General features: G+C 29.8%; 1 long non-coding RNA gene across 1 annotated transcript; it reads left to right on the top strand.

Moving 5' to 3' along the window:
• Nucleotides 1-23,118: 23,118 nt before the first annotated feature.
• On the top strand, nucleotides 23,119-54,104 carry LOC129968300 (uncharacterized). Its single transcript, XR_008784394.1, has 4 exons — nucleotides 23,119-23,236; nucleotides 34,202-34,317; nucleotides 47,614-47,744; nucleotides 53,992-54,104. It is a non-coding gene; the product is annotated as an uncharacterized LOC129968300 (long non-coding RNA).
• The last annotated feature ends 17,985 nt before the right edge of the window (nucleotides 54,105-72,089 follow it).

The raw sequence follows: 72,089 nt of genomic DNA, 5'->3' as shown, positions 1-72,089 counted from the left end.
ATGTATTCTACACTTAATTTCGCGAGTGTTCTGTTAGCATCCACTGAACAGATATAGTTATAATGTGATCAAGTTGAAGTTCATTTGTTTAACAAAAGATGACAATGGAAGAATCTCCTAATAGAATGGAAATTCTTCACTAGCAAAAATAATAGCTACCTATAATAATTCACTTTATATTTCACTACTAATAATTCACTTTATATGAAGATTATCAACAGGATAATCTTCATATCTTTCACATGACAAAATAGGTGGGCTAAGAAAATTTTTTTGATTTTTATTGTTTGGACTATTATTAAATTGTTTTATTATTGACTTGTATTTTTATAGAATTATTTAACTGTTCAGGCCCAACATTTCTCTCTTTTTTAAGATTGTTATCTAATTTTCTTTATTTCTACTATTCAAATAAAAATAACAAAATAATACATTTTATTCTTATGTACTTTGCATTTGATCAATATAAAACCGTTTCAAATGAAATATTAAATTTAATTCCAATAAAATATCATTATTATTTTAAAAATGTCTTTTTTTTTAATTGGTAGCTCTGCATATTTCCTACATAGGTTATTTTTTATAAATTAAATAAGATATAAATACAATAAGATAAAAATAATTATTTTGTCCAGTTGATTCATATTTAACCCTTTATCTTTTTTTCATTCTTAAATGAAAATAGCATGCTCATTTGTGCGATATTTCTATGTTTAGGGAGAAAGAGTCTATAGCTAAGAAATCAAAAGCTGCATCTTATCTGTTTACTTTGCACCGCAAAAAAAAAATATTATATCCATCTCAGATTATTGTTGATGAAACTGTGATTCCATGAATATCTTTATTCCAATTTCTCTAATTCTTGCTGCTTCTTAAACTTCTCTATTAATTTTGAGAAAATTTATTTTAATTTAAAATACAGATGTCGAAATAAAATATACTGCAAAATATTTTATACTATTTATTTTTTGCCATGTGGCTTCAGAAACTCTTTCAAAAATAAATTTAGAAAAAAAATCTTGAATTATAATATTATTCAATTTATTAATTCATTTCTCTTTGATAAAAATTGATAATTTTTTCCCCAATCTGATCCTTATTTAATTTTTTATTTGCTTTAATTTTTAAATGGAAATAATCTGCATGCCTTTTGATGCTTGGATGACATGACGATGTCTAATAAAAAATAATATTAAAGTTGAAAAAAATGCACCTCTTAATATCTCTACAGTCAATTTTCGCCTTTCAAAAAAAGCATTATTAAACCAATTTTTCTATCAAATGACTGGAGGATTTTTAAAAAAAATAAATATGAAAACCGCCGATGAATTATAATAGCTTGCAATGAAATAATTTATTTCTTATAAGTTGAATAATAGCACATATATTTTTCTCTTCCTAACCTGATCCCTAATCAATGCTTTATTTGCTTTTATTATTAAACAAAAAAAACATAACTATCTAATTATCCATCCGACTACATTCTGATATCTATTATTAAAAAAAATTAAGGATGAGGTATATGAAAAAAATGAGCCATAAACTACCTCCAACTGTTAATTTTTGCGCTTCAAGATAAAAATAGAAGGGGAAAAAAACCAATTGAACTTCAGTAAAAAAAATAGATATTTTTTTTTCAAAAATTAATTTTAAAATCCATAATAAATTTGAAAAACGCTCGTGTATTACAATCGCGCATTGGGAAAAGCAATCTTATGAGTGACTTATGAAGTGAATAAAATATTTTGCTTCTCCCAATCTAAACCAGTTTTATATTTGTTTTTCTTACTAAATAAAAATAGTCTGGTTGTCTAATGACGCATTCGGACCACCTTCTGATTTCTAATAATAAGTAAAAGGAAAGTATATGAAAACTGCGCCTCAAAATACCTCTTACTGTTAGTTTTTGCGCTTCAAAATAAATAAATAATAAGAATACAATAAAGAAAGAAGAACGATCGATCCAACTTCTCCCTCAAACGACCAGAGAATAGTTTTTAAAGAAAGTATATGAAAACTTAAAATAAATTTGAAAAATGTACATGAATTACATTATTACACTAACTAATAATTCAATTCTTATATGGTGCATAAAAATTGATATATTTTTTCCCTTCCAATTTGAATCATATTCAATCCTTTGATTGCTTTCATTCTCTCTTATTCAAATTTTTATTTGTTTTCAAAATAACCTGCGTGTATCTTATGGAAATTTTATGCCAAGTCCTGGTATCTAAAAAAAGAGAAAGGCGTATCTACAAAAAAAAAAAAAAAAAAATGTTTGGAATCTTTAAGGCGACGTCTCAACCGCCTACACTTGCTCTCGAGATTCTTTGGGAGGCGTTTTATCCGACTGAGATAGGGGATAGCGTTTTATTGCCGGTGTAGGGTTCGGAGTGGCCGAAGCGACAGCCTCTCCTGCATTCTTCCCTTCGGAATCGCGAGTATTGAGTGCTGTCCAAGATGGCGGTGGGCACAAAGCGGACAGAAGAGGAAAATACTATTTGTACAAAATAAAATAGAAAATAGATCATTGTTGGGGGGCTCCCAAACTTGGCGAATCGTCAGACGCGACTGAAATGGGAAATTCAAATATGTTTCAATCCAACTTTTCGGATATCTTTGAAAAGATACAGAAGAAAAGGAATTGTGCGATATGAACGCAGAGATGGATGTAACAAATGCTATATGTCTATATTTTTTATAACATTTTTATGTTTAAACTTTAATTTGTTTCATAAAACCTTTGTCATTGTTTAAAATTAATCGTTCCCCGTATGAACAAAACATTGAATATATGAATGCAGATCATATTCACCGTCGAAAGATATTGAATATAATTCCGTATCGAAACTCGTACCAAACACCATCTGTTCCATACAGAAAGTTTAGAATCTAATAAATAATTTAAATAAAGCATTAATAATTTTCATCAGTATCTCTTTCTTTTATCAGTAATTTTTATCAATATGTCAAAAGTCTTTTTTTATAAAATTTTGCTCTGCAGTAGTTGATTATTTATTTAATAACTACATATGTATATAAAGTTATGGATGTGTTAATATTTATATGTTGCTAATCTAATATGCATATGGATTAACAATAATAAACACACACATATATATACAGTTATTCTTATTAATCATTTTTAATCACCAGGTTTGAATAAAGATTGATTTGTTCTGAAATATCAATCTTTTACTTTAATAATTAAATAAATAATTTTATTTTCCCATCAATAGCATCAGAATAATTGCGTTAATTTCCATCAACATTTAATTTGCATACGATATAATTTTACAATTAATTAAATTAGAAAATAAAGAAATTTTGAAACAGTATTCGATATTATAAATGCATCTATTCGGCCATAAAATAATAAATACAGTAATGTAAGTAATGTTTGTAATGTAAAAGGGCAAAAATATGAGATATAATAGGTTGAAAATCATGGAAATGTTGCATATTTTTTTACTTGTCTTGGAAAGGTGAAATTTTTACAACTTATTATATTATATTTACTTATTATATTTTTTTAATTCAAAATTCAAACATAATTTGTTTATAGGATGCGAAGTTGAAATATGTTTTATAAATTCTGTCTTTATATTATATGTATGTATGTTTATTTATTTATTATATACTCACGTTTATTTCTTGCATATTATTTATATTTCTATTTTTCCAAATTTTGACATTTTTTTTTATCTTCCTCCCAAGGTAGATGTTGCTTGGATTATCTGAATTGTCCAGCATCCGATATCAAACTTGATACCCTTTGAGTAATACTTGAACTTGATACCCTTGATCGGCTTGGGAAATATAAAAAAAAGGATGAAATTGATTTATAGATGCATTCACTTATTTAAAATTATCAGTCGTGTCTGAATCACAGAGATGTGAGAGCGAAATCGGAATTCCCATATTAAAATAAAGTTCTAAAAGTTCGAATAACATGTGATAATATATAATTATTAAAAAAAATCAATAAAAATATAAAAAATTAAAAGCAAACCATCCTGATTTAAGAAAATTACTTAAAAGCAATTGGCCAAAGCTATCCTGGGAAATTACATTAATTTAACTTCAGTTCCCAGAACTTATCAAACATATTAGATTTAAATATATATGCAATATTATGCAATAATTTCAAGTGTTATTAAAACTTATGCGCTTATTTTTTCAGGAATGTTTATCCATTTTTGGATGAAATACCCAGTTGCTCCATCAAATGTAGTTTAAATGCTAAATTGTTGCTTCATTCTGAATAATATAGTTCATTTCGTTTAATTCTGGAATACCATAATAGAGTCGAATCGCACGATGTCATAATCAAAAGGCAGACGTCTTTGTGCGTGCCATTTAAGCACGTAGCTGCTACAGATTGTACTGAATGGAATAAAATTTATGCATTTGTCAGTTAAAATAATATGTTGCGTCTGCACTGTTTTCAAAAAAGTTTTATTATTAAATAATAGTAACAAAATATTTCACAAATTTTTACTTAATTATCCAGAATTATCCTAAACATTCGAAGATATTTTTATGTGATTACATTAGACCTTTTAGATCTAATTTTTTTTAATCTACATTACTGGGCATATTCTTAATTAATTCATTCATAACACTTAAAATGTAATTTCATAGGCAATTTAAGAGAAATGTATCAAACAGAATATAAATTCAAACAATATTTATGATTTCATTCAAACCTATACTTGTGATATCAGCCAGTAAGAGGGATTCTAATGTAAATTAAAAAAAAAATTAAATAAATTTGAGTAAAAAAAATGAGTAAAAAAGTTAAATAAGTTTGAGTAAAAAATTTGGAATGAAATTTGATTTATTTATCAGTAAGTTTTGTGTCAACAAATTTTCGATATAGATTTTATGTTAGTAATTTGTAGTTTTTGATCTGCTACAGAATACCGTGCTTGGTAATGCACCAATTTGCCGAACTAGTAATCAAAGTTCGATCTCACATAGAATTATTTGAGAATTTCAAATTATATTAATAATTTGCAAATATTTTTGTTAAATATTAATTATTCTTATCCATAAATAGTTGAACATTCATATGATGTTTAAATGACAGTTAAAATTTAACTTTAAAAAATAATTTTAAATATAATTTTAATATGATAAAAAATTATCTATTAATACTCTCACCATGAAAAAAAAAATCCATGTAGGATTTTTATTCGTAAATATTAATAATTATTTTTTATTTATTAATATTTAATTACAAACTAGAAACATAATTAAAATTCTAAAAATATTGGAATCAAAAATATATTGATATCTTGCACAATTAATAAATGAACTGTATGTTTATTAGAACACTATTTGATTAAGAGATCTGTTGGGAAACAAACTTCAAAATTTCGGATAACTTTTCTGTTTTTTTTAAATTTAATTTAATTTTCTTTATTTATTTATTAGTCAAAAGAATATTTTAACAATCCTTCTTCGTGCTATGAGCCGATTACATAAATTAAGAATAATTTTTTTTTCAATACAATAACTTAAAATACAGACTTTTTAATAATAATAGAAAATATGTAATACCCTTAAATTCCTTTTTACAATTATTTAATTTAAAATTAAATTTCACCAATGATTCCTTTAGTATATTAATAACAAATCATTTTATTGATAAAAATGAATGCTATTTTGATAACTATATTTGATAATAACTCATTAAATTTAAAATTATTAATTAAAATAATAAAATATCGAATCTCAACCATCTGATTTGTAAGCTTACATACTTCTATCATACCGTTTTTAAGTATATAAGCTATGCTGAAAGTTTGAAAGTTATTTTCACGTAATTGACTAATGAAGTTATTTTCACGTAATCAATGAGAGAATATTCTACAAATATATTACTATTACATCAGTTCATATCTCAAACTGAATTTTCCAACCCCCCTTTGTATTTTTAAGAGCTAATAAAACATTAAGAAACTCTATTCAAATTCTATAAATAAAAGCTATGAGGAATTAGGCATTATTTTTATATATTAGTATAAAAGTTTATTAAAACTCGGTTTACTCCATTTCAAAGGACTCTAAAAAAGGTGCTACAATTGCGCATCTTGCCGAATTTCCCATTAATATTTCTTACGAAAATGGAAATTTACATTTATTTTCATCTATAACAGTTGTTATTATTTTTTTCTATTTTTCTAGAGTTGCTGAAAGGCAATGTATCACTGAATTTATCAGGATCAAGTTCTCATCATTATTGAAGAGATTCAATACGTTGAATTTCTCAAACATTATTGGTTCGAGAAGGAATTCAAAAAGATTGCATAAATCCACCTGCAAAAAAATAAAGACAACGTTAGTAACATTATCGGCTTTCGAAAATTATGGATTTATTTCATCCCTTATTCTGATTTACATAATTCTGTTTATCATTAAGGTTAACATATAGAGAAAAAAGACCGAGATTAGAGTGGAAATACACTAAAATCTGGAGAACATGAATTCGGCTAAAGTGGCGATTAAAAAAGATGCAATTAGATTAACACTCTTTCATAACAGCCAAGAATATGACATACCAAGCAGGAGATAGGTTGACGATAAAACTGTTAAATCTGAATCGGACAGGAGATGCATCTTAAACGAATTTCGGGATTATGAAATGTTCGACTTTCTGTCTTCCAATGATATCAGCAATATATCTATCAAAGTTTCCACGCATTGTAAAGACAATAATATTAAGAATAACTTTGCCGACAAAGCTCCTGAAAAATAATGGTGAAAATGGATTTAGGCTCGAAATTCGGAAGGATGAACCGGATGAAGATTTTTAGGCGGTCTATGAAGTAATTGTGAACTATCATTTTACAAAACAAACCATCATAAAACAAGCAAAAAAAAAAAAAATGTGAATTGAGGCAACAGAGAACTCTTTCTTTGGTTTGTTAAGTGGCAAACTTTTAAACATGCGCTTCCGCTCGTATTGCTGACAATATATCTATCTACATATCACGAACGGATTTTATAAAGCAACGCAAAATTTTTAACCCGTTTTTATTAGCTCACTTTCTGTCTGTCAGTTACGTACTAATTTTGCAATCATTTTTAAACTAATCTAATAATGTGCAACTTCCTGATAAGTTACAAACTTGAATGTTTACACATAGCGCTAAACTGGTTGATAATACAATATTAAGTCGATTGATTGTCTGTTCGGTACAAATTTTTCCATAAGGTCTAGTTTATTGGGAAGTTAGTTTAAAATCGATGGCAAAATTTCACACACACTAGACTAAAAAGCTGAAAATACTTTTTTTGATATACTACATTTTTAAAAAAGAATAAAAAGTTGAGAATAATTTCTTCTAGCCATTCCGTACATATTTAAAATGCTATATTGATTGCCTTGAAAATGAATGATTTTGAATTTTTAACATTAAAAAATGAATCGCTAAAATTGCGATTTTTACTCAATTATGAGATTTTTATGTGAATTTGTTTGAAATTTAAGTAATAATTCAAGTATTCTGACCGTTTCAATTTTAATTAACATTTTGAAATATTTTTGACTTTTTTATTTGGATTTGAATTATTCCAAATAAAAAGAAGACTATCGTAAAAATAATGAAGTTATGATTTTCATCATTTCAATTTTTGTTTAAGTGAAGTACAACTAGGTAGAAATTGATTTATTCAAATAAAAAAAAAACATTTCTGTAACTCAATATTGACATTTTCTGGCTTGATTGTCTTTAGTATGTATTACATAAGAAAATGCTTTTTGTAAAATTTTAAAATTTAAGCTGAAAATTGAAATGAAAACCAAAGTTCCTTAAATTTTTTTTTAACTGACAGATAGTATAGTAATCACATATTTTTTTATTCCTATGCAATTGTAATCTGATATAAGAACGTTCATAATACTTTCAGCTATATCTTATATAATGGTAAATAAAAATCTATTAAGTATATAATAATTGTATATATTTTTGGGGAAAGCAAATGACTTTCAAACCCTTTTTTGTTATTATTTATAAATCATAAGTGTCGAAATTTAGTTGGTATGGCAGGAAGAAAACCATGAAGATAAAAATTAGCTTTCTGCCAGATGAAGTATTTCAAAGTTAGTTTATCTAGAAAGTTTGTTTAACCCTTTCTGCTTAGCAGCTATTAATACTTTCAATTCTTGTTGGCAACATACCAATTGTTTTATTTCCTTCCAGGCGGCTCTTTTGACATTCAGAACGCTCTGCTGTCTTTAGGAAAACGAAACATCTTGAAAGAAAATACCCTCGAATGAGATAAAATTAGAGTAAGCCATGAAAAAATACTCGTTATAAGAGGAAAACAATATTATTTTTATTCAACATTTTATATATGTTTGTTTTATATCCATTAAAATTATAAAAACTCTATTACGTTTTACATGTATCAAAAATTATTTAGAATAATACTTTTTTTTTGGCGTAAATATTTAATCACATTTTGTAAAATGAGCCACTATTAAACAAATTTGAAATTGGGAAAAATTTAAGATATATGTTGAAATCTACAAATGCCATTATAAAATATTTTAAAATTAAGCATATTTTCTATTACTCACTTTTTTTCGGATATATTTACTTTTTGTTGCATTTTTCCTTTTTATAAAAGTAATTTAGACGACCCCACTAAAAAATAGAATAAATAATTTTAAAAGTTAGGAAAAGAAAAAAAAAAAAAACATTTTTCAAAACGTACTAAGCTAGAAACTATACGTTTCTAAATAATTTTCTGGTATTTGAACTGCGTTAATGTATCTTCTCTAAAATATTTTGAAACTTCAAATTTTGATAGTCATGTATTTTGTGTTGTTTTAAAAGCATTCCGCAGTTATGTATAGCTTCGATACGACTCTTTAATTTTCGGTCATCTTACTTCCATATTGAACTTCAATTATAAGTAAGAAATGATTAGGCTTGAAATTAAGCCAATAGCATTCTTACTGAATAGATGCGCGTTCGTAACAATTACAATAATAGAAATTAGAATCATTCAATATCGAAGTTCTGCATGAGTGCGGAATATGTTTCATTTTTAAATGACATATTGGAGATTAATCAATTAAAATTTCTTTGGCCCAATAAAAAGTATTCAGTGTACTAGAAAAAGAAAACACAACGTTAACTAAAGAGGCGATGATATTTTTTTGTATAACTAATTAAACGGGAGGAAAGACAAGCAGTATTTAAAAATACATGAGCTTTAAAAGTTTTATATTATTGCTTACATTTGGAGTTAAGCATTAACTGTGCTTGCAACGGTATTCAAAAACTTTATTTGAAGCATATTTTAATTAGGAACTTACAGAATACTGAAAAATTATCCAAAATTTCATTTCTTGGTCATCAACAATGGAAGAAAAAAAAATCAAGATGAAATAAAAATAACAGCAATGAAAATGATTTGAGTTTCATTGATGCAACAAAAACATTGGTGTAAAATATACTAATAAACAGCTTTAAAAATTAATTAAAATTAGACAAAAAATTATGACAAATAAATTAATATAATCAAAAAATACTTTTTTTTTTAATTTTCAGGAAAATTTTGTTATGTAGAAAAATGTCGAAATTCTTCTAATTAAAAAAAAAAAATTATATACACTTTTTAATGATATCGGCGCCACGTTTTGGAATTGTAAGTCTAAAAATCTATGAGGTAAAACGCCAACACACATATTGTTTTTTATTATTAGTACAGATTTTAAAAGAATACGTTATAAGTATTTTATCTTATGTACAGTAAGCAATAATCAAGAAACTGTGTTTTATTTTGAAATTTATCTTTTCGTGATCATAAGTGTGTGTGGCTGTAAGACGCATTTTTCATGAATAGATAAAATAGCGCATTTTCAGACAAAAAGATTAGTATGCTATAAAACACTCAAAAAATCATTACAATAAAATTGATCTGTTTCTTATTACGTGGTATATTGCTTAAAAAAATCAAAACAAATAGAATTATTAAGACATTTTAATTTTCCTTATTATTATCGTCTGAAATTATAATGACATATTAAAGTGGCTAAGAAATTTCCTTTAAAATTGACTTTTACTGTTATATAATATGGATAAAAAATTAATCACATTTTAAACAAGATTCAATATTTCATTTTGGAATGGTTACTCAATAAATTTACTAAATTAGTTTCTGTGGTTTTAAATTTAATATATATAAGCTAGTATAATTTGATATCAGGTTACAAATTTAATCTCAAGTATACACATAAAAAATTGTTTGGAGTTATTTGCCTTTTTTTTTCTAAATCAAAAATGTTATTTTAATTTTATTAAATAAACTTCATGTTAGTATTAAATTTGTGAAAAAGAATTATTAGCAATAATCCTTCAATACAATCTAAGATTGTCAATCAAGAATACCCGCTCAAAGATTGCAAAGGTACGAGTTAGTATATAACTTATTTTGTCATTAAAAAGATTTAAAATAATAGTAACGTTGTTGTAAAATTGCATATGAATTATTTACTTTTTTCTATGGAACGAACGAGCATGTGAAGTTTTAAAGGCATTCAAAAAAATGAAAAATTTGTTCAGGAAAGTTGTAATTACTTAATTTCTGATTGTCTGTTAATTTTGATATGATTTTAAAATATTTTATTGGTATTTTTTTATCCAGTTTCAAAGTTTAAAAAAATTCATATAAAAGAATAGAATTTCATTATTATAAAACTTCTTGAACATAACTCATTTCTATTTGATTCATTCCTTTAAAAACTCTTACAATTCCGAAGGTATTTTGCAATAAATCAAAAAGGCATAATTTTTTTTCTTTTTTCTTAATGTAATTATTATTAAAGTAACAAATAATTTAATTAACTTCCAAAATCATGCAGCATAACAATTAAAAGTAACAAATGTATAATGTTTTTAATCAAATTAAAATGTGGCATTTGTTACAAACTTTCTTTTTAAAAGAAATAAAAATCAAATAGAATTATTACGATGAGGATAATTATTTTAATTTCCTTATATCATAATAAACTGATTTAATACATCTTGATGTATTTAGTAATGTAAATCACATCTTTTTACAAACTATTTTATGATTTTAAAAAAATCAAGAAATATGGAAAATTGTATGCAATTATTAGAAAAAAGTTATCGTCACAACAGTGCGGTAATAACCATTGAAAATTATTCAATATTCCAATAGTAGAATTTTCAACTGAATTTCAGAGAAGTTAGAATTTTGGGGTAATAGAATTTCGAAACCCACACTCGTGTACTAAAATGTTATACACTATAACAAATGGTTTAATACATTTTGAATCAAAATTCCATAATACATCATTCGCGTTAGAAAGGTTTTTTTGTTTTGTTTTTTGACAAGTTTTTTAAATTTTGTGATTGATTCTTGTGTACAAGAAAAAATATTTTCATTATAAAATGAGGTTAAATTTTAAAATGATTATATATTTTTAAGATAGAATAATTCATTTCTCCCCCCTCCCTCTTCTAAGAATAATTTCTGAATTTTTGTCTCTTTAACTTAAGAGACACCCTTAAGAAAACAAGCTGCTGCTTCTACACCATGCAACACCAGGTCTGAACTAGGAAGACACCGAGTGTCCTGTTGCTTTGCTGACTTTTTTGCTCTATCTTTTAAGAGAAGTAAGAATGTATCCTCCGAAGGGGTGGGCGCGCAGAGGCGGGCGATAAAGAGCCATATCATGCAGCCCGGAGCGATCGGTAGATCGGCGCCAAGGGAAGAATACGGATCGAAAACCGTCGCGACGTGGGGTCACTCCACTTGCGTAACAGTCATCGCAGGAGCTCCGCCCACTCCATCATGATTGGCGGAGAGGATGGCACGAGAGCAAATAGAATTAGACCCGTTATCACGTTGCTAGATGGAACGGGGGGGAGGTGAAAAAGTGGGGTCACAGAGCGAGATGGAACAGAGAGAAGGGGGATAGCTGCCGCCGCTATTATGGTGATGCTTTTGCCTCCATAACTTAATTTACATTCTCAACGAGCAATGTGTGATTTGGAAGTAAGTAGGAGGGTGCAGTAAGGGGGAGGGGGTCTCGCCTATGAGATCCAGATGGGGGAGGAGGGAGACTTAAAAGAGATAGAGAATATGCCAAAAGGGGGTGTTTTGGATGCTGTCAAAACTTGTGTTCGCCGTTATGCATGGGCCATACAAAAGCTACTGCTCTTCGCAGCTTTTCTAAAAAGCTAGGGGAGAAAGCATTATGCGTTTTTCTTGTTGCGGAGCTATTCTTCGCCTGCTTCTCCTTTCTCTTTTTTCAAAGTTGTGTTGCTGGTAGCTTAGTTTTATAGTTGCGCGAAGGAGGGCTCTTGTTTGTTTATTTCTTCTCATTGATGCAGGGCAACGCGAGGAGTTTTCATCAGGTTTCCGCTCCCGCTGTCTGTCTCGCTTTCGCGCTCTGTTTTATCTGTGCACAAGGTATCAGATTTGGAAAAGCATCGCCTTGTTTATTCGAGTTCTGTTCGAAATACGGAACAGACTCGTCTCTTTCGAAAACTACGCACTTTTTTAACTTTGTGCTTTTTTATTCCAAGTTGCTTGCTGTTTTGGGGGGGGAGGATTGAAATGTTTCTCAAATGAATGTATGATATTCCAGAGACAGAAATTTCTGTCCAACAGCAGCTCTAACAATTTCACAGATCGAAATATCAAAATTGTAATTAATTTGAAATTCAAAATTGAATTTTCTTAATTTAATGTAAATTATTTATTGATTAAGCTATTAGTTTAAATTAAATTAAAATCGATTTTTATTGTTGATAATAGTGTCAAATTTTTGTCCAAATGTTTCACTAAAACTTAAATAAACTATATAATTAACTATAAAATTCCAAAATGAAGAATACATAAAACAAAAACTGAATAAAGACAAAAAGGAAATAACTTCTTTATTTTTAAAAAAAATCTATGCTTTATTTTCGGTTTTCTATTTGAAGCTCACTCCTGCGTGTTTAAAACTATAATTTAATTTTAGACGCATATAACGAGCTAAAATCTCTTCACATTATTCTTAGAAACCTATTTTAACGAACAATCAGACAACGTCCATTTTTGCAATATTTTTGATAACGAATGCCTCCAAGAATATCAGTAAAAAGAAATGTAGTATGTAAAATTCTATAAATTGCTTCTCATTAATGTTCGTAAGTTTTGTCACTGGAAAGATAAATACAACATATTAGTAAACCTAATAATTGCAGGGAGTAATAGTGCTCTCGTCAGGCGAGCTGATGAAATCGATCATCGAGAAGAAGTTGAGGTTGAGATGTTTGAGCCTTAATGCACCCATGAAAGATTTTTGCCGAAGACTGGGGCGTCAGTTACGCTTGCATGATATTCTTTTCCGTACGGCATAATTGATTTCGATTTTTTGAATATCTCAAGGATACAGACAATTCAATTTCTTTTTTCTCGTAAAAATAGTATTAAGAAGAGTGTAAATACTTTATTAAAAATAAGATCCATTGCTATTTTCTGTTACTCTCTTTAGATATTAAAACCACATTTTTATGCTAATAAATTATCAAAAGACAGTCATCCTAGTTAAAGAAAAGCCCTGCAGTGAGATGGTTCCTAGAGGAGACCGCCCATTCCTGAAATATTTTTCGTTTTAAAAAAAGACAGAATTCTTCAGAATTCAAAGAACAAGATATCAAGAATTTATCACAAAAATTATGGAAGAGGTATACGTTACAATTACTATGATTAATAATTATCGATTATTATACATTTTTTTTTCTTAAATATAAAGTAATGGGGTTAAACCCGAAATCATTATTTTAGCCTTCTTGGTCCACTAAATGCGTTCCCAAATTCCACTAATTTCTTCATTAAATCGACTATTATTTAAAGTAAAATTTTTATAATGGAAATTTTCTCCACTGATAATGTTTGTCAGTCCCTCAATTCATTAATTTTAATTTATTTCAATCAGGTATCAAACAGTCTAAAAAGCTCAAAAGTAAGAAGTTACCGTGTATATGCCATCCATCCATTCGCTCCCTATATATGTATTAAAAATTATTGTAATTGTTATTGTCCAAACGGCGTTAAAATATTGAAATAAATTTATTTCGAAAACGGCCCAAATCAGTTTCGCAAATAGTTAAATACTTTAAACTGATCAATCAGGATTTTTTCCGTTCTACATGTTCAAAACAAGTTTCCCGACTCTTGATTGCAACAATTTTCCTTCATTTTATTTTTTATATATAGATTTCTTTTAAAAATATACTTTTTTTTTTCGTCTTTTTTTTTTCTTTCAAGTTTGTGACAAGTTGGGAGACAAATGATTCACTGATACTTCATTTTTCCATGTGTTTGCATTTATTTTTTCTATAACTTGTGGCAATAGTCTAATTTGATCCCAAAATAGCGCTCCTTTGACCTTCGTTCATCAACCAAAAGAGCAAGACTTTACTCGAACAGTCTAGTTATCAATTGTACCCGCTTGATCCAAGGTAAAATCCGGCTGAGAATTTTGGATTGATGAGAAAATTACACCTTACAGCAACGAATGTCACTGAGTGGGAAAAGAGAAAAAAATATGTACCCCGCAAATGCTTCCTGTTCATTGTATCATCGATTAACTCCAAAGAACATTCTTAAAAGTAAAAAAAAAAAAAAAAATAGCGAATTACATTAAAGAAAAGCTTGACTCTTTTTTGGCGCTTCTTGGCGCCTTATTGTTTCTGTATTTTCTTTTTTCTTCTTTTTAACTTTTATTATTAGCTAAAAATCTTTTGCACTTGTAACCTGTTTTTAGCTGGAAAAATTTTCACGTTCCAAATGGCATCAAATATAGTTAGCCGTGATCCCAAAAATTATAAATAAATAAGAAACCTTAGTATTAGCTACAGAATACTAAAAGGAAATAAATTTAAAACTTGTTATTTAATTATTTTACTTTTTAAAACATCATCTAGGTCAAAGTAATTTTCTTAGCTATTTCTTCTTGGAAAATGTTGATGGAATATCATTTGAGAATCTGTACCACCCTGCATAAATTTAACAGTATTGTTCAACTTCCATGGCCCATAAAACAAAATACTCGTTTGATTTTTTTAAAAATATTTTCAGATTTTTTTAAAACTTTACTTAGAGTAAAGCCAGCACTTCGTGGATTAAGATTTGATAAGCAAGGCTTGTTTCAATGCTGAAATCAATGAGGCTTCTTGCAGAAAGTGAACGAATCTGGAATGTCCTGTAAAAAACTATTGCATTACTGTAAGGCTTGTTGAATGGAAATATTTCTTCTACAGTATATAACTGCAAGCAAATATCCTGAAAATGTCCTTTAGAAAAATATCGCTGCTCAAGGAGAAAACATAAATTTCTTCCGCAATCAGGCTTCTATATGATTTTCTATATAAGAAGTTTTACTAGTTTGTTCTTTAAATTTTTATATTTTTGATATTTAGTTTCAAGAAATGTAACTCACAGAAATCTCACTTTTTGTCTGGAGATTCAGTGTAAACTGTGAGCGAATTTCCTGAAAGTATCCTTCAAAAATACACCACTGGTCAAGGGGAAAAATATTTCTGTTAACAAGCTTGTATATAATTTCCGGAACACTAGAAGCATCTTAAATCTTCTTCTATGATACTTTTACATTTATAATGTTTAGTCCTAGAAAATGTAATTCACTGAAGACTTCACTTTCGACGAAAGTTATGTAAACTTAGTTGAAAGGTTTCAGATCAATTGTAAAAGAAATCAGTTGTAACAAGTTTACTATATTGCTGTGTTCCGGTAAAGGATTAAATTTACGCCCCTTTCTGTATTCATTCCTCCTTCCTCTCGAACAACAAATATTTAAATTTTAACAGTAAATAAGAAATTTAAAATGTTCTATATTTTTAAAGATTTATTATTCTTTGAGTGATGTAGCAACCCTCTACTGAAAGCTATTGTACGATTTCTGGGACGTTTTTATGCGTTACACAAAACTTTGCAACTCTATTTCTCAAACACAATCAGAACAATAACTCTGCACTGGATTTTCTTTTCTTTTTTTCTTCAAAATGTGCATTTAAAATATATACATTTTTATTCATGCTTTCTTAGACCTGTGTAACGAAATCTAATTTCATCTTCAAAGAAAAAGATGGAACGTTTTGACTCTTTTCGCTACAGCTTGATCGCTACATTTTTGCTGCGAGTTCTTTCGTTAGCAACCCTCTCAAAAGGTCGCCAAAAAATCTTCTTTCAAAAGTTTAATGGCGATAAGTTGTGACTCCCCTCTAATGGCTCCGAGTGAAAAGCTCCGAAAGATGCTTTTAACGTTTCAGGACTCATTTAAATCACGCTCCTGTAAAACGGTGGATCGGATTCTTAAGGGCCTTTGAAAAGGCAGCCAAAGTTTCCTGGAGGCCGGGAAACACGCCTTTTTTCTTGCTTTTTTGACTAAGAAGACTCGGATGCAAGAACTCTTCTTTCAACATGATGATTGCAAAGCCACGCATATATTTTGAAAAACTTAAGAGCGCCTAAGTGGAATTCAAATGGTTTGCGAATTCACTCAAAAGTCTTAACTGATAAAAGGCGCGCAGAGATGCATCAAGTGTGAAAACGCAAATTGAAAGTGTTTATTTACTTGGTAACCGTGACTTCCGAAACAGTCATTAAGACACTTATAATCCGGCTGGAGCGGTCGCTAGGAACAAACACGTGAAGCTTGTTTTTCAACTATTTCAATACGGAACAGTTTATCTCCATTTGGCTTTTCCTGCTTGTATACTTGTTGCAAAAATTTTCTTTTATAACTTTAGAATTGCTCTGCACTTTGATTTATTTATTGGGAAATAGAAATAACTTCGTTTTTCCTGTGATTTGAAAAAAGATTTTTCTTATTGGAGCATGTTTGAAAAATAGGATTCAATCACACTCAAGATTTTGATAGAAAATCTAATGTGCGACATGTCTATCAAATTCTTAAGTTGACTCTTGAAGTATATTGCACTCTGAGATGAAGACATAATCCACAAAAATAGTTAATACTTAATAATTTTAATTAGCTCTTTCTGTAATTATTGTTGTTTAACAATCTCATCTTTTCAAGGATAGAAATATAGATAGATCAAAAGAATCAGATAAATTCTATGACTTATAAATAACTATAATCAAACATTCCAAACAGCAAGCTTTTTAATGATGTGTTTATTTATTTGGTCCAATGAATTAAAAAAAGCAGAAAGATTGTTTTCCTTAATTTAAATACCTATAAATCAATTTCTTTTCACTTCTTAATAAGTTATTGATAAAAATTTATTAAATCAATTATTTGAAAATTACCATAAAGTATTTCAATAACAAAATTATGGATTTATTTTCATATAAATCATGTATTTATTAACTTCCTCCTACAATATTATTTTAATTACAATAATTAGCCTTAAGGGTTTTTTAGCATGGCCTTTATAAAGTTTTATAATTATTAAAACAACTGGATGGAGTATTTTTCCCTTGTTTCTTTTTTTCTGTTACTTATTACTAATTTTACAGAATTTTAAAGAAATCAATATTTATAAATCATGATTTTATTTTATTACTTAGTTCTTTTAGCCTTTTATTGTTTAAATAAGAAGAATATGGGGTTTAATTCATTTCTTAGTGAAAATTGAAATTTATTGATTAGAAGTATGCATTTGCAACTATAATTTATATCAATGTACAAATCAAATCTTTTTAAATTATAATTTTGAATATTTATTCTTAAATTAAGTTAAATTCTAGGAAACATAGAAATTATTATAGCAGGCTTATTAAGCCTAAATTCTTTAATTCGCATGTACATTAACTTTGGGATCTTCATTAAGTGCGCATTGAAGCTTTCATATTAATGCTATTAATACATTAATACTCTCTGCTACACGAGCCTGGCTTGCACAAATGTGAGGTTATCCGTTATCTACTTTTCTCCTACTGCTTCGAATATTTTCAGTCTCAAAACATAACATAAATGCCAAATCTAAAAAGAAATAATAGAAATAAAAAGAAAGTTTATTATTTAAACAAAAAATGTTTTGTTTTCAAATATCCATCAGAAGCTACGATAAAAAAAATTGGTCATATTGTTATATATATGTAACATTATTGTGATTGAGTAGAAGGCAGGTTTGAAGACATCGATGAGACTTGGTATTCTTAATTTCGTTTCATTCTCTTCCGGGAGACAGACATGATTATTTTACAAGAAGGCGCAGAGCGGTACAAAAGCAGAAGTAAAGTAGAGCGAAAAGGGCAAAAAGGGACGAAACAAATGATCACTAGTCTTATATAAGATAGGATTTCTGGCCAAGTGCCAATTCAATACATGTGGCGACCTTTGACACCTTTTCAAGGGCACAGAAGATATCACTTTCATTTGATACGTAGTACTGATGGCGTATTATTTTTACAAAGGGATTATTTAAACCGAAAGTGGAATTGGAACAAGAAATAAGAGAATATTTTTAGAATGAAGTTACTATGGGCTAAATTAAGATAAAATCTTGGAAATTAATTAAATTGAAATTAGAATTAAAATATCATTACATATATATATATATGATATTGTCTTACTGTGAGATCGTGAGTTGCTTTTGCATATTTTCCTCGAATTTAAATTTTTTGTCTCTTTAATTTTTTTTCATTGATTTATGTGATTCGATGTACATAAAAGCTGATATAAAACAATGCAGAAAAATTTACCCAGACCAAATAATATTGAACTGATTCCAACTCTTGTAAGAGAGGTACGATAGTTCTACCCAATTCTTTGGTGTGTTTTTAGCAGTACAAAACTCGCCAAAATCGATCGGAAACCAAGAAAAAAAGATAGAGAAAGGACGAGATACAAGACTAAAAAGACGCAATCATTTTATGAGATGCTTGGATCGAGAATTATTATTTTCTCTCATCTCTGACTTATTGGGAATAAAAATCCTACTCAAATAAGCAGAGGAAGGGAAAAAGAAAGCAACCGGGAAAAGCACCTGGAAATCGATGAAGAGAAGCTCGCATTCGAGCTGAGCGTGTGAAGTCACTTATTTATGGGTCGGAAACTCCTCCGTCTAACTCTCCAATTACAAGAGAAGCATCTGATGCAGGTATGTGTAAGATTTTTCGATGCAGCGAGACAGGGGCTTCTTAGAGAGGTGGGGAGCTTCTCTAAAGCCTTCACATTGCTGACATTCTTGTAAGGTTCCAGGGCCTATAAAATGATCATTTTGAATACATACTACTAGCAGTGACGCGTCAACTTAAACTCGAGCAATGCTACCAAAAAATTCATCAAATAAAATATAACTTTATAAAAATAGTTCCACATTTTAAATATCTCAAAATTCTTTATTGCTGCAATCTGAATTGTATTTTTGGAAACTATTGACAAATCTTATTTTCGTTGTACTGTTTCTCTTTAGAATATGAGTTACCTTCAGCATAATATGAACGAGAAATCAGAATCAATGAATTGCGCGTTTGAACATGCACTTAACCTGAACTACAATCCGAGTATCAGAAAGCCTCTACTAAACTCATTGTGAAGAATTTTTATTTCACTTTCCGATGAGTCGTTTCGTAAGAGAGTAAATTTTGGAGTTTTCTCAACTGAGATTGAGCTGTGAACAACCCCAACTTATGAATCTCCTATTTATTCGTTCTTTTTTCTGTCTTCTATCTGCATCTATATTGTTATTGTTCCCATTTTTGTTGTTCTTGATAATTTTTTTCTGGTTATATTCCAACTTGCGAACAACAAATAAGAGTACTTAGCCAATTATGCTAATCAAAACTGGAAAACAGTTTAAACCCTTAAATAATTATTGAAGCTGGTTAGTAAAGAAATATAATTCTTCAAATATTTTACTTTTTAAGTATGAAAAACAATTTCATAGCTGCACTCATAAACAAAACCTTAATAATCAGCACAACATTTCAATTAATTAGTCGTGAACATTGATTGATGTAGTTAAATTGTTTGCTAAAAGATGGCACCCTATACTGAAGTACGTATTAATGTTCAAAGGAATGCTATGACCAAGATACAACAGTTTCCGCCATTAATTCATTTATTAATAATTACATGTATACACATTTGACATGATACGTATAGGTTGAACTAATATGCATCTTATGCTTCTCTATATGTCAGATCTTTCGCTAATTTTGCTCAATGTCCCTTTCTATCTTCTTAATTTGTAATTTTGTATTTTCAGACATTCAAGTATTAACTTAAAACTTTTATGACAATTTCTATGTGAATTAATTCATCGAATTTATATAGAATTTTATTTTCTTTATGCTTAGAACAACATGACAGAATCAGTGACCGTTACGCCACTACTTTTATTAGATATGAAACAAATTTTTTGTCTGTTTTAACTAAATACAAAATTGAAATGTATATGTAAATAAGAATCTTTCTCACAATTGTAAAGTGAATTGGTTAAAAAAAATAAAGCAAAACAAATAATGCCAAACGTATTAGGTTATATAAATGAAAAGTATGCTTTTTATCTCCGTTAACAGAGCGCCAGAGCGATTTGTAATTTTTTCCTTCTCTCTTTTCTGTTACAGTTTTTATGTCCCACGTCCTTGGTTGTGGATATATTTCCTTTTAAATTCGATGCTATTTACTATTTCAGTGAGTTTTTTATTCGAACAATAGTTTACATTTCTTCAAACAGTACGCGTTTAAAAATAATTTTTATTTTATTGTCATCATATTTCAGTATTGTAAATTAATAGAATCGGATTTATAAAGTGGCCACGATAGATTCATGCAGTTGCATGTTCACTTGCTGACAAAGAATTGGAACGAGCATGGAAAATATCAAAAACGTGATACGTTATGAATTTTACCGAGGAATAGTTCATCAAATAGCAAAGATGCAGTAATGTGCGATTAAAGAGTAAAACTTTTTTTATATAAATCTATTTCATTTTTTAAAGACATTTTCTTAGCGTTTTAACAATTCTTGCGATATTTCTTGTTTCAATAGTAAAAATCCAATTTAAATTTATATTTTTATTTTTATTTAAAAACACAGAAGTTTCAATAAAATTTTTTTGACTAGCTTCATTTTTAAATTACATATATTTGCAAAAAAATATATATCATCATCAAATCATACAACTTTAATAAAATCAATATTTATAAATCTCCTTTTTAGTTTTGTCATTATGCTACCAAAACAGAAGTAATACTTAAAGTCCAAATAACGTACATGAATTTCCGTTATAGAATATTTGCGTTTGTTAAAAACCTATTTTGTCATTTAATATTGCAAATATGTGGTTTCCAGTTCAATCTTTATTCATTTCGTAATGTAACAAATGAAATATCTCGAGCTAATATTGCTTTACTAACAACATTCAGAAAACTTCTATGAGACGAACAAATTGAACCAAAATGTGTTCCAAAAATTGAAAAAAGTTATTGACCTTAATTGTAAAAAACGCTTCAATCAATATTTAAAATATTATATAACAATTTAAATTGTGCCTTTTTATACAAAGGTATAAGCTATAAATATTACATCAATGCATATGTTGCTATGAAAGACTGAATTTAGAGAATGTCGATATTCTCCGGTGTGTCAACATTTGCCGAATAAATCAGTGGTAGTGCGAATATTTGATTATATTCTTATACAATCAGCCGATATAAGTCGGCAAATGCAAGTTATTCTGGCGAGAGGTGAAACGAAAAGCCGAGAAAAAAAAGCAGCCAGAAGAACGAACATAAGTTATAGCAACAATTAAGATTGTTGTTGTCTAAATTTATTGCTGTCGTGATTTTCTTCTCTCGTTTTTCAAGTACTATTCGTTTTAGGTAATCAGTTTATTAAATTTTGCTACTTAAGTTTTCTGCTACTTTAATATAGTATTATTTATTAAAGTAATTTTAATGATTTTTTAATGATTTTTAAAAATTGCTATTTTATATTAACATAGAAACATATTTTTTTATTTGCCATATATCATTGAAGCCTTCCGAATGTTGAAAAGTGCCGGTGTAAATATTTCGAGCACATACTAAGCAGCTTTGAGAGTGCTGACATTTACCGGAAAATATCAACTATTTGCGATCTTTCACAATAAAACATTTTTTATTTCTAATAACAAAAAGAAATCTTTACAACTGCATATTAGAAGGATTAAAGAAAGAAGGCACAAGAAAATTAAGGAATTTGTGTTTTAAATAAAACGCCTTTTGATTTGAGATTTTTTATATAGAGAATTTATAGTGCCTCTATATATCTGTGGTAAATGCATGCGCCGTGCATATAGTGAGGCATATGCAGGCTGGCGATTCTTCTCCAAATACAGCAACCCTTGCAATCTGGAAAAGCGTTGACAGCCCGCTGGCTCTAGTGTTGATAATGATGTGTTGGGGGCCCGGGCACATAATAGCCGCCTGAATGACATGTTGGCACGTCGCCCCATTAGGGGCCCCTCCCATTCCACCGCCCTCCTCTCCCCCCTGCCATTTGTCAGCTCCCCATCCAGTTGTGACAACCCTCCTTTTATTGTTGAAGCATACTCTTGTGGTCAACATCCAACCGGAGGGGGGAGGGGACAAGGTGTTTCCTTTCCCCCACCCTTACCTGTCAGCTAACAAACCGCTGGGAAGTGCCTTTGTCAGAATATTTTCGCTCGGCGGTCTTTGTTTACAAGACTCGGAGCTCTTGGAGAAGAGAATGTGACTCTTATGACAGGTCCTGGATACTTAAATAGCAATCCTGTCCCCAACAAGCGGCATGGGTGACAATCTTTTGCATAAAGTTTATTTTTTTCCTTTCCCTTGCCGAGTGAAGGGTTCCATCTGCGGTTTGACGTAATTACATTACAAGCCATCTTTTCAGGAAAACAGTCGCTAAAAACGCGAAAACTGAGCGCGGTGTCTCTTCAGTTTGGCGAATTAAAAGTAAAATAACGAGAGGTAGTTTGTTAAAAGACTCCCTAAAACATGGTTTTTATTCTTTGCTTTGTTCAAATTAGTTCTTCTTTATTATTTTAATCTAGTTTGGTAGCTTTTTTTTTTCTTTCCCTTAGGAGGCAGGCTGATAATCAGAAGGACGTTAACTATAAAAAGAAATTTTCCTTTCGTTCCAGTAAAATCATATCCCAGGAAATGTGTTTCGCCTTTATTAGATTTGTGCAGTCTTGCAGCTAGCTGTCAGGCAAATCAGATTGGAAACTTTAAGTAAATATTACCGCATTTCTTTCTTTCTTTTGTTCTTTTTATTAAGAGTAAACGTAGTATTAAGTTGAATACTATCAATAAGAAAATCTGCAGGAATAGGGAAAAAAAATTTGAAAAACTAAATCCTATCAGATTTGCGCTTTTGACAGCTTTCTTATTAGAACGAGTATTAATCTACGTTTATCAATGCTTTTAATCTCCGTTTATTTGTAAAAAAGATTTTGCTTTTAAAAAATTGCGAAAAATGAACCTGGGCGGCTATCTAAGAAATTGATATATATCTACCATAATATTCCACTTCAAAAAAACTACTGCAGATTAATAATAAGAAAAAAATTTTTACTACCAAAAATGATTTTAATTTATTCTTATATTTTTTTAAATTATGTTCTTTAACATCTAACCATTTCGTGGATATTTTGCTTCATATCACCATCAAAAATATTTTCATTTCTTCTCATATTTTTGAAAATTATGTTATTTTTCATCTAATAAAATTAGTAGATATTTTGATTCATATCATTGTCGTAAATTATTTGATTTCTTCTTATATTTTTGAAAATTATGTTATTTAACGTTAAATAAACTTCATAGATATTTTGCTTTATATCATCGTCAAAAAGGATTTTCATTTCTTCTCATATTTTTGAAAATTATGTCTTTTTTCATCTAATAAACTTCGTGGATATTTGCTTCACAATTAGCGAAGGGTTCGAAAACTATACTTATTACGTGACGATTTGAGGTAATTTTTTTTAACCCACTTAGCTATTTTTTCTCTATCTGAAAAGATTTTCGCTCAAAAATATTTACCTGAATGTTTTCTTTATTTCACTTTTTTTTTAAATTCCATTAAATTGGGAAATAAATAAAAATAAATATACATTGAAAAAATTAAAATTACCTCATATTAAGAAAAAGTAATTCTTTTTCCTAATATTCATAATTTCTAATCTAATAATAATAACACACCATATAAAAACAATTTTGAAGTTGACTGTAAGTTTTCTTGTTGTCAGTATTCGGCATGACTTCATTTTAAAGAAAAATAGTTAAATAATCATAATCATTTTGTTAAGCACAACCCTCATATTTCAACATTAAATATTATTTATTCTCAAATTCGAAAAATTCTGAATTCTTAGTAAAGAAGTGCAACTTAATGTTCCTTGAAATTAATTTTGTAAACACAAAAAATGAAATTTCATTTTTCAATTTTCAGTTGGAAATCACTTCTTTTAGGACTTACAATAAAAAAATGTGAAAGTGAATATTTCTCTGCTGATATTGAGATGAAAGGGGAAAAAAATAGAAGCACAGAACATTGTTTATAGACAGTATAGTTCGTTAATCAATCCATAATAATAATGAATACTGACTTTCTCCATTTTATACACTCAATGCATTTTCGGTTATAAAGCTAGTTTAGGTTTTCCCTTCACTTCGCCAAAGATACAAACAATGCTGAAGTCAAAAATCAAGGTGACTGGCTATAACTGTTTTAAAATATTGTTTATTTGGTCAGCCGTCTTGTCTGGCGACTTCATATTGTTAGTATCCTTAGCACACTAAACTAGATTTCAATCAGATCTTTCTTCAGTTTTGAATTTTTCACTCATTTTTCTTTTATTGATGAATTTCAACTTTCCGATTTTGCTTATCTTGGACCAAACATCGACTTTTATATCGTAATCGTGAAGATTTTGCCGATTCAAAGTTTTTTTTTTTTTTTTCCTCGCCATCTAAGAACGGATTAAAATTATGAAATCATATAGTTTCAAAAAAAAGGGGGGGAAGGAAAAAGAAGAATATTAATATAATAAAATAATCAATACATAACAAAGCTTGGTTAGAAATATCATCACCTCATACAGAATAAATAATTATTATAGGATTTCAGCTTTTTCGATGCCAAGCCTGATACTTTTATTATAAAAACTAATGTTTTAAATAATCATTTAAAAAGAATTTTTCTTATCAATTTTTCCATACTAATTTTGATTAATGTTACATTTTTAAAAACAAATTCGTACCTTGAAGAGGGCAATAAGTTTTATAAATATGTAGAATTCCTTTAAAGTTGCCTTTTCTAAAAAATTCAATCTTTTCAAATTTACTTTAAAAATTCCAAAATTAGTTAAATCGGAATTTACTTATTCGACAAGAAACAATAAGGACTCTTTTGCAATATCATTATTTCCCTTTGCTAATAAATTTTTACTACTACTATTTTTTTTTAAATTTAATGTGGGAGAAAAATATTAATGAGTAAATTCTAGGAAATATTTTCGCATTAAAATTTTCTTTGATATTAATCTTATAAATTATGTATGAGCCTTTATCAGATTTTGTTCCAAAATGTGTTATTGTCATAAATATAAAGGAAACAAATTTTGCTAGTATGTAAATTTCAATAAGTTTAGTAATACATTTTTAACTCAGAGAAAAGATTTGTACTTTTATGTACCACAATTTATGTATTTTAATTCTAATTTTATTTTTATCATTATTACGTGTTACATTGGGATGCATTCATACACAAATAAATTCTCATCTTTTCAAGACTTTTTATAAAAAAATTCTACCATCTAGGGTATATAAAACTGCATCTGGCATTAAATAATTTAAATAGGTTTCTGGTATTTTAAATGTATCCTTTTTTCCATTTTTTTGTTATCGGCTTGCAAATATATCCGTTTTTGTAAATCGTCATATAGTCGTTAAAGTAAGTTAGTTTCAAAAATAAGAAGGTCGGTAAATAATCATTAACTTAAAGTTTCATCTTCATAAAAGTTAAGTTTGTAGTTGAAATAACTTCTCAAAAGCTTTAAAACACTGGAACTGATGTTTTAATGACTCTTTTTTTAATATGCTGAAGCGGACAATTTAAGAACTATGCAAATGAATTTCAGAATTCGGAAAAGCAGGATAACACACCACCACGAAACTACCTAGCAAGTAAAAATGATTACAAAAAGGCACTGCGTTTCAGAACAGTGAAAATGTTTACTCCCCCACCCCCTGGCTTTCTTTTTCATTTTAATTTTCACTTAATTAATGCTAAATTTATTTATTTACTCTTCGAAACCACTTATTCATTAAATCTTTAGGAGGAAATTTTAGAATAAAACAATACTCATTAATTTTGATTTTGGAGAATTTTATTTAATGAAAGAAAGACAAGAAAGTTTATATTTTTTCTATTTATCTTGTTTAGCTTGATATTCTTATAATTGTCAATTTGAATTCTTATTGACAGTACATGGAAATCTAAGAGTAATCGTATCATCGATAAATGATGTCACAGTTTTTTTTTTTTTTTCGCATCATAGGGTTATACGAAAAGCTTCATTAAATTAAATAAATTCCGTCTTATATATATAAATTTTTATTGTACAAATTATGGATTATTTCAACTTAAAATTTGGTTATGTTCCAAGCATGCCCATTATTTTAAGATTCCTTGAGGAATTTTCGGAATTGCAGAAATTTCGAATGTTTAATAAGTTGATGCATCCATAGATTTTTTTTTCTCGCTTTTAACTTGAGCCTTTTTTAACAATAATTTATTCACTCATTTTATGAATGGTCGAATCACCAACATTGCGTGCCTCCAATATCTATTTTTTATCATCGATCTCAACAATTTTTTTTCATTTCCAGTGCACGACAAAAGAGGAAGTCCTCCCACTACTCATCTTCTGGGGATGGTTTATCTCCAGCAGGGTTTTTCATCTGGTATCGGGCTTGGTATGAGGGTGTCCCGTGTGAAAAAGTGCGTTATTGGAGAAGAAGGATGCCCAATAGGGTGAGAGATACGGGATGAAAGACGCCGATCCACCCCTATGCGGGTCCCATGCCAAATTGGAGGGTCTATTGGCTGGAAACTATGATGCAGCTAAATCGATTCTATTGTCCCTTTCATCCAGAACATTTTTTTTCCCTCTTTATCTTCGATGCGGAAGATGCTTTTCTATGGCAGCGAATACAAGGGGAGCAGGACTCTGTTTCCGTTCATTTCAGATCCAGTGATCTGAAATAAATCATCTCCAAAGATTGCGTGGATGCAGTGTTAGGTGACAAGTTTTGTTGGAAGTGGGAAAAATCATTGATCTGGCAGAAATTTAAAAAAGTTTATTTTTTGTGTTCCTAGTATTTTTCCAGGGGCCTGAATAAGAGGAATGTATATTTTTTTTGAATGCATTTTTAGCTTTATGCGCCTTTTTTTCTGTATTTTTAGTTCAGAGAGATGCCGGTAAGATGGGAAAAAGGTTGTTAAGAATGGATGATCTGGTAGAGCATGATTTCCACAACTTTTAAACATTTTTATCTACTTTTAAGAAACTGAATCTATGGCGACCCACTTCATTCTCGGGGCATTAAATTCTTTCAAAGACGAGTAGCACATGTTTATTTTTTTTAAGAGATTTTTCTAGGACAAAAAAAAAAAAAAAAAAAGTACTGAGAGAAGAAAAAAATGTATTATTACATATAATTTTACAAAAGATATTTCCAATTTGTGTATAGATAAAGATTTAACCCACATCTCATCTTAACAAATTTTGATAGGATACGCATGCCTTCAATATCCTATCAGGATCCATAGATTGAGAACCCCTATGTTAGACTAAACGTCCAAAATATTAATATAGATATTCCTTCATGTGCCCCTTAGATTATTTATTACTTACCAGAATTATTTTGGCCTTTGAAAATAACCATTAGTCGTTAGAATTAAACAATTTTCTTTTGTTCATAAAATTAAAGTCGGAATTTTCCTCTGAAAGCTAAATAAGAAAAATGTTATTTTCTATTTGGAAATCTTCCTATGAATCCAGTACATCAGAAAAAAATATTAAATGATACAACCTCTAATTCAAAATATTGTAATGCGATAAAATTTTAGTCTGGATTCGTCAAATTTTATTTTGTTTTAAAAATTTATTCTTAATCTTATAACAGTGATACCTTAAAACAAAAGAAATGTATCTAGTACCGTTTCAATGCGCATGTGTATAAACACAATAACAAAAATTATCGTTTTAAAACATTTAAAAAAATTTAATGAAATAATCACTAAGATGATGATAGATGATTTTTTGAATTCTAAAGTGATTTAAACAATGTTTTTATTAACAATAGCATGGCCCGAGATTAAGTTACATTTCCAATAATTTTCCGATTAATTAATTTCTTATCTAGTCAAGATTTTTAAAAATTGATTTTTAGTCAGCTTGTACAACCTTAAAAAATAATAATTTTACCAAGTTCTATAACTCCAAGTCAGCTCATTTGAGTGTTTTAAGAAACTTTACCTCAGATATGCTTTTTTTTTTTGTTATAATTTACAGATCGTTTATGGTATATCATGTAAAAAAATTTACCAATCAACAATTTATCAAAGAAAAAAATGACATCTTTCTCAAAATATCCTAGAAACCAGACACTAATAAGACTACACAAATTATACAAAGTTTGTTTTTAATTGTGATATGGTAGTAACTCAAGTATAGCAGTGAGTAGAAGAATCACAAAAATCTTTCAAATTTTATTTAAACATGAAAAACACATGCATAAACTGGAGGAAATTATCTCCTCGAAACTTCCTCTGTACTCTCTAATAAATGTCTATTTATAATAAAGATGTGTGTATGTGAGAAAGAGAGAAAGAATGTTGAAAGTCAGTCTGTTTGAGAGTAGCATCTGAAGTGGACACAAAATACCTTTGGAGAGTAAAATATGCATTTGAGGGCAATTTCTTGAAATTTTGATCGGAATTTCAGTTAATTGAAAACTAAGCGAAAATGTGATATTTTTCTAAGATGATACCGGATAATATTACAGCATAAAGTTTATTTTTGTATCCTTTTAAAATTTAAAAAAAAAAAAAAATCTTTCCAATAACACCATTTTTTTTTTCTGATTTTTTTTCGCTTTTAATTAATTTTCAAAAAATATTTTAAGCTTATTTTATAACAATATATTTTATATGAAATTAAAATTTAATCTGAAGGAGCATGTTACGTGTACTTGAGAAAAATAAGCGCTTATCAAAGTGTTGCCATCCTGTTAACAGCTCAAACTGAAGGATTAAATTATGGATTAAAATTAAACTAATTGGAAACTAAACTTTGAAAACTATAATTTTCAACACGTGTCTGCATGAAATGAAATATGATGTCACAGACAAACAGAGGGACATAATTCCAATAATGTATTTTTGAAATAAAAGAAGTCAAAAACGAGATTTGACGATTACGTTATTTTTTCTTTGTACATAAGAAAATAATAATAATAAGTTAGTAAAACGAAAACCAAGTTATTTATTTTCCATTATGTTAATTATACATGTAAAAAAACGGTGTGTAAAGAGAGGGGAAAAAAGTCAAAAGTACTCATTTTGTTTTTGTGCTTCAAGTTAATAATATTGTCTCGTGATCTCTGTAACGTGACTCAGTTCCATTTGGGTATTAACGTGAAAATATCACTGTTTTCTTTTTAAAAAAATTGTACGTTTCTCCCACGCAATGCAAATTAATATGCAACGTCTTTATCAGAAAGATTTGCGTGAGAAAGGCACATAAAACAAGAAAACAAAATTGTATCACGGAGCATGATATTAGAAGGAAACATCTCCATGATTGTTGACATGGCAAAGATTAAATACCTACATTTTACCACTTAAGGACATTCTTGGCAAGAGAAAATTTATTTCATGAGGAAATTCTTATGAGAAATAAACAATGAAATACTTTTTTGGGGGGAAAGGAAGGGGAAGGATCACTCTTTTCTCATAAAAAGGCATGTCTGATTCGTGCATAAAATTCCAGAACATATACATTTAGATATGTTATTAAGTCAAGGTAGCAATTAAATTTAAAAATGAAAAAGCAAGTTGACATCCTTAATACTCTCAGTTATTCTTGACGCACCTATATGGCATGAAATAATGTAAAACTATGCTATGGATTGGAGATGCAATTTTGACAAATCAATCTAAAGATAGCACCACAGATTAAAATGCATTTTCTTGAAAAAAATAATGGGTCTTCAAAGGTATCGAAAAGTTTCACGTTTGTCGATTGAGCGAAAATGCATTTAAAAATATTGGAAAAAATGCAAAGGAAAAAAAGGGAAAATCGTTTATTCTCTGTTTAAATTTTGCTAATTAATAAAAATGTTTGCAAAAATGTTACTATATTATAATACTTGTCAATTTATTTTCTTAACTTCAAATAAACTATTTTGAAAGGTCATGTCAAAGGGGAAAAAGGTTATTAAAAAATTTAAAATTTTCTACATGTTAATAGAATTTTTCGATTGTCCATACAATCTCAACCAATTCAGTTATTCGAGGTTATATTTGATTGCAACGTAATCTGTGAAATTTCGAAAATAAATCGTATTAATTTCACTTACAGGAAATTGTGCATGTTTTAATTTTTAAATTTAAATCCACTTTTTGACTTCTTTCTCCTTAATAAAGATTAATATTCTATTTATCAATAACATCCAGGGATATTGTAATTCGAAATTTTCTACAGTACTGTTCAGTTGTTCCTATTATGTATTTTATTTTAAGATTTTTAGAATTTAATTATAAATAAACCATCTGGTATTAATATAATTGTTTTAGACTTATAAGAAACATCATTGGACTGTAAATTCGGAAAATATTGGTTACAAGATCCTATAGTTATTTTAAGATGAATTTGAAATTTATTAAACACTAAGAAGTAGGAAACAATGAAAATAAAATGTTTAAAACAAGTTTTTATTAATGCACTAAAAATAGAAAATGTTTTTCTTTTATCTTAAATTTGGAGGTAAAAGCAAGCATCATAAAAGTATTAGAGCCTAAAAGCAATAAAATTAGGACATTAAGTTCCAATACATATCATAAGAAGAAAATGTAATTAGCATATTTTAAAAATTAAAAGGCATTTTGAATGTGATAAAATCGTTTTATTAATGCAGAATATTTATAACAGCGTTTTTCGCTTTTAAGATTTTTGCTTTGTGTGTGGCTCTTATTAGTTTTTAATTAAAAAAATCTTTTTCAAAAAATAGGCGCGTATCGAAAAATTATTATTTATTTTTATTTACGTGTAAAAAAAATGTGAATAGAATCTTGAGATTCGAAAGAGCATTTTATCTGGATCTTACTTAGAATTGCTATAAATTGATTTAGAAACAATTTTCAAAAATTTATCTGCTCCAAAACTCTGTCTGGCCGAAAATTAAAAGTTTAATTTTTATGACTCGCGAGATTTTCGATATTTTAACTTACGAGGTGCAGATGAACATAAACAACACAAAAATTAATTTCACGGATTTAATTTATAAAATTAAGTAAAATAATATGGATGTTTAGTTACTTTTTGCTTAATGATAAAGAATCTGGCATCTAAACAATCATCTAAAACAATGAAATTCTGTTTTAAAATGCATAAGGGATTCTCAAGCCATAATTTGTAATATCGGTATAATAAAATACATATCGATAATCGAAATCTACTAAACAGCAGAGTTGACTACTCAAATAAAAGATAAATGACCACAAAAAATAAAGGGGCTATTTAAAGATGAGAATAAATAACTGATAAAAATTTGTTATTTTCCAAGGATTTTTCAGAAAAATAGAATACACTAAATTTTTGTATTAAATTTTTGATACTCTAGTCTGCAAAATAAATTCAGCAGTACTTTTTATAATATTTTGCAGCTTAAACTGTGTCCAGCTTAAATTAAAATGTACAGAAATCTTGCAGCTTCATCCATTTATCCATTTAAAATGCTTCTGATTTTGCAAGGAGGAAAACATTTGCTTAAATAAATGGACAAATAAGAAAATTCGAAATATAATCTTTTCCTTCTTGTTTAATTCCGCTAAAAAATATGTGACATAACATATTTATTTATTTAGTTTATATTATTATTATAGTTATATTATAGTTATACAAATAAATGTTTGGAAATCGTTCTTTAATTATAGCTTCTGATACCTTTTTGAATATGTATAAATGCATAAAATGCAAAAATAATATTTAAGTATATAAACGAATCAAGAATTCAGATCATAAATAAATAGCTTATGCATACTTAAATAATCACAATGTATCTAAAAATATTCTATTTTATAAACTTTTATAAGTGATGAGTTTTTATTGTTCGACTATTGTGAAGTTCAAATAATAGTAAAATTTATAATCGAGAAATGAAAAAACAAAGACATTAACATTAACGTAAAAGTAAATAATAGATGTTTGAGTTAAGTAGTTAGTCAGATAAGTCAGCAAACAGAACTTCATACAAAACTTTCGTGAACTCTCGCCGATCGAAATGCTCAATTTTTAGAGTAAACCACCCCTTTTACAATCTGTGGCGTGCAGAAGTTTAAATGAAAGCACCTCAAAATCTCCCCATTATGACACGCATCATCACAAAATTTCAACTCCGTAATAATCGGCACATTTTGCATTACCCCCAACGTGTTCGCGTGCAACTTCCATGCGTGATGGACAACAAATTGAGTTGGCAAACCCCTCACCAAATCGCACAATCAACACTCGCGGAACAAACATTACCACTCAACAAGGGCTGAATAGTCTGTCGGGAGGGTTTCAGTTCTTCCTTCCCCTCTGCCCATTAGCAGAACATTTAGCAGGTTCCAGTACAAAGCACTCCCTTCGAGATGACCGTCCCCTTGTTTGAACTGGTGACGATAGGACATCACGCATTGAATTTAGATGAAGTTTTAAGCCTCGGGTGCGAAGCCGAAATTTTCTCAGACGAATTAGAGCTCCGACGTTGGGTCAGTTTGAATCATTAAGGAACGGAACATTAAAGTGTGTCAGGAGTTCCAACACTTGGAGGCGTTTTGAATTAAATCGTTTTCCGTTTGCACAAATGGCAGCTATCAGGATTAAACTTCGTCCATCCACGTCAGGGAACATTGTACGATTCGTAGGGATATTGCTCCACTACGAAAATTTTCAAACTGTGAATTTCCCGAGACAGGAACTTGCTCTAGGGTAATACTCATATATCTTAAACGGTGGGTTCAATTAGAGCAATCTATTAGAATATTGGAATATTCAAATTTGAGCTATATGAGAATTTTCGATAACATATGTATGTATTCCTCCAATTAGATTATTCTTATAAAACTTAGGTATAGCTATGTAATCAGGGACCAACTACTATTTTATGGACTTCTGAAGGATCTATGGATTCTATGGATCTTAGTGAAGCATTGAGTTGAATCGCTTAGCGCTTGCAGCGCTTATTATTTACATGCTTTTTTTTTTATTTGCAATCTTAAGTTCGGTCTGCATTATTTAGCTGTGTGAGTTTTAATTCGCTTTTTTTTTGTTTTTGTTTTTTGGAGCTAAAGTCACTTTTGGCTTAACTGCGAAACACTCACGGTATTAAACAAATTTGTATCTTTTTATAATAAAATATGAAATGTAAAGGAAGTTTAAATGACCCAAAAGAGAGAAATCATTATGATGGGAAATAATCAGAATACAATTTATGGAAGAAACCAAAAAAACATACTTAAAATGTTTAAATATAATTATAAAATTCTTTATTTTTAATAAAACAAAAAAAGATTAATATAAGAAGTTTTGGAAAGAAAATTGTACAAATTAAGGCGAGATATGTGAAAAAATATTTGAGGCAAATCATGGATACTCCAAGAGACTATGTAAGACAGATATAGAACAGGTACAACTTGAGCAAAGAAAAGCAAATTTTCCAGCTAAATCCAGTTGATGGCTGAATCGCCTATGGCCGATTCTAAGCCGCGTTAAAATGGGGTTTGATTTTCTGTTAAGTTGTTTCAAGAATGTATTTTATGTCTAATTGTATGAAGTCTATTATAAATCGATGACCCCTGTCAGTTTGCCACTGGAAATATTCATAAAATATGATATATCTATTTCTTGTAATTCGAAACAGGTATTGACGTCGGCAAGAAAGTAGCGGCTAATTTTGCTGTCATATCTGTCTTTTCGTTACCCAAAATTCCTATATTTGCAAGGACGCAACAGATAACAATATGAAAGTCTTTACAGGTAAGTTTTTTCATGTAAACCTAAAATATTGAAAAGCAAAGGTATTCAATTGTAAAAGACCGCTAAATGTGTAACTTCTATGAAAAAGTTAGGGAAAATGTACAGCTAAATCGAGAAAAAAGGATTAAGAAAAAAATTATTAAAATTTTTCCGTAATATTCATTTTAAAGTCAGCATGTATAAACTCAATAAATAAAGTAATAAAAAGTATAATCACAAAATATATTTAAAATAATATTGAAAATTATTAAAATTACGGAAAATATTTTGTAAGGAAACGAAAATAATCGTTATTTATATTCTTTGAATTTTAAAGCAGTGTAAAAGTGATTTTAATGCGATACTATATTCCGAAGTCATTGAGGAAATATTTTAATATGTGGGTAGATTGAGTGATATACAATTCCAATATCCAGTCTTTTCTAAAGATATTGTACATAAATACCATGCAATAAGTAATAAATTCCTTTAATAAAAAGCAATAACAATAGTTTAAAAGGTAAGTTAACAAAATGATGTTAGCAACAGATGGTCAAACAGAAAAAGTTCGAATAGTTCACAAGTATATTCTGGAAGCAACACAAGGTTCTTAGAGCAATTGGGACTCTAAATTGTCGTAAATTCCGAGAGGAAGAATCATAGGATGTCATCTTTATTTTAATGACGATGTTTTGCGGAATGATGATGGATTTTTTGTATAATTAAGGTATACATTTTATTATTTTTGTGTAATGTAGCTATAGAATATTATTTGAAAATGATTTTACCTTTCATTTTATAACCCCATTGCAGATTCAATAAAAAAATATTGATAAATGTTATTGAAAAAGTATGACATATAAGGATTCGAAATAATTGCTTTATGGCTAAGAAATCTCTGGTTCAAATTATAGAAAAACTCAAAATACCCCATCGCCGTAAATGGAGAAAATTTTAACAATGAGTTACATATAATGATATCTGCTTAGTCCTTGCTTTCATTTTGATGACCTTGGTTTTACAATTTTGAGCATTGAAATCCATCTTTGGATTAAACCTGTAATTTAAAAATTATATGACCCAAACCCATACTTTTGATTGTATCTCCATTTTTCCAGTGGGGAGGAGAGCTGCTTTGTTATCCTGCAAGGACTGCGAAAAAGCCTACATAACAAGCGGGTTTTACTCAATGCACTTGACACACGAATCATCCCTGGACTTTGATATTTTCCCCTAAGTGCAATTGGAAAGCTCTCCTTCCAGATAAGCATCCATACAATGTTGGCATTCCCCAGACTTGCAAGCAAGCACCGTCGCCAAAGAACAACAGAAGCAGAACAAAACATAAGAGAGCGGCAACCCCTCCACGGCAGAGCAGTCCCTCTCGACACATTTGTCGCCCTCTCCTGCTCATCGTCATTAATGAGACTCCACGCTACCCCTATTATCCATCCCCTGGACTGTCTCTCTCCACTAATACACACACGCATCGCTAAAATATAATGCAGTTAGCCCACCCGCCCGGCCTGTGGCACTTCGCTCATATATATACTAATGAGTTATTTTAATTGAGTGATAAACTTTCCGCGCCTTTTGGGCTTCTAGAGAGAATTCCATTGGAGGATGAACAAAGGAGATGAAGAGGTCCGGTGTAATTAGGTTGGAACCGAAAAGTTTCGCCTAATTAAGAGCGCCAGATAGAACATTGTTCCCTGGGCCCCGGCTGAGGAACCTCTAGTGAGGATTGTAGGATTCTCACCCACCCACCTACCGGAGATAATGAAATGATAAAAAGAGAAGACACTGCTTATTAAGGATGAAATCGCCAAGTATTTTCAGAAGTAAAGCTGGCTTTTCGAAGGGAGGAAGAGAAATCTGCATTGTTATCAGGCAGAAAATTTGACTGGAAGAGAAAATGGCGTTGTTTGCTTGGCTGGCTGCCCAAGGTTGTTAAACATTCGCTTACAATCCTAGAGTGAATTACAGAGGACAGTGTAGTCTAAAAGTATCAGTATGAAGTGGTACAGAGGCGGTATATCGAAAATTACAAACTAAGAATATTCTTACAAACTTACTTATAAAACACAGTTTATGATGATTTTTTTAAAGTAACTTTTAAGGTGACTGCCTAAGTTGAAAATGGCATTTTTTGACCACATAGGTTCATTTTTTTTCAAAACTCTTTTAATTAAAACATTTTTTTCCCAACTGAGTTTTTATTTTATCGCTTCTGCAAGCCGAGATATAGCTAATTAAAAAATTGCTGTTTGCTGCTTTAATAACAGGATGTCTCAGCCAACAATCGGAATGCATAATGCACCTTTTAGCTTTTTTTAAAAACTATTTTTCTTAATAATATTTTTATGGCGTTGCTGGTACACACCAACAACTTTTTGGACCTATTTTGTTAGCATCTGAATAGTAATTAGCAACTCTTTCAATTTCTCAAGCATTTTTTCACAGTATAGTTTTCATTTCGACTTTATGTAAATATTTTTTAGGAAACTGAAAAAAAAAAAAAAAATGCACAAAATGACTAGGAGGAATGGGCAGCTGAATAGATAATTTCGTCGATAAATTACAAAACTATTATAAAACTGGAATTCGTAGCAATTCGGATAATCATAAAAGTATGCAATCTGGAGTCATTGTCGCTTTTTGTCACTGCACTAAATATTTTATACAAGGGCAATGTCTTACAGCAGCCAAAAACTGCACGTATCAAAAGGCGAAAACACAAAGGAAAACATTACTTAGAAAAGACACATCTCAACTTAGTCTTATCTTTACTTAGAAAAGATCTCTCAATGGACGTCTCAAAATTTCATAAAACCAATAACACATGAAACATGGTGATCGAAAGTTCCTGTAAAATCCCCAAGAACAGTATCCCCATAGTAGAAAAATCCCTATAGAATGTCAATTATTTAGTCACATTAGTGTCCTGTTTTAAAGCAACACTAATTTATATTGGTGAAATGTCATAATCTTGAAATGTTGTCAAATATCAAGGATTTCAACTGAAGTGGCACCCAACTTTCCAAATTCCTCACTCCATTACCGGAAGGGAATTTGACACCAATCGATTTAGCATACTGCAGACTCATTTACATGGCAATTCTTCGGAGGAATCGGGTTTCAACCTGAAATTTACCGATCAAAAAGCCGAGTCTAATTAAAAGACACCGTAGAGCGAGATGTCACAGAAAGATTTAATAGTTTTTGCTCTGAAATAGATTTTCGGAACAACGTTTCGCTGAACTATTTTTCAGTTTAATGAAGGTGGAGTTGGTATACTGAGTGGGCTAAATAATTTGTTAGGGAATATTGGCAATTATAAGCAAAACGGTTAAAAAGTTTTTGATTAGGAACGTATCTGCGGTTCAAAAAGATAGCAGTTACCTCCTACAAAAATTCACATGAATAAAATACAAGATCATATAAAGAAAAAGTGTTCAATGTATGAAAAAAAAAGACGGTTTAATTTATAAGTGGGGAGAATTTTAAATTATTTTATGAGGAGGTGATACTTTTTTTTAGTAACTATAACGTTAAATGTGTTTTTCTCAAAATTATTTTTTCGAAATAAATTATCAACCATTCACATAATATTTCCAATATTAATTACAAATTTTAATGTAATTTTTAAGGATTGTTTTATATACTATTTTTTAATAAATTAAACCAAAAATTTTGATATATAAAATAATTTTTTATTTATAACTTTTTATATTAGAAAATAATTGGAAAATTTAGAATAATACCTATATTGTAAAATATAAAATTTCATAGTATTTTTGTATTTTAATCAATCACTTAGATTTTAGTTCATTTTGTAGATAACAATGTTATATGACTAGAGTGTTATGATTATCCTGTTAGAATTTTGTGTAGAGTGTTACTGTTTTGGTTAAATTTTGTTAAAATTTGTTGTTGTTTCTGATCCCAGGTAGTACAGCGCACCTCCATGAAACCAAAGATCTCTAAAAAGTCCAAAAACAATAGCGGATCCCTTAAAATCTCAAAAATCGTAAAATTTAAACATTTAAGAATATGACTGGGGGAGGCTTGATCTGCCTTGCACCAAGGGCATTCAGCAAAGATCCTCTGTCCGTGTTGGAAGATGAGGGATTTGGTGTGTCCACTCAAAAAACGAGAGAGAGAGCCGTTTCTGTTTTCTAGAGATATTCAGATGGTGACACCACCCGGGACTCTTACCAAAGTACCAAGGGTGAGCAGATGGGACTCTCCAAAATGCACTCTACTCCATCTTTTTGATAGAGGAGATTTCAGAATAAGTTGGTGATGCATCACCATGAAATATGTCAGCTGAGGCAGTCTTAACTAAATTATCCGCAATCTCATTACCATTTAAACCAACATGTGAGAAGACCTACTGAAAGCGTATAGAGTGTTCAGCGGAGAGCCTGGCAATAAGGTCTAAGATATTCGTGCTAATCTTGTCCCCCATTTTCGTCCAATGAGAAAGATGCTGCATAGAGACACGACTGTCCGTTAGTATCCAAATATCCCGAAGACAATTTCAGAGGACGTGTGGATATATTGAAGTCCCTTATGGATTGCAATAAGTTCGAACTTGAGTACAGAACAGTTGACAGAATTACTAAACAAAATTTCAGTAGCTCCTTCAGGGGTCTCAGTGTGCACACCACTACCAGAAACACCACCCTCTCCTTGATTGCCATCAGTGTACATTTTCAGAGCCGAAGATGGAATGCTATGAATTGTTTCCAGAGACATTTGTCTAATAAATTCAAGTAATTCTGACTTTTTGCTACTCTTGGCCAAGAGATTAAAATTTACTTCAAATTAGCCAAATAAACAAGGTGATCTACATAAATTTATTTTTTATATTTTTATATGCTACTTAATTAGAAAACATCAAACAAAAGTTAAAAAATAGCTTTCCTCAAAAAATGAACAGCCTGAAATAGGCAGTCACAGTACATTTTAGTAAATTCAAAATGAGTGGATATAATTTTTTTTTAAATCACGCAAAGGAAAGGCATGGTATAACACTCTAAAAACATTACATTAATCTATTAACCTTCATAGTAATGGCGTATTGATGAACTGATGGAGGGAGGCGAGTACTTATGCCTCCGGTTGGAGACCCAAGGATGGAAACAAAGTATTTCGATATATAGTCAGATTTTAAAACTGAATTTAAAATGCCGTAAAAAGAAAAAATAACTTTTGTACGCTTTTTGTCCTTGGATGTCACTAATGATTACTGTTGTAAAATGAATTATAATATTTCTCAAATGTCATTAGCCCTCGCTGTATTATCTACAGCTTCGAAAGAATGCAAAACAACTCATGTGTGTATATGTGGGGAAATAGATTCTGCCCAGCACTACATAACAGAATGTGTTGAACTCAAAGAAATTAGTGGATAGTAATTTCAACGCAATGTTACAACTCCCTGAAAATTTAAAAATATTAAAAGAAATGATAGAAAAAATTTCTTGCCATTTACTAACAGTTTGAAGATTCCTGGAACTTTTGTTGGCCGTTGTTTTCGTATGCAAAAATTTGGATAGTTAAGGAGTATAATAGCCAGTCACAATAATCCCTGTTTATACGTCTTAGTTCTGTAGTAACGGCTGTAATTTGTATTTAAAAAAAAGGTCCACGCTATAACACTGGTATATGATTCAATAAAAGAAATAAATCCTTTTGACGATAAATATGTTTCTCTTTCTTTCTCTCTAATTTTATTAGTCAGACGAATCGAAATTTTAAAAACTGTAGAAATTCTATAGCATTTCTCTAAGCTTATACGTTTCATGTTATCATATTTTTTGTCATATTTCAGCATTAACTATTTCATAGATTGAAGAAAACATATTTCAAGTGTGTTTCAGATCAGATAATGTTTCATAAAATAATTAATGGCAATAAGTAGCAATATATGGCAATTAAGTGTTAGATAAAGATTAAAATTAAAGTTAAAAATTGACAATATTTGTTTTCTAATACTCTTTAAAGAAGTATACCTTATTTCGCAGGATAAATTAGAGAAATTCTATATTTAATTTAATAAACTTTCATTTCCATACCAATAAATGAATTAAAATGTTGTTAGATATGATGAAACTTATACTCCAATAGATTTTTGCTACTTAATACATTAAAATTGTGTAAATATTCTGCGCCATTTTTTTTAAAATTCTAGAATTAAGGGTACTTCAAATCTTGAATGTCAGAGGAGAGCCACTCTTGCATTCCAGAATGAGCATCCTTCTTTTGACTAAAAACTGAACTGCAATGAATGGAATGTGAAGATTTATTTAATGTTAAAAGAAAATTATTACCGTTGGCAGAATGGTAACCAGAACCCACCATCGGAAGCAATTTATTTAGCGAGAATCCCTCATCGCTAAGAAGCTTCTCTGTGATAAATAATTTATTTTTAAAAATTAATTAAAATTTATCGTAAATTTCAATTTTGATATAGAGATTCAAAATATCATTTTTGACTGAAACGTCTTTATTTGATACATCATAAGTCATTGTATACAAAATAATCCAAAATACCGTTTACAATGTAAATCAGGCATACAGGAAAAATCCACTGTTGAAGTAGAATATAGAGTGGCAAGCGATTATGGCTATCTTAATTTGAGAACTTTTCCTAACGAATAAAAGAAAAGATCGTTTTCGATAAAGTATACAACACAAATTCAATGCAATATAAATTTATACCAGCACAGCAACACTATTGCTTGCAAATTATATGTGACAGAACAGATAAGATAATGACCGGTAGAAGGCAGTATCAACAGTAAATACTTGGAATATTTACACGTATCGCTTAAATCTATACACGTTTTGCAAATTGATATACATATAACTATAACATTAGTATCGTTTTATATATTTTATCTCGTGTCTTTCGTTTAACTTATTTATTCGCAAGCGGTCTCAATAATGGTCCCGTTTTTCGCTTGTATTCCAAAATTTTTTGTAAAAATGACTTGTTTCTATATATCTGATCTACTTTTAAAGCTTACAAATAATTTTATGAGAACAGATCTTAATTACATTTTCTTATAATTTTTTCTCTCACTACATATTAAAGCAGCCAGAGTGGTGTTTCCAAAACTTTCTAGCATGCACTTTTATAAAGATGCTATCATTCCTCCCTCCAATCTTTAGAAAAACCCACGAATAATGCCACAAGGAATCAGTTTTTTATATTCAAAGTCCCACATATGAGAGCTTTGTGTTTCATAGTATAATTTTTTCTCTCACTACATATTAAAGCAGCCAGAGTGGTCTTTCCAAAACTTTCTAGCATGCACTTTTATAAAGATGCTATCATTCCTCCCTCCAGTCTTTAGAAAAACCCACGAATAATGCCACAAGGAATCAGTTTTTTATATTCAAAGTCCCACATATGAGAGCTTTGTGTTTCATAGTATAATTTTTTCTCTCACTACATATTAAAGCAGCCAGAGTGGTCTTTCCAAAACTTTCTAGCATGCACTTTTATAAAGATGCTATCATTCCTCCCTCCAGTCTTTAGAAAAACCCATGAATAATGCCACAAGGAATCAGTTTTTTATATTCAAAGTCCCACATATGAGAGCTTTGTGTTTCATAGTATAATTTTTTCTCTCACTACATATTAAAGCAGCCAGAGTGGTCTTTCCAAAACTTTCTAGCATGCACTTTTATAAAGATGCTATCATTCCTCCCTCCAGTCTTTAGAAAAACCCACGAATAATGCCACAAGGAATCAGTTTTTTATATTCAAAGTCCCACATATGAGAGCTTTGTGTTTCATAGTATAATTTTTTCTCTCACTACATATTAAAGCAGCCAGAGTGGTCTTTCCAAAACTTTCTAGCATGCACTTTTATAAAGATGCTATCATTCCTCCCTCCAATCTTTAGAAAAACCCACGAATAATGCCACAAGGAATCAGTTTTTTATATTCAAAGTCCCACATATGAGAGCTTTGTGTTTCATAGTATAATTTTTTCTCTCACTACATATTAAAGCAGCCAGAGTGGTCTTTCCAAAACTTTCTCGCATGCACTTTTATAAAGATGCTATCATTCCTCCCTCCAGTCTTTAGAAAAACCCACGAATAATGCCACAAGGAATCAGTTTTTTATATTCAAAGTCCCACATATGAGAGCTTTGTGTTTCATAGTATAATTTTTTCTCTCACTACATATTAAAGCAGCCAGAGTGGTCTTTCCAAAACTTTCTAGCATGCACTTTTATAAAGATGCTATCATTCCTCCCTCCAGTCTTTAGAAAAACCCACGAATAATGCCACAAGGAATCAGTTTTTTATATTCAAAGTCCCACATATGAGAGCTTTGTGTTTCATAGTATAATTTTTTCTCTCACTACATATTAAAGCAGCCAGAGTGGTCTTTCCAAAACTTTCTAGCATGCACTTTTATAAAGTTGCTATCATTCCTCCCTCCAGTCTTTAGAAAAACCCACGAATAATGCCACAAGGAATCAGTTTTTTATATTCAAAGTCCCACATATGAGAGCTTTGTGTTTCATAGTATAATTTTTTCTCTCACTACATATTAAAGCAGCCAGAGTGGTCTTTCCAAAACTTTCTAGCATGCACTTTTATAAAGATGCTATCATTCCTCCCTCCAATCTTTAGAAAAACCCACGAATAATGCCACAAGGAATCAGTTTTTTATATTCAAAGTCCCACATATGAGAGCTTTGTGTTTCATAGTATAATTTTTTCTCTCACTACATATTAAAGCAGCCAGAGTGGTCTTTCCAAAACTTTCTAGCATGCACTTTTATAAAGATGCTATCATTCCTCCCTCCAGTCTTTTGAAAAACCCACGAAACTTGCCACAAGGAATCAGTATTTTATATTCAAAGTCCCACATATGAGAGCTTTGTGTTTCATAGTATAATTTTTTCTCTCACTACATATTAAAGCAGCCAGAGTGGTCTTTCCAAAACTTTCTAGCATGCACTTTTATAAAGATGCTATCATTCCTCCCTCCAATCTTTAGAAAAACCCACGAATAATGCCACAAGGAATCAGTTTTTTTATATTCAAAGTCACACATATGAGAGCTTTGTGTTTCATAGTATAATTTTTTCTCTCACTACATATTAAAGCAGCCAGAGTGGTCTTTCCAAAACTTTCTAGCATGCACTTTTATAAAGATGCTATCATTCCTCCCTCCAGTCTTTAGAAAAACCCATGAATAATGCCACAAGGAATCAGTTTTTTATATTCAAAGTCCCACATATGAGAGCTTTGTGTTTCATAGTATAATTTTTTCTCTCACTACATATTAAAGCAGCCAGAGTGGTCTTTCCAAAACTTTCTAGCATGTACTTTTATAAAGATGCTATCATTCCTCCCTCCAGTCTTTAGAAAAACCCACGAATAATGCCACAAGGAATCAGTTTTTTATATTCAAAGTCCCACATATGAGAGCTTTGTGTTTCATAGTATAATTTTTTCTCTCACTACATATTAAAGCAGCCAGAGTGGTCTTTCCAAAACTTTCTAACATGCACTTTTATAAAGATGCTATCATTCCTCCCTCCAATCTTTAGAAAAAACCATGAATAATGCCACAAGGAATCAGATTTTTATGTTCAGAGTCCCACATGTGAGAGCTTTGTATTTCATAGTATAATGAATAAGACATATTAACATCAAAATTTTACTAAGAATTATAACGAAGTAGATAAGTAATAAGTTCACACCTCAAATTTTATTGTTCTTAGGGGCATTGCGTCAGCGAGTTATTACGTTTGCATGTATGCAAATGTACAGACCGACAGACGGACAATATGCTGATCTTTCTGGTTCAAAAATTGTTATGGATTTGTATTAAAGTTTTATTCTTCTAGGTTTTTTTTTTTTTTTTTCAAATTTTGTAGTCGTTGTTTGCATTTGCATTTGGACAATAAGATAGACAAAATACTGCAAATGAATTCGTGTAGAATTTGAAAGAGACCTACAAATTTAAAGTTAATAACAAATGTCATTTTTCTAGATTAAAATGTTTCGGAATTATCGTGTTTACAAACAAACAAAGATGCATATATAGTTTCAAAAATGTGTTTTCTGAACTCAAGGTGACCTGAAAAGTGAAGATTTGTCAAAATCTCGAGTTGGAATTTTTTTACGATTATAAAATATTTCCCTTTGTATATATATAGTATACAATATATTTATTTTTTTTATACTTCATATAAGAGAAAGTAAAAATTATATCTGAAGACGCTTTTATATATGTGTGTGTGCATGTGTGAATTCACTGAAGAGGCTTAAAATTGTTTAACACTTTTTTTTTATGTTTCACACTCCAAAGTAGTGATTCTTATATAACATTTATTCTTAAAGATTAATTTTCATAACGAATCTCCTTTTCCTTTCTATTAACTAATGTAGTGGAACAAATTTTCTGTTTGAGAAAGAATGAGTTCATATTGGAATTTGCTGGAAAAATAAATGTCAGCAACGACACGAGTCAGCATCTTTTAAACCTTTACCTTTACCTAAGTGGTGTAAGAAGTATTGAAAGAAATCGAGTTCTGAAAGATTTAAGATGTTACGCTATTTGAAAATATTTCAAAGTTAAAAGCTTTTTCTTAATATTAAGCTTTTTTTCCTCTGACTTTCAAATAAAGCAAAAGCAGAAGTTTATAGTTATCAAGAGCATTGTGTGCAGTAGTGGGAAATCCAAGAACTATCTAAAGCTACACATTTTATAAATATTCAATCAATCAAAGCAAAGATCTGTGGTGATTTCATGGTAACACTACGGAGTTAGAGTATCACTGACTCTACATTGAAATCTACAGAAGATGCAGTGTGATTTGGTGAATGTTAAATTCCTCAATGCGGGCCATTATTGCAGTGTAGAAATTTAAACAGCTTGGGTACCAGCTGAAGTATTGCCACCGTAATCTAAACAACTGCTTAAAAATGATAAAAATTGTCCTAAAATAAATCTAGTGTAATTCCAAAACGGAAGATCAATCTAACTATTAAAAAACTCGAAACAAATAAGCCCTATTCTCCTTTCCCGATTGAAATTTAGTCCCAGAACTCAAAGGAAATGATAAAGCCACCAAGAGAATCAATCCTCTTTTCTTTCGCCCCAAATCAATACAAGAGATTCTGTGTTTTACTATGCCGTGGATCACCGGAACGAAAGTTGACCAACAAATACCATCCGGAAACCGAAATGTCTTGGAGAGAGGAATTGTCCGTCTGGTCGTTAGCTGATCTTGGAACGAAACCGGGATTCAATAAAACGAGCGGGAAGCAAAAGAGGACCTCCGATCCAGTCCGTCCCTAGAATCCGTGATTGAATCTGCGCCCGGCCAACTGGACCAATCACTCGTGATGGCGTATATCCTCGGACAGAAACTAGACCGGAAGGAAATTGACTTGTGTCCGCTCCGAAGTTCTCGGCGAGCTGCGAATAATACGTGACCGGGCAGACGTTAAAACGGACAGGAATCATCCAATAAAAAGGCCCAAATAGTTTTGACTTTCTCGGGATTGGCGGGAGCATTTATTCAAGGCAGATGCTGGATTGTGCAATTCGATAGGGGATTTCTCTGCTGGAAATATCTATCTGATCGATCAACAACACAAATCTTCGCATTCGCCGCTAAGACATTATGATATATATATATATATATATATATATATATATATATATATATATATATATATATATCATAATTGAAGATATATATATATATATTATATTGAAGTTAAATTTAGGGTAATATTTAGCTGTGTGAACGTCAAACATATTATCTTAAAACGGAAGTAAGAAAAAGGATGAAATACATTTTATTTTTTTAGCACTCGTTAAGTTATTTTAAAAAAATATTTTAAATCTATTTTAAATGTAGTGTAGTATTTAGCGTGATATGCTTTAGGAATTTTTTTACTTTAAAAAAAATTGTTTCTAGCGATCGTGGGAATTGTTATCAATTATTATTATTCAGTTTGCCCATCATTTACCACTTCCATTGAAATTTAAGTTAATTTTTATTATTTAGTCATTATTTTAAATTTAATAGTAAAAGAAAGATGGAAAAAAGTTTTCGCAGTAATTCAATCTAAAAAATTAAATCCATTTCGAAGATATCTCTGCAAATTTCGCTTGGTGTGGAAGATTTCTGTTGATGTTGTTTCTTATGGCACTTGCCACGGACAAGTCCGCTGTTCAAAGACAGCCGATTTAAGCTTAAGGGGGAGCACCTCTTGTTTTTATCGTAGAGCAAATTTGGGCCAAGAGTACGACTTGACTACTTACACATCGCTCACTCGCTTTCACAACCCCTTTTTACAGGAGGGCATATTCACACATCTCATAGGTAGTACAGGAAGAACAACCACGCCCAAACCGAGACTCGAACCCGAGACGCCCAGATTACGGGGAAGAGGCGCTACCCCTATGCCAGGACGCCGGCTGAAAGATTTCTTCTTTAACTTATGGATCTTCATTTTATTGTTTTCCACCCTAAATAAAGTAGTTGTGATGAATTCAATACGTTTATTAATCCAGTTATATAATAAGGTATGCAATATAGAACCCAATTGTCGTTATCAAAAACAAGGATAATGATAAGAAAAACTGAAAGTATTAATGTTAAAAAATTGTATTAAATTTGTGACTTTCACCAAATTTCACCAAATTCCAAATCGTCTAAAACTAGAAATAACTGGGGGGAAAAAACTCAGATTTTTCTATAAATTATCTATCGTTTTTGTGACGGATTTATCGAAAATATTCTGTATTTTTTTAAAATTTATTGGTGTTTGTTATTAATTAGTCTTTTCTGCACTTAGTGCTCATAAGTAAGGAAGCGTTCTGTTTCAAAGAGCATTTTGAGATAAAAACAGTTTTCTAATAAGCGTATTTCTTTGCTTATAAAAAAAAGAGAAGGACATGATATGATACGGTGTCGAAAAAAACGAATTCTTTATTCGTTTTGTCCGTAGAAAATATCCATTTCTCCAAAAAGGTGAAAGAGAAAAATTTTAGTTATTGTTAGACATTTCAATTTATGAAGGAAAAAATGGAAAATACTTAATTTAATTAATTTAATTGTTTAATTATCAAATAAAAACTGTTAGTAATTAATCAGAAAATAATTCTTAAAAAACTTGTTTATTTCTCGTTCTTTTCAGCAGAGTCAAGTTTTTTACATTTATCCATTTAAATGCATCAGGCATTATCCCTTCAAAACGCTGCCTGCGTTAATGCGATGTTAGCATCAGTTATAATTGACATGATGTTTGTTTTGCAGACAGTGACACTTCTGGAAATGGCCATCATTCCGTGATGTGTACTTAGCTTAATGGAGGGCGTGCATCTGCAGCCTTCGACCCTTAACTTTGTATCCAGAAGTGTTTGGACGCTAATTTGTCATTGTTACAGGTAGGCACTCAAGCTTTTTTTCCCCATTAATGTGTGGTAGTTGCTAGAAAGAAGTGTCGTCGAAAAAAATGGACATGCGCACAAAGTTCATTGACAAATCTTTATTATTATTTTTTCCCTTAATCCTCAACAGGAAGAGTCAATAATTTTTGAAAGGATAAGTAAATAGAAAATTAAATCTTTTACGGAGTTATCTATAAAACAATTGCCGCATTGAAATGCTCATGATTTGAGATGCTGTAAAGAGGAAATGAATATAAATTAATAAGGAGTTATTCATGTCATCAAGTATATCTATTGCTTTATGCTGATAAATTTGAAAATATTTTGATTCATGATGATGATGTCATGTCCACGTTACAGAGGAAAGGGGGTGCAGTGGCTTTTGAGGGTAAAGACCCCTGAGCACCAGAGGGCAGAAATCTGACTTCTAGCTCATCTAGAAGATGACACTCACACACTCGCTTACACAACCCCTTTTTACGAGAGGCTCTTTCACACACACCTCACAAATAGAACGCATGGGGAAGAACAACCAACCGAACCAGGACTCGAACCTAGGACGCCCAGATGACGGGGAAGACGCGCTACCCCTAGGCCTGAACGCCGGCTTTTTGATTGACCAACAAGAGAAAAGGAGGGACGGGAAAGGAAATTATAAAAGTTTGAACAACTTACACTCTAAAAAAAGATTTTCATGTTTTTGTTTATTTCATAGTAAATAATACTTTATTTCATAACATTTCATAACGATTTGTTTTATTTGTCAATGGATCCCAAAAACTGTGGTTGATATCAAAATCTAGAGTTTTAAGAATAAAGAGAGAAAGAGAAAATAAGAGAAGGGAGAAGGCAATTGTGACTTGGAAGATGCACACACATGCATACATGCACATACATACAAAAAGAAATAAAGAAAGAATCGTTTAATGCCTATCACTATTTTTCAATAAGTGACTCATTAATTCATCAAGAGTTGTAGTATTATATTCAAAATATTGGATTTATAATCCCGCTCTTTAAAAACAGAAAGAGAAAGATTATAAGGAAGGAAGAGCGTTTTGCATTATAAAGGGCGGGGAATAGGGATTTTTTAAAAAATTCTTTAGTAGATGGGTCCCCCCCCCACCCCCATCAGGATTTGCTACATCAATCAGTAGAAACTAGAGTTATATCTTATCTGAATGCCAACATTTATGTTTCAGAAAGAGATACATAAAGAAAAAAACAAATAGAAGGAAAATGAAAATATATGAATATCTTGGATTAAACAGAAAAAAGAAAAGAAAAAGTATTGCAAATTTTTTTCATTGGGGTCCTTAATAAATTATTGACTGTCTATTTCATAAAGATATATAAATAGATTCATTAAAAGTTTATAGTTTTTACGGAAAATGTAAAATTATGCCCCCCCCCACATAAAAAAACTGTCATAATTCTAAAACAATACAAAATTTCTCTCGATACTAATTTTAATTTATGCATCTAGTTTTTGCATAATTTCATTTTCTCCCCCAATACAACATATATTGCCGCTAACAATATAAAAAAAAAAAAAAAAAAAAAAAAAAAAAAAAAAAACGCTTAGTGGATGTAAAGTCAACTTTCTGACTCTGACGTGCCACACAACTGAGTAATTAAACAAAAATTGTCTCTTATTATCCTTGTTATGAATATTTGGGATTCGTAGATGTTGCCTGAGATTTTGAACTGAGTTTGTTAAAGAAAAATCAAGCAAATTACATTTTACACAAATCTCTCATAGAGATTGATATTTAACTCTATGAAAATTTAGTCTATTGCATGATTTTTGCTAAAAAATGAGATTTTAAAAAGTTGCGAGCGTCTTTTTCATACGCCCTTACATTATTGGTTATTGTTGTAAAAATCGATAGCATATAATAATTGTAGCCTTATTTGTTGTTTTCAATTTTGGCAAATGAAGCTTGAACAGTTCTTCATCAAATCATTTGGTTTCATATTTTTGAAAAGAGAGACATTTTCACAGATTCTTACGACATTTTCACGGCGAGATTACAAAGGCACGAGGCAAATTACATTCTTTTTCCAGAAAATGCGCGTAAGCTAGAACTTTCCAATGTCGTTTTCCCAACTCACCTTTGATTTCTCTGAAACAAAGACAATATGCAAAGACTAACACATTTCGGGAGGAAATAATTTCGAGACGCCGTCCAAGTGTAGTACAAATATCTCAACGCGCAAAAATATAATCCCTCCTCGGCACAATGTAAGCGGAATTTTTATTGCTTCATTTCACTCATAATACTCACATTCTCGGGCATTATTTCCTTCATTCCATTGTGTGCCTCTCTTCCGAGAAAAGGGGCGAGGGGGCAAAATAGCCAAACTACTCTTTTCCATTTCGCCATTTTAATCTCAGTTTAATTAAGGGTAAGTAATTTCAGCAGTTCTGGCGCCAAGAGGCGAAAGCGGAGGCGGCGAGGCTGGGAGACAGCAGACAGCCTTGGTAATAATCCTTTAATATCAACGCCACCTTTTCGACACAATACTCTGTCTCTCATTGCTTTCTTGGTCTTCCACTCTTCCACCCCCCATTCTCACCAACTTCCAGTTGGAGCAACGTTTTATCTTGAGTTTCCACTAGATTTCATTCTTCTTTGAACAGTGGCGTAAATAAGCAGTAATGAATCGCAGGGCTACCATAGAAAGTACCACTATCGCAATTTTGGCAGCTTGCAGAAAATTCGTGTCCTTATGTGATTTGTTTTTCTACCATCCAATAGCATAACTACTTCTATTTTGGAAATGTATAGTAGTATGGGTACGACAAAAAGTCTGCGAAATATTAGAAATTTATAGATTTCACTTACTTATTAAAATCAAACTATGAAGACTTCCGATGAATTCATTTTAGTTTGAAAGTAGAATGATTCAATGTAGGTCTATTGCACGGTGAATTTTAGGAGAAAGCAACTGAGTCTCTTAGGTTATATAACGATATTTTCCCGACTTTATGAGCGCAACTGTTGCAAAAATAATTAAAGGTCTTTCATTTTAATTATCATGTAATATTTAAAAAATTAAGAAGCGTAAAAAATATTAAGCGTTTTGAAACGAAAATATAGAGGATTCCGGTCCGGAGCTTAAAGCTACACAAATCATCATTATATCAAACCATAGAAATTGGACTATAAATTTATATCGGTACATATTATAACTTAATTAGAATTTGTCTTCAATTTAGATTGAAACGTCCTTCCGAAAGACAAACGAAAAAAAATATTTAAGTATTTTGCAGAAACTTATGAAATTAATTGAGATTAGGCGACCAAGTTGATAATGAAAGTTCGACCAAGTTGGTAATAAAAGTTATAATTATTTATTTTGGGTGGCGAAGTTAAAAAAAAATTATTAAATGAATAATATCTCTGACCATCTTGTTTAGGGGGAATGATTTCTATGAAAAATGTTTGAGCAATATAAAATGGCAATCAATTTTTTAACAAATCGATTCCGGATAAATGGAAATAATGTGGGTTTTTTAAAAAAAAAATGCTCTAATTGTCGATGTGCTTAAAAAAAATTGATTGCGAAAAATTCAAAACGATTTTGAGTTTTAAAATGGGTTTTTGTATTAATAAACTATAACAGAAACCATTTAATGGGAACAAAATTATTTAAAAATATTTCAAAGTGTAAGCGAGAATTTATGGTTAAGATGTTCTGTCTAAGCGAGATACTACCCTAGAAGTTTTTTGATTAGGTGGAATTGAAAATCGTTATTTGGTCGTATCGCTGGGGCTTAGTGACCAAATGGGACAGGTGAATATAGACTCAATGAGTGCCAACCTTTGAAGGCGCATAGAAAACAAATGAAGCGTTCATAATATTTTTTTTAAAGGCCAGATATGATCTGTTTGGTGAAAAAATAATATCATATCCAAAGCATTATTTATATTTATTTATATATCCAAAGCATTATTTATATTTATATATCCAAAGCATTATTTATATTTATATATTCAAAGCATTATTTATATTTATATATCCAAAGCATTATTTATATTTATATATCCAAAGCATTATTTATATTTATATATCCAAAGCATTATTTATATTTATATATCCAAAGCATTATTTATATTTATATATCGAAAGCATTATTTATATTTATATATCCAAAGCATTATTTATATTTATATATCCAAAGCATTATTTATATTTATATATCCAAAGCATTATTTATATTTATATATCCAAAGCATTATTTATATTTATATATCCAAAGCATTATTTATATTTATATATCCAAAGCATTATTTATATTTAGTCATTGTTCTCTCTTAAAGAAAAAAATCAATTATTTTTCCAGCGTCAATTACCCTCGCTCGACCATTAACTAATCGAGAAGAGTTTTTTGAATTACTTGCTAGAACAGACAATAATTCTAAGCCTGATAGTTTGCTATTGCAATATCCACATTCATTTACAATTGCCATTCAGTTAAGTATCCCTTATGCAAGACTTCTTTAAAACCAACATTTATACTTTTATTGAAGCAATGATTTTTAATTGTACGAGCTATACATTTAAAAAAATGTCGCCAACACTTCTTGTTTGGTGTTTCTCTCTCTTTTGGCGCTCTTCTCAGCTCTTGATCCCAGTAACCCTTCTAATAGAGAACACCGGGAACGATACGGCAGTGATTGTGGAAGGTGTTAGTGCAAAGGCGTCAGGGATTACACTAGCCCGAAGAATAAAAGAGACACACACGCATCAGAAAGTGTCTGTAAAACCAATCCCTCCCCGTTACCACCCCCTTCCCTTCCTTCATCTGATCCATTAACACCGCATCTTTGACCCAATCCCCCCGCTTCATAGACCTGATCTGAAGCGTGAGCTTTTATGTAAGAGGGTTACTGCGATTTCGGTAGTTCGCGCCAAGCCGAAACAATGAGATAATGACATTCTTCACGCTGCTTCATCAGTGGAAATAAAACTGTCCCACAGAAGGATTCAGTGGCGAAGATAAGGACATTTATTTATCAGGATTTTCTTAGATAAGAAAGGAATGCAATTTGTATTAAGAGATTTAAAATATAAAGATATGTAAGCAAATTTCTACAGAATGAACAAACGATGCTTTTTGAAAAATATATTTAAGCTAAATTCTGAAGATCTGGAACCAGAGATGTTATGCAAATCAAAATATTTTTTTACTTGCGTGTTAAAATCGATAGCAATCAGATGATGTTTGACTCTTCAGTCCCCCCCCCCCCTTAATAGAACAAACGAAGCACAAAAAAGTATCGGAGACAAAAACCTGAAGTCTAGATTTGTATGTGAAATTCATACAGATGAAAATATTGCAAGTGAATTTCAGGAATATTTTAAAAGTGAATTTACACGATATTGATGGGACCTATAGCAATAAAACTGATTTGTAGTCTTATTTTTTAAAATAATAAACATTAAAATATTCTTAAGTAAATTGATTGTCAAAGGATGTCATTATTTTTCAGAAAGAAAAATTAAATTAACTAAGAAAATTAAATAGTGGCTATAAAAAACGCAATGAAATAACCCAATCAACCATTTATGGAGAATTTTATTTATTTGACTTTTTTTAAAGACAATTTGTATCAAGAGATTTACAGTATAAATTTATCGCAAACTTCTATAGAAAGCACAAAAGACGCGTTTTGAAGAATATGCTTTGTGTAGATTATAGAATCGTAAGATGTTAAATTGAGCGCAAATTCATCAACCATGGAAATATTGAATAGAAATTAAAATATCCTTTTTTTTTTTTTTTTTTTTTTTTTAACAAAGCAAAATAATCTCAAAAGTTTGATTTATTTGAATTGTATTTGAAATGTATGAAATGGAAAATGTTGGAAGGGAAATTATAAACGATTTTGAGGGAAAAATTTAATTTGCATGTTTCTGACGTTAATTACAACAACAAAAATGTATTTTTTTTCTTTTACCTTTTTAAAATTATAACGAACGCTAAAATTTAGAAATTAGCTGATCAGTATATAAGAAGCAAAGTTTGGTTATAAAAAGAAATAACAAAGAAATAACTGAAGCAAAATTTTATTCCGTTTTTAGAAAAAATATTATATATATTTTTATTATGGAATATTATGGTAACTACATCTATAACATTTATCATAACTGAAGCATTGTTAATTATTTGAAGTGTAATATATTTCTGTAATTATAAAATTGGTTATTTAAATACATCTGATTTTATTTACAGGTAAAATTCTACTGGAATCAGGATTTTCAAAGCCTTTTATTCTCAAAGTAAGGAAACAAAAGTTTAGTAGACAGAGTTTTCCATTTTTTTATTTTATTGAAATGCCTATGAAGGAAAAAAAATAGCTTTTATATAATCGACTCACAAATGCAGCACCAGTTTCAAGTGCATTGTCTATCCATCTAATGACAGAAAAATTCGTCTTAGCTTCCATTCTGCATTCGCTTTTGATACATGCGAATATCTCCTTCGCCATTAAAAGTTATATAAGTCAGATATAGATTTTCATCCAAGGAAATATTTAGCATGCAAGTCACGGAATGTCAGCTAGTAATGCAACTTTTCAAAAGTTCTTCCATATCTTGTTTCCATTCTTCAATCATGTTATGTATGCTTTGAGATTCACCGATTGCCAGTGCTGGAGAAGCAGGCCAAATTTCCGTGAAAAACGTGACCTGTTCTTATAAATAAAAAATGAAATTTTCTTTTAAAAAAAATCTCTTTCAATGCTCATTTACTATTCTGTTCGTGGTACTCATTATCTGAATTTTTATAACTACAAAGTAGCCTCATATTTATATAGAATTTATACTGATAAATTAAAATTTTCTAAAAATCCAGAGCTCAATAATTTCAAAATGAAAATTTGTAGCACCTTTAATGTATATTTACGTTACAAAAGTAATAAATGTCATAAGAAAAGATTTTAAATGAATCGCTGCTTTTGTGAATGACTTTGTGAGAAAAAAGTAAACTGAGCAAAATTTGTCTGCATCGAATAGTTAAAAAAAAAAAAAAAATACCACTAACTACAAAAAAGAATGTTTATTTTTGCAAAAACTGCTTCAATAATTTGTTATTTTTGTTTTTATATATTTAATGAAGTATTTTGTATCGTTTCTAATTTGAGGGTGTAGAATTCAGGAAAATACTACAATGCCTATGCATTTTCTTCAAAACAAGTGCATTAAATTTATACTTAAATTGAAAGCCTTTTCGAACCTTATTGGACAAATGTATATGCAGGACAAAAAAGATTCTGAAAATTGAATTCACTCTTCAGATACATAACTAAGATAGATCCAATTTTAATGAAAAATAAATTGACTGAAACACATAGTTTATTATGTTGATCCGCATATTTCAGTAATTCCAAGCCTATCCTCGAAATTTATCTCTAGCACTGCAGCCAAGTCCCCCTCTAGAAGACAGAAGAAATTTCAAAACCAACTTATTTTATCAGGGATGCTTTTTTTTTTTTTTTTTCAAGAAGAGTATCAACGATTTAGATTTTACTCAGTGAAAGGTATTCAATTCAGGACAATTGCTTTTCACACATTATTAACTTCCTATAGACTTTTAAACATTTTTATTCTACCATAATTGAAATTTCCATTTTAAGAAACAGGCGATTAATGCGTTAAAACCGGCATTTATGCTAAATACGGAAATTTCACAAAGAAAAAAAAAATGTCAAAAAAAAATGACTAGAAAAACTTGAAGAATTTCCATTAAGAAATGAAATGCTTCATGAAATAACCATAAAAAATTAATAATATATTGTACTATGGAGTGAATGAAGAAAAAATATTTTTAAAAATAGCAACACAAAAAAAAAGCAAAATATCAAAAATTTGCTTATCGATATCAATTTTGGGACTGTCAACCTTCTCAAACTGATTTTTTACAGATAAAATTAAACATTGCATAAAACAATTTTATCGACTTTAAAATCACAAAGTTACTATATATTGTACTATGGAGTGAATGAAGAAAAAATATTTTAAAAAATATCAACACAAAAAAAAGCAAAATAAAAATTTGCTTATCGATATCAATTTTGGGACTGTCAACCTTCTCAAATGGATTTTTTACAGATAAAATCAAACATTGCATAAAACAATTTTATCGATTTTAAAATCACAAAGTTTTCTGGCTAAAAACTTAGTAAAGGTACTATGTAAAAAATAAAAATATTTTTGCAATTCATGGTTTTAGCCCATTACAAAACACCTCCAAAATAAAACCTAAGCCCTCACCGCCAAATGTTGCAACCCTACCTCTAGCATCCAGAGTCTCTAAGGACACTGAAGAATAAGCGCCTACTGTCATCGTGATTAAATTCGCATAGCTTCTCCAATTTCACGTCTCACGTCGTACCGGGAGACCATTCTTCAGAAATTCCCCACCCACCCCCGAAGCTTACCTCCACCCCCGTCCCACCCTGACCCAAGGGGGGGGGGAAGGTCGACTGTGTAAGCCTCGACATTGAAGAACAAGCGGGGAAGCACCGAAAACAAGACTTTTAGAAAGTCGGACGCATTAGGGGATTAATGCCAATGTAATTGAAATCATCATAATTGATGCGAACAAGGCACTGCGCTCCACTCGTTAGTTTTAAAAGCCCCGCGAGAAGGGCGGCCTAACACCGTTAATATACAGAAAGAATTCGCTGAGCCCCAGTCTCGACGCGTTAACATGATTGACAATAAATGTATTAAACGTGATTATTTTAATTAATTAATGCAATCAAGTTTGGTTAGGAAGAAAGAGTTGGTTGCAGTCCTTGTGTTGGAAGAGATTTTCTGGAAACATTTGTCTGGCCCGATTTTTAATTAATTTAGCATTCTCTAGGGTAATCTCCATTGTGTCTGTCTATTTTCTTTTACTTTCTTTTCCTTTTTTTTACACCCTTACAAAGGCTGAAAAACCTTAGTGTTAGTCCTTTTTTTTTATTCCTTCCATTAATTAATGAAGAGAAAAGAAAGGTTCTTAATCAGTAGTTTTCTTATTAACTATCTTTTGGGTTGTTCGTTTTAATTCGGAGGATTAGATTAGAGTGAAATTATATGTATTGATTGGATTTATAAGTAACTTGCTGCTTGAGTTGATTGGATTTGTAAATTAATAACTCAGAACCTCATTTCGATAATTCTATAAGTTTTTTAATCTGTTAAATGAATAGTAGTGACAGCCACCTCTTACTTTTGATATATACCATTTGTGTTGAAGACGTGCGATATATATATATATATATATATATATATATATATATATATATATTTTATTTCTGATTAAAAAATAGTAAAGTCAATATTCAGAAGAAAATAATTGAATATTTGAAATACGTAAGTTTGTTTTATTTAAATTTATATATTGCAATGATTTCTTTCATTGCTGCCAATTGAAGCAAAAGGTTTTTCCTGAAACAATCTTATGAGTAATTCTTCATTCATACAAATCTTGTAGCGTTGTAAATCTTTAACTATTTGAAAATTTACATATATTTAACGAAAAAAATTCAGAAGTTAGTTTTGTTTAGGTTGTTTGGGAATTTTTTTAATTTTTATTGCTTTTAAATATTTCAAACTCTGAAATCTGCATGAATTTTGGTATACAAAATAATATATATATATACTATATATTAGCAGATAATATCTAAATTGCTAAAATAGGCATATAGTTTAGTTAAATAAATATTTAAATATCGCAAAGAATTATATTTTGTACTCTTTCAAACAATAAAAGAATCCTTGAAAAAAATTACGAATTATACATTTTTAAACATTTCGCTAGCTCTATTAGTAAAGCTTTGTAAACTATTTTTTGGCATTCTTAATTTCAAAACCCTTCATTCATATGCGATTAAAATTAACCAAGTTATGAAGAATTAAAATTCACTGTTTTATATCAATACTTTGCCATCTTGAAGAAATGGAGTCCCTTCATAGAATGATCTTCCTTGTGGCAACCGTTGAAATTGGTAAAACTGTACAAAATTATAATACTTAAAACTTGGTCAATTTTAGTCGCAGAATTTTTTTTAAATGTTGTTACGTCAAAAATATTTTATTAAATATGATTAATACAGCCGAGTGATTGTATAAGAATTTAGGCTTCATAATTTTTTTGGAAATAAATTTTTTGGCTCTAACAATATAGAATTATAATTTTTAATATAATTTCCTCAACTGGAGTTATATGCTTATTTTTGATAATTTAGGAATTAGCTATTGGATCGTTTTTAAACAGGTGATATAATAGCAAATTCAGTACCCTATTGGCAACAATAAGCATTAGAGCTACAATCTTATTATTATAATAGTTAAAAGGGCAAAAGGTTATGTTGCTTAAAAGCAACATTCGGCATTTAAGGTTCAATATTACCCGATAACAGATAAACACATTAAAATACTCCTTTTATCGTCGACCAGTAATGCAGATATTAAGCTAAAACATGAATATTCCCAAGTTCTTCAGAAATGATTGCATCGGGCTGACAGAAAGATTGAAGACATGGACTGGCTGTTCCAGGTAGATTCCTATTCTTTCTTCTTCATGTATGCGTCAGTGCGTCTGTGTGTATACATATAAGCACATACATTTGTTCGCAGTATAGCTGTTTCGAACAGGGGAGCACTGACAGGTCTGATAATGGCGTCTGGCTTTTGCTATCTGTCAATTTGACAAGCGACTAATTGAGTTCTACTTTCCTGACAAAAGACAAGTGATGGGGGGGGGTAAGTGCGGCGGGACAGCCAAACGAGTCATTAGCACCTCAGATGGAACAGAGGCGCTGCAAGTATGCGATTTGCTGTTAGTTACGAATTAGACAACAAAGGAAAGTTTCCCGTTTGAACTCTGGAGTAATAAGTTGAACTCTGTTTATTTCGGATCAACTCTAAAATAAAGGTTTTTTGAAGTAATTGACGAATCGGATAAAAATGCATCGAGAATTGGACGAAAGATAATGAGTTGAGTCAACAGATAGGTTATTACAAATTGTTTGTTATTAGGAGAATATATTCGGCACATGTTAAGGAATCATAGAAAATAATATGTTTTTGAAAATATTTCTAAAAATGAAACAAATTCATATGTTAAGATTGAATAAATATGCAAATATCAATAAAGGAGAAAAAATATTTAACAAACTTTAAAAAATGATTGATTTATTTTTTTTAAAATTTAATTTCAGTTTATTTAGAGTAAGTGACATAAAATTATACAAAAAAAAAAAAAAAAATTAAAGGTAGTTGCAGCAACTTTTATAGATCCTCTTTAAAAAATATTTTTATTCGCTTTCCGAATAAACTTTGCAAATTTTCACTCTCTTTTAAATTTCAATTAATAAATCAAATTAATTAGTTAATAATAAAGGCTCACTTATTTATAATTATTTTATAAAGTACAAAAAAAAGCATAAAAGATACCGAAATCGATAGAAATTTTTTTTAAATGTTGAAACTTAGATAGAAAGCATTTTGGAATGAAAATTGTTTCTCCAAGTATATATGAATGCAATCACGCGAAAATGTAATGAGCTAGATTGACGAGAGTACGTTTTTAATTTCAAAACCAAAATTGAAGAGTCCATTAATATTGTAGTCCAAATTTATAAATGGAAGAAATATGGAAAGAGTTTAAAAAAAGGATGTTTATCTAGAATATATATTAAATCTTCTGCATTGTATTATAAAATTACAAATGCATCGATCATGCTTATAATGCTTTCCAAATCTTCTTACAACTATTTCCATAGTTGGGAAATATCATACATATTTTAACTATTGAATTGAAGGTATGCATATTGAAACTCTATATAATGAGATAAGATTGAAACACAATATTAAATTTATTGTTTCTTATAGTAAGTATCACACCAGACTTTTGCTTTTTTGCTGGTTTTCTATTTTTAAAATTTGTATTTTTATTTCAACTTCTTTGCAATTACATATTACTTGGTCATGCTCGTTTTTATAAAGTTATATAATGAAACTATGTAAAAATATTTAAATTTAAATTTCTTGTAAGGCGAAATTATATTTACAGAAAATACTGAAATTGAGAAAATATTTAAATTTTAATTTCTTGTAATGCGAAATTATACTTACAGAAAATACTGAAATTGAGAAAAATTCCGACTGCGAATGCTTTGATGAATCCCCAAGTTTTAGTTTTCCCTGAATCTTTAAAAAAATTTTTTGGATTTGTATATATTTGTCTATGCATATGTTAATGAAGACGCAACATGTTGGATAAAATCTACCATGTGTGAAATTTACCAAAATTGTGATTGTGCTAATGAGAAAGTAAGGATATTAAATACTCAAAAATTAAAGCATAAAGTATTTTAAGTATTAATTAAGAGCAGTTTCCATAAAAAGGAAAGAAAGTGGTTAAAAACACCCCCCCCCTTTTAAAAAATCTCTGGAATGGGTTAATATTTACAGAATAATCTTTCGGATGTAAGTGAAAGCTGGGTAATGAAACTATTAAAACTGCTATGGTGTGATTGGTGCCAAGACATTAAAAAGTTTGGAAATCTTTCAAACTTTTGAACTTTTCAAACATTAAAAGTTTGGAAATCTTTGGTAGAAAATTATTAATAAAAGATTCTTTTGTGGTTCTGAATCAGAATAATCTTATCAAATGGCCTAATTGAGCAGTAACCCAGCGGTGTCATAATTGCAAGAGGCACCAAAAAATTTACTATGTTAATTTTAATTTTAAATAAAAAAAATATTTAATTATATTTTTAAATATGTTAAAAGAAAAATATTACTATGGCTTGCATTTATATTGCCATAATAATTATTAACATTTCGCGATTTCTTCAACCATATATATTCATCGAATATTTACGTAAAGTACTCGATAATTTATTGCTAATAAATACACCATCCTATTTGCCACTAGAGCATCGAATGTCATGATGCATCATGCGCTGGTGTAATGATGTTATTCATGCATATAGGTTGTGTGCTGTTGTGACAATCTGTTCCATTAAATTTATGTCATACATTTTTTCTGGTGTGTGCTTTTCTTTTACTTAATTCTCTGAAAAAGAGCCCTTGCAAAGGATTCCTTTTACATATCCGATTTTTGTTCGATTACAAAAGTAACTATTTCTATGTCCCTGGACTGCTCTTAAAGTTTCTAAATGACCTTTTAATACATAATATGCAAAGAATGGTAAAAAGTGAATTCTAAAAGACCCTTAAAAGAACGTGAATTCTAAAAGACCCTTGAATCAAATCACTAGAGACTCTCAGTGAAAGTCTCTTTTACAATAGACTGTTTTTTTAATCTATATATTTTCATATTTAGATATTTCATGCGGCCTTGTTCTGGAAATTTTGTACTTGCTTATGAATTTTTGATTTAATTTTTTATCCATTTTTTACGCTAATATTTATTTATGTAAATATTTTGTCACTGGTTATCGCATTTCTTGTATGTGGGCTTTTGTTCTTTGTTTTATAGTTTTTTTTATTCATTGATTTTTAATTCTATTCTTTATAATTAATTTTGTTCCAGTTTTATATTTAAGCTCAATTTATAGCCGAAATTTGTCCTTTGGTTCTGTGCACATTATTTTTTTTCAAAGTCACATATGCAGCCCAATTTTTTTCCAGAAAGATACAATAGTTGTAAACCTCTCATTTGAAACTCTCTTAAAAAGACATGTTTTGATTTGTTCCCTCTCCTTCTCCCACATTCTAATCGTGAAGATTATCACTGATTAGGAATCTTCACGATTCTAAATGCAAGAGACACGCAATGCTATTTAAGTTTTTTTATATATATATTTTATTTGTTAGGTATTTTTATTAGGTCTCAATTGGTCAAATCTATATTTACAGTTCTGATGGGATATCAGATTGCTCTAACCGAGAATGTCTAAATATGTTAGGACATCTCTGCTTGGAATATAAATCATTTTACTAAATCTCGAGTTAAATCAGAGTGATATAAGATTGAAACATCTAAAAAAAAAATCTAAATGCTTAAATTTTGCTTACAGTTTCGAACTAAAAACTTCAGTTATATTATAATAAAAACATCTTCATTTGACCAAAGGCGTTCAAACTCATAGTTATTGCTCACTGGGAGGCAGGCTTACTCTAAAAGAGCACATTCAAATTTGTTAAGAGAGCTCTGCTTGGAATACAAATTATTTCTACAAAAATTCATGCAAAATGTAAGAATAAAATGCCTGAAAAAAAATAAACGGAAAACCCTGGAAAGAAAAAGCCTTCATTTTGAAAAATCTGAATGCTTCTATTTTGCTTACAACTTCGATGGAACAACTCCATAGGTCTCGACACAATAACGCGCGAACGCTGTCACTCCATCAAATATATGCATCAAACCTTTTATCCAGCATCACGCGATTTGTCCATTCCGCACATAAGCCTCCCTCACAACAGTCACACTACCATCAAGTGGGCGCTGGAAAGGAACAGAAAAAGTTTGAAAAACAAGAAAAAAATGGAGAGACAATGTTGTTATTTAAGACGATTCTTCGCTCCAACCCTTAATGAAACTTGCAAGTTTTCGCACTTTTTCTCTTATTACCAAACACGCTTCTAGAGTATTTTCATCTACACTTCCGTGTGCCTGTTGAAGATGTGAGTATGGGACGATGTAATATTGGGATTTGGCATACAAGTCTACTGCATGAAACGGACGAGTTCTGAGTTAAATTTACATCAATCATAGAGGGATTCGTGAGGGTTCAGGTGTTGCAAGAAGTTTGATGTTGAAACGAAATGAAAGTTTTCGTTGTATGAATGAAATGGGCTGCAAGCATGCGAAAGTTTTTACTGTTTTTCTGTTTAAATAATACCATATAAATGCGGCCCAAGATGCTGGTATTATTAAAAATCTAGGTTTAAGGCAAGAATAGTATAAAGTAATATTTAAGATTTTATGAATTTTTCCATAAGTATACAATCAATAATTAATTTGTTTTAACAAAGACATTAATCATAAAATTGTACTTTACTCGAGGCACAAATCATTTATGTCATGATTTTGTTTATTTATTTATTTCCTTTTAAGGGGAAAAAAAGTCCGTTCTCATTTTTGCATGGTATATTTTGCCATTACTGCATAAGAGCACAATTAAGTATTGATTACCGATTGCTAAAAAGTTTAATTTAAAATAGCTATTTTGCATACTTGAATAGTTTTCAGTCTCAGTGATGATTTTTTTTCCTCCAATTTATTTAAATAATAAGTTTATTGAAGTCACGAAAAAAATTGTTTACATTTTTTCCTTTTAGAAAGCGTTTTAATTTGTAATTTTTTTTAAAACTTTGGAAGCTGTTCGCGTAAAAATACGATTTGGAGAAATATAAGTTTTTTGAAATTATTCAATATTTATTAATAAAAAATATTCTCCCTTTAATAATTTATGATTTTATAGCAATCGAAGATCAGCTAAAGAATACTTTGATTGGAATCACAAGAAAATATATTCTTAAAAAAATATAAATTTTCATCTATCGCAATTAGAATTACGATGACGGAAGTTTAAAGTTTTTTTAATGACTACATCTACTTTATTTTTTACAAAAAAGTTATTCTCATAATAATATAAAAAAAGGAGTGGGTGAAACGGTATTTTTAGAGGCAAAAAAATTTAGAACAAATAATAAATAAAAGATAAACAAGAAATAGCAAGATAATTATTTATATTTCATAAATTCTCGCAGTGTCCGCTATCACACACAAATGGTGCATAGAACTACCGCACATACAACGTGAAGAGAACTTTGTTGAATCTCACGCTGAATGGCTTCGTTGAAATCAGGTACAGTTGATAGTAGTAGGTACAGTTAATAATGTAGATTTGATACGTATATTTTGGATTCCAGGTATCCTTGCAGCCAGAAATCTTCTACAATAAGATCATGTGATCTTAGTAGATATAGGAATATTGGGAGTCATCAAAATGTTGCATTAATGTCTTTGACATCAAAGTCTACATGTATGCACCATGTTACATCCAGATGACGCCAAGCAGAACATTTCACTGTTGTAAATAGGGAATGACAAAATTGTTCAGCATTGATCCATATCCACTACCTGTTATAAATGTTGTTGATGTACATGTTCGTAGACCTTGGATAGAAATCTTTTTAAAAAATATGGCCATAGGATTAAGTACTTATGTGCCAGTTACAAATTGTCGCTTTTGCTTCATGTAACAGATATGCGTTCACATTATGGAGATTGGAATTTTTCAAGTGCAAGCAATTCTTAGAATTAACGTTAATCAACCACTCTTTTTTATCCCTAGAATTCGTGAAGACCATCTTTGTTAGCGTTATACCAGATGAGGATTTTTTCAGCAAAATCCAACAGCTTTTGGTGATTATCTGCTTGCAGCATCCGAACAGAATGGAAACCAGTATAGATGACATTGTGTGTGTGTGTGTGTGTGTGTGCGAGATAAAATAAAAAGAAAAGTGTTTAAAAAATGTTTATCTAAAAACTATGCACACATTAACATATATTCTTTCATTATAAATGATGAAATGCAAATTAGGATTTTTTTTTTTAATTTTGTCACTAAGAATGCTATTTTTTTCACTTACTGATTCATATTAAATCACACCTCAAGAACCTCAAAATACTATTGAGTATTTGATCTTATGTTCATTTTCTACATAGGAAGTTGAAGAAGTTTTTACCAGAAGAGCATATTTATCATTCTCGAAATTTTTTTTCATTAATAACAAATATTACTCAGACCATTTAATTATTTAGCAACACCGAATAAGCTGCTCAAACTGAAACTATGATAATATTACTGCTAATAACCGTAATTAAGTTCATTTAAATTATTTCCACTTATTCATGTCGAATACATTTTGAAAAGATACTTGAAATTGACATGTCATTTCGAGTGAATTGACAACTCTTTTGTATTGCTTTCACCAAAAAGGAATCTCGTTAGGTAAGAAAATTTTCCACATCTGCCTGTTGTCATAGGACTTTCTTTCTTTCTTTTTGAAAGCTTCAAGTCAAGAATTGATGATTAATTACTGACATAAAAGTTTCATCACTTTTTCATCTCATTGTAGGCTCAATGAAAATAGAAAAAAAAGTTTTAATAAAATCAAATAAGCGCAGCCTCATATCTTTTTAATTAATTAAATGGCATTGAAAATTCAAAATCATTCCGAGCTGGTATACAAAGCTTGCTTTTCAAATGTATTTAATAAAAAAAATAATCAATTGCAATAGTAACACGGGGCAACAAAAAATGTTTATTCTACTTTTCTTTTTTGAAGTTTGAAATTTTTGAACTGATTTAAATATATTTGGTGTGCCGATAACAGCTGTATTGTTATGAAGTAATTAAAACTTTAAACAACAAGTTATTCTTCAAACATAACATAACGCCATCCTGTGCCCCGGTGTCTATAACACTAAGTTATCTAACCAATTTCATGAGCACAAGATAGAAGGAAGAAAATAAAAAAGAAAAAAAAAAGGAAGATAGAAAGAAAGAAAAATGTTAAAAGAAAGAATGAGACGACAAATCATCTAGGGATCTTTAAAGAGAATTCCATCGGTGTCAAATCCTACACGACTGTATTCAATTTTTGATGAAGTAATAAATGGAGGAGACAAGAATACTTATACAAATGGTGACTATGGGTTGAACTTACATGGAAAGGAGATTACTAACTGAAAAGGAAAAAATTGATAAATTACATTGAGAATATCTGTATGACATGTATAAGTTTATAAACAAATAATGTAGAGTCAGAAATCTGAAGCGTCGGTCTGGGTCCTGTATCTTGATTTCCTTTGTGAGGAAAAAAAAAAGGAAGAAAGAAAAATGTTAAAAGAAAGAACGAGACAACAAATCATCCAGGGATCTTTAGAGAGAATCCCATCGGTGTCAAATCCTACATGATTGTATTCAATTTTTAATGAAGTCATAACTAGATGGAGGAGACAAGAATACTTAAACAAATGGTGATTATGGGTTGAACTTACAGGAAAATGAGGTTACTAACTGAAAAGGAAAAAAAATTGATAAATTACATTGTGAACATCTGTATGACATGTAAAAGTTTATAAACAAACAATGTATAGTCAGAAATCTGTAGATTCCTGCTGTGTCCTGTGTTTTGATTTCCTTAGTAAGAACTATACTTTTGAGCACTTTTAAATGAATTATTTGATTGATTTTGACAAATGGCATTTTGGTCTCAGTTATTGTGCAGTCTTGAAACAGAAGATTCCTCAAACAGAAGGCTCATATGAAGAAAAAAAAAAAGAAGTATATTAGTGTTTGCTTTCATACACAAAGTCCTACGGAGACTTTGTGTATGAAGCAATATGATAACATAGTTTGGTTTTGAAGGAGATAAGGTTTACGAACAATGATGAACTGCTCTCTATTGCTTGTTGTTACTGATTAATAAAACTTAAATGATGAGCTACCCCCTTGTTCAATAAAAAGATATGAAATACTCATGCTTTTTCAGCATAAGACATAATAGAACAAAACATAAAACCATTGTATTAAAAAATAATAATATAGAAAAAAAATTACGATATTATTTTGGATCAGACCTTCTAATTTTGAACTGCAAGCAGATGATGAGGATGGCACCTGAACTAACACCCATCTCTTCAAGATTTTGCACTTTACCAGCAGCAGAGCATTCGACCCACGCTGTTAGATTTCCGCCTACCCACACAGACCTACAGACACGGCAGATCTTTAGTAAAATTGGGTCACAAACCCGAAGCCCCTCCCGGTCCTGCGGCCGAAACTTTACCATTAGGCCATCGTGATCCTAAGACAATAAATTCAAGAAAGCTTGATCAGAATAGCATAACCTTTATATTGCATATATTGGACAAGAAAAGGTAAGAAGAAATCATTTTAAACAGGATTTTTTTATATGTATATGTTTGCCAAATTCGTTTATGTGTATACAATTTTCCAATACGTTATGATACGTTTATGATCCTCATTCCGTAGATTCCATAACGAGATGAAACGAAAAGCATGGTTCTAATTTGTCTTTGCTGTCAGGTATTTCCTTGGTAACCACCAATAGAAAATTATCTGGTTTTAATTTGCAGCTTTTGAAACCTTGGTTGCAATATGATCATATTCATTACACTCATATTCATTTAGAGTGTTTTAGTTAAAATTTTGGCGATACATCATACATTGACTACTCCGAGTCTTCCTGCGGCACACGAATAAAAATCTGAATAAATGGGGAAGATTGGTCCTGAGAGTCATCACCGGATAGGTACAACTCTGCTCTTGGGAAGCACGTCTCGTCATCCGTAGGAGGTAAGCGAATGACAGTAAAAATTTAATTATGCCAAAAAGGCAATGAAAAGCCAAAAGTAAAATAGAAGAATAATCATAACATGGAAAATTATATTTGGAATCTACAAAAATATTGAGTAAATTATTTTCACTCAAAAATGCTAAACAGAAGAAGATTTTGAAGTGGAAAATAATTCATCGTTCCTTTTGTTTTAATTTGATTTTACTCATTTTTAATATTCATTAAGTTATCGTTTGTTAACTAGCATGTTATTGTGTTTTTTTATTAATTAAAATATTTCCAAAATTTATTAAAAGAAAGATTTTTTTAAATTAACTTTTATAACTAACCATGGACATATAGGTTATTTGTCTGGAAAATTTTGCGAGATTGGCAAAAAGAAAAATTTTACAAGGCTAGAAATAAAATCAAGGGCTATTGTCAGTGCAAATGGAATATTCATTTGATAAAAGATTATTCTTTGGATCTTCAAAAGGACTGCTTTGACATAGTTCAATCAATAGAAGCTTTCGGACTGAAACAAAATTTATTTAACCATTTCTTTTATTTTCATTTGATTTTTCTCAGTTATAATTTTTAATTTATTGTAGAATTACAGAAGCGATAATAGGCATTTTCCAATTGGTTATTTATTTTGCATAATTTAATAATTAGAAGATATTTTAATTTATCATCTGTACTCTAAACTTAATTTAAATAACAGTATCATCATATTTTACAAACAAGAAGTTATAAGCTAAAACTAAAGTCAGATTTGTTGTTTACACAAAATAAACACAAAATCAATTTCGAAAAAAAAATCCCTTTTATAAAAATGTGTTTTGACATGTGTAATTTATTTTAATTATTCTTTGGAATAAGAAAATAAATTTTGTTGTTAAAAATTTGGAGATCAAAGCAAAAATCATAAAGCGATAAGAAAGAGTCAAACGATAAAAAAATAAGACTCAGTGAATCATAAAATGAATAAATAAATAAATAAAAACAAATTCCGAAACACCAAAAATGTAATTTTTTTTTTATGAATGCGATTTTTAATACATTTTATGAACGAAACTTTTTAAAGAATATTTCAAACAGAAATCTTGCATACAGTTCTTACTTTATCTTTTGGATTTTTGATAGTCATTTTTCTCTTTTTAATTCAGTTATAAAAGCGCATTTTGAAAGTAACTTTTCAACGTGTTGTTGTTTCTTATGGCACTTGGTTACGAAGACAGCGATTTAAGCCGGTGAGGAAGCGTCTCTTGTTTTTATGGTAGCGCCAACTAGGGCCAAGAGTACGACTTTGCAACTCACGCATCACTCTTTCGCTTGCACAATCCCTTTTTACAGGAGAGCACATTCACATATAGAACAACGGAAGAACAATCATGCCCGAACCGGGACTCGAACCCGGGACGCCCAGATCACGGAGAAGACACGCTACCCCTATGCCATGACGCCGGCACTTTTCAATTTTATTATTATATTATTTCGAAAATAATTTTTAAAGATTTTTTTCAGTCTTAAATGGAATTACAATCCATACCAAACCATGTAAAAAAAAAAAGTGAAGGGAAATGGAATAATTGTCCTCTGAAATCCTAAACAGAATCTGAAATGCTCTAAGGCTAAAAGAATCTACAAATGCTTTTCCTGTCAAAAATAATGATAATAAGTGTGAATAACGCTGTGATTTATCGAATCAAAACACGCATTAAATAGGAAACAAACTCTTTAACCGCTTTCTCGGAAAAGTATTTACAGCCTATTACTCACATCCTCTCTGTTATCTTCACGGATCTCCAGGCAAATAAAAGAAAAAGCCCCAAAAAATGTTTTATTAAAACCACATAGTAAACAATAAACGCTTCACTTCATCGCACGAAATATTTCATATCGCCATTACGTAACTATGCGCAAATTTATCATCAACAGTCACTACTTTTGATAAATGCTTCAGTCAATGTTATTATTCCAGCAGCGTAGGTGATAGAACAAAACGAACCTTAACAGAAAATTTAGCATTTTTATCTGGAAAGATCAGATTGGGACATGCGATAGCCTGATACATTCAACTCAGCTACATCCGAATTTCATATGAGCTTTCTTCTTAATCGCAATCCACTTAGTTCTGCCAGGGTGGCAACACGATGGAGAAGTGGAGATGAGAAGTCTTTGTCTGCTGCGTTTTCGAAGGTGGTCTTTATTGCACTGATTGTTTATCGCTTCGGATTTATATCGTTCATTTATACTTCTGGTTTGATAATCCTTTCAGATACAGAGATCTGAGAAAGTGTTTGGAAGAGATCTCATTGCTTTTGGCGCAGTGATGGATGGGTCCGCTAGATATATCCTATTGTGTTGGTGAGATTATGGGTTTGTAGAGTGGGATATCTTTGTAAAGGCTAATTAAGATGTCTTTTCAAAATATATGACATTTGTTTTACGTGTCTGTATTCAATTCTATCACAATAGAATATCCTGATTTTAAGTGCTATAAATCCTTGTCTGCGATTATTAAATTACAACGTGTTTAGAATTCTCAAACAGAAAAGGATGATAAATGTTGAGATATATAATGGGAAATAAAAAAAATCGATATATTATTAATAATTCAACTATGATAAATCTAAGTATAAAAGTTTTTTTTAATAAATATTGAGATAAACATATTCAGTTATTTAATTTAAAATTGTTGTTGTTTCTTATAGCACTTGTCATAGACAAGCCCGCTGACGAAGTCAGCTATTTTAAGCCGAAAGAGCGTCTCTTGTTTTAATTTAAAACTTAATTCAATAAACCAAATATTGCACCAAGTTCAAGTTCAATCAAGTTCTTAATTGCATTGCACTTAGTTTTATTTTTGAAATATTTAATAAAGTTGTTTTATTACAAAACTTTCTTATTTACTTGGTTTTATTCAAAATCATAATTTTTTCCATATATATTAAATTTAATACTGTGATCTGAACTGATTCATTATCAAGAAACTAAATGTTAAGCTTTCTAAGTCCATCTGAACTGATACACCTCCATAGTTTACAACTTCTTTTTCATTGCAAATAAATTTTCGAGAAATTCTCTATTATTATAATGTTTCAAAAAATACTACAAACAATTCGAAAATTGTAGGCCAGACTTGTAGTAGAAAAATGTCCTATATTGTTGCAAATTAGCTAAAATACAGCAAAATGTTGCAGTAGCTTTCAAAAAAAATGTAAAAATTTCTAAAAATGAAGCACAATTCTATTCTAAAATAGAATGCTATTAATTATGAAATGATCCTTATTTTTCATTTTATTCAGAGTAATTTTTAAATATTTCCCATTTAATAATTGCAACTACCAGTGCTACAAGTCACAACTACAAACTTGGGTTGTAGTTGTGACTTGAAACTTGGGTGTTTTTTTTTATTGAATTTGATAGTTGGGAACAAATATGGATAATTTTATGAACAAATCATTAATTCAGTTTTTTAGTGGAAGCTAATATTCTCTTGCCTAATTCCTTTTTCTAGATACTGTTTAAAATGTACGTCAAATTAGATTTATATTCGTTAATTTATAATTCTGTATAGTAATGTACGTTAAATTAGATTTATATTCGTTAATTTATAATTCTGTATAGTAATGTACGTTAAATTAGATTTATATTCGTTAATTCATAATTCTTTAAAGTAATGTTTACAAATTATACAAATTATTTGCTGTTTTGTCTACTACAATAATAATAAACTTTTCTCCTCTTAATTTTTTAATAATTCTCATCTTTCACTCTCAGATGACCAATGGTATTTCCTAGACATTTTAGAAAAAAAAAATATCCAAATCTTGTCTAATAGAAATTAAGATATTTTTAATATTTTATATTTTCCTCAATCTAAACTTTCTTCTCCTTTTCAGTAAACCTCTTAAAATGCTTGATTCAATAATATTGAAGTTTCTTGATATGCCCATTTTCATCCATTTATAAACTCTTTACAATTTTCGTTGTTACAATTGCAGCATGTTTTATTTATCTTATATAAATTTTTGCGATAATAATTATAATTACAAATTTGTTTCCTTAAAGTTTTAATATGACGAAAAGCTATACAAATATCTGTATTATCACTTTAAGGAAAAAAAATATATTGTGGTATACAATTTTTATTAACTTCTGATATTTTCGAAAATAGCATCTAAAATATCAGAATATGACAACACAAAAATCTTTATTTAAAATATTTTTTTTTCTTTTAACTTTAAAATCGTTTTTTTTCTAAATTGCTTTTAAATTTACTTAGATCTAGGGTTATAAAACCAAAGAAATAGTTTTTAAATTTTCAAATTTCAATTTTTTTATTAATAAACCATTTAAATCTATTATTTTCTAAATTCAAATAGATTTTTTTAAATTTTAATAATATTATCACAACTATATTTCAGGTTACACTATTACTGAAACATCTTAAATACAATATTACAATTGTTACCTTAATTTAACTCAAATAAATATCTTTTTCATCTCTTAAATCTATTTTTATTTATTCAAAAATCTTTAAAAGTGTTTAATATTATAAATGCAAATATTTTTTAAGTTCATATGGTAATGGAGTTTTTGAATTACATACATAAATATATTCCAAATCTAATCTCCTATTTAAACCCACAACTTTTTCATCTAAAAAGTAAATACTTATATTTTCAAATTTTTTAAATTCGAAATTAAAGAAGCTCATTGCCAAAAAAATATTCATTCGTAAACAGTTTATTTAAAGCATTTACAAAGTTTAGAAACATCTTGATTGCAAATGATTGTAAATTGTAAATCTAATAATTTTACCCGTACCCGCAATAAATAAATAACTATCTGGTATTAATAATTAATTGCACTTTACTAATTTATTGTATGATATTCGGACTCTCAACAAAGATTTTTCCATCTAATTATTTCATCAAATTGTAATCACATCAGAAAAGCTTTAATAATATAATAGAACATCATATA

The sequence above is a fragment of the Argiope bruennichi genome, chromosome 1 (assembly GCF_947563725.1).
Source record: "Argiope bruennichi chromosome 1, qqArgBrue1.1, whole genome shotgun sequence".
In the NCBI taxonomy this organism is placed as follows: domain Eukaryota; kingdom Metazoa; phylum Arthropoda; class Arachnida; order Araneae; family Araneidae; genus Argiope; species Argiope bruennichi.
Note: the sequence above shows the minus strand (reverse complement) of the source record. Positions and strands in the feature narration are given on the sequence as shown.